The 72,089-nt window shown below is 43.0% G+C and overlaps 3 protein-coding genes across 3 annotated transcripts; all 3 read right to left on the bottom strand.

Annotated features, from left to right (window-relative positions):
- Positions 1-3,312: 3,312 nt before the first annotated feature.
- On the bottom strand, positions 3,313-19,382 carry pyroxd1 (pyridine nucleotide-disulphide oxidoreductase domain 1). Its single transcript, XM_083656413.1, has 13 exons — positions 19,105-19,382; positions 18,904-18,984; positions 17,702-17,821; positions 16,827-16,955; positions 16,463-16,536; positions 16,051-16,229; positions 10,649-10,743; positions 9,413-9,515; positions 9,188-9,300; positions 8,153-8,275; positions 5,114-5,251; positions 4,823-4,912; positions 3,313-4,095 (listed from the first exon to the last, which is right to left on the bottom strand). The coding sequence occupies exons 1-13, from the start codon at positions 19,183-19,185 to the stop codon at positions 3,937-3,939; spliced, it is 1,485 nt and encodes a 494-aa protein (XP_083512539.1). The 5' UTR covers positions 19,186-19,382; the 3' UTR covers positions 3,313-3,936.
- An 8,845-nt stretch (positions 19,383-28,227) lies between these two features.
- On the bottom strand, positions 28,228-31,904 carry iapp (islet amyloid polypeptide; the record flags this gene model as incomplete). Its single annotated transcript, XM_083661830.1, has 3 exons — positions 28,228-28,402; positions 28,973-29,116; positions 31,822-31,904. The coding sequence occupies 3 exons, from the start codon at positions 31,902-31,904 to the stop codon at positions 28,228-28,230; spliced, it is 402 nt and encodes a 133-aa protein (XP_083517956.1).
- Positions 31,905-44,876: 12,972 nt separating this feature from the next.
- slco1e1 (solute carrier organic anion transporter family, member 1E1) lies at positions 44,877-59,863 on the bottom strand (the record flags this gene model as incomplete). Its single annotated transcript, XM_083661819.1, has 14 exons — positions 44,877-45,417; positions 45,559-45,676; positions 46,284-46,348; positions 48,387-48,571; positions 48,927-49,092; positions 50,969-51,170; positions 53,944-54,108; positions 54,526-54,762; positions 56,121-56,219; positions 56,403-56,549; positions 57,047-57,174; positions 57,589-57,721; positions 58,926-59,067; positions 59,762-59,863. The coding sequence occupies 14 exons, from the start codon at positions 59,861-59,863 to the stop codon at positions 44,877-44,879; spliced, it is 2,430 nt and encodes an 809-aa protein (XP_083517945.1).
- Between the last annotated feature and the right edge of the window lie 12,226 nt (positions 59,864-72,089).

Below are 72,089 nucleotides of genomic sequence, written 5' to 3'. Positions count from 1 at the left end.
GTGTGCGGCAACGCCTCTCTGAAAAATCCCACCTCCAAAAAAATCCAACCGTCCGCCCGTTGCATGCCGGTCAATCGAATGACTCACTAGAAGCGCTTGTGTAAAATCATCACGTACGCCGCAGCACGGAGTGTCTACAGTTGTCTGTATAATTTGCCAATTTAAACCAGCATCACAAAGTGACTAACGACCAAGATAAACAAAAGACAGAAGAAACCTACGCAATAAAATAAGAATAGCGCACAAATTAAATATATAACTTTAACCGGTGTACTCTGTGAATATAAAAACGCGCTCTCACTGTTGAGCACGAGCGACGAACATGACGTCAAAGTCCTCTGATTGGCTGTCATGGTTCTGTGCTACTGTCCCATTGGCGCAAGGAGGCGTTTTCAGGCCAAAATGGCGGCAGTGTCGAGAGTCGAGACATCCGTATTACGTAATAGAGAGCCAAAGTCGACGTCACTTCCTGCTTCATCATGCGCACCAAGAGATTTCATCCGCCATCCATTTTCCCATAGACATTTCGTAAAATGCTTATAAAAAGTTTTACTTAGTCAAACCAAACGATTCAGCGCGGACCAAAACCATATATATATATATATATATATATATATATATATATATATATATATATATATATATATATATATATATATATATAGGCTAGCGTTGGGCAAGTTACTTTCAACTTTTATATATATATAGGCTAGTGTTGGGCAAGTTACTTTCAAAATGTAATATACTACATATTAGCCTACTAGTTACTTTCATTTCAAAGTAATAAGTTACTTTACAATATTACTGTCTGTGTAGAGTAACATTGCTTATTACGCTACTTTTGCATTACTTTCACCAAAATAACTGCAGTAGCAGAATGACCGCCACCGCGGAATCATCCTGAAAAATAATTTAAACCATCTTGAAGTCAGTGTAAAACCGTCCAATACTGTTACTGTATGTTAAACTGGTCCGTCCCAGGTCCTTTCTGTGTGGAGTTTGCATGTTCTCCCTGTGTTCGTGTGGGTTTCCTCCCACCATCAAAGACATGTATGTTAGGGTTAAGACTCCTCCTGTCAGTGCTCCTGACCAAGGCACTGGCAAAAGAACTGGAGTTGGTCCCCGGGCGCTGCACTGCAGCTGCTCACTGCTCCTAGTTCTAGGAAGGTTCCTAGTAGAGGATGGGTCAAATGCAGAGGATGAATTTCCCCATGGGGATAAATAAAGGATAACTTAACTTACTTTTGTAAGGAGTTATATATTGTTGACACACAAAGGCTGCAGTTTCATAAACTTATTTCAGGCATTTAACCGAAATCCCAATGCAAAAATCCCATCAATTTCTGAACGAGAGACTCGGGAATTACATGATTTATTTAATTTTTTGGAATGACTTCTGGGTTGGTTTGGCCTATAAAAATACGTCATCCCTGCAGTCTACTGTACATCTGGGATTTTATATGTGAACATGTGCCAAATCTTGATAGCACTATCTCTGGATCAATGGAAATGTTGACTGATGCTGTAAGTTTACAGCATCAGTCAGCATCAGCCGTGTCACTCTGTGGATGTGGAGCAGGTCATAGTTTACAGTGTAAACTATGACCTGCTCCACATCCACATCCACAGAGTGACACACTGTCACCTGGGAAAGCTGCCCAGTATGACCAAAGCCATTCCCTGTTGGCCTATACATCCATGCTGCTGGCCACTGAGCAGCTCCAGCTCTGCAGCTGAGTGTCACGTCAGCTGCCGCCTTGCCCAAGAACACATCAATACTTCTTAAGGCAGATTAGATTTAGACTAGATTCTTTTTCAGCTGGTTTCGAATTTCAACAGGGGTGGAAAGAGTATCAAAAACATCTACTCAAGTAGAAGTAGGCCTACTGTTACTTTGATGAAATTTTACTTAAGCAAAAGTAAAATTACTCATTTAAAAATCTACTTGAGTAAAAGTAAAAATTAGCTAATTTAAAATGTACTCAGAGTAAAAGTTACTTAGTTACTTTTGTGTGTGTGATTAAGCACCAATGTATTCTCGTTGCTTTCTGACTGACCGTCGTTCAACTTCTGGCGAAGTGTTGCATTTGGTACGGCTGATGGCGGTTTGCTCTACTTGCTTGTCATCACAATGCTTCCCACACACAGCATAGCCCCCTCCCTCCACACAGCATAGCCCCCTCCCTCCCCACACACAGCATAGCCCCCTCCCTCCCCACACACAGCATAGCCCCCTCCCTCCACACAGCATAGCCCCCTCCCTCCACACACACAGCATAGCCCCCTCCCTCCCTCCACACACAGCATAGCCCCCTCCCTCCCTCCACACAGCATAGCCGCCTCCCTCCATTGCGATGATGTCATCTGGCGACTTCTAGTGACTTTTTCATCAGCCAATAGTTACTTTCCTTGGCAACAAGTTGACAACACTGGCAGTTAGCGAGGGTTAAGAGATTGGACAGTTTTTGACAGTTTAAAAGTTCACAGAAAACCTGGGGAAACTTTGCATGTATTTTACTCTGTACTCTGAGGCTATTTAAAATGTCATTAATTCTATAATCAATTACAGTAACTAGAGTCAATGTAGGTAGTTACTTTCCACCTCTGAATTTCAAACGGGACATCTGCCAACCATGAACCAACTTCACCAGCCTCAAGACCAAGAACAGAATCACCCCACTGAGAATCAACATTCACCCAACCACTCTGACTCCGGGCAGTAATTCACTAAAGCTGATTCTCCAACAATCCTATAATAATCTTATCCTATGTCCTATACAGTGGCAGCTGGCTTAAAGTTTCATTTTTGTAGCATGCATCTTCATCTTCTTCAAACCGTGTCCCTTCGAATATGGGACAATTTGAGGATGATGAAGACCCATGCATCTCCCCTTAGCGCAATTAAATGCATTCCTTTGAATTGAGCTTTTCTGAACTGCTGAAAACATAGGCTGCACACACACACACACACACACACACACACACACACACACACACACACACACACACACACACACACACACACACACACACACACACACACACACACACACACACACACACACACACAGGCTGCACAAACATTAACACATTTAGGTGATAACAGGCGAACATTCCACAATGCTTTCTTAAAGCCACTTGTATCCAAATCCAATAGGCCTTTGGTAAGCAAAGATCTTAAATTTTAATAATAACTTTAATAACCATCATTTTAAGGCTCACATCGAACTCTTTAGGTTTGGATTAAAATATGCAGGCTAGAGCTGACTATCCTACTATACGGTAATTTATATATAGGCCTGTTTTTGGCATTCAATAGATGTGTCTGATAGCTGGTTATCATACCCTTTGCTAAATAAACAGGTGTTAAGTAGCCTAACGCTATTCACATCCATGTATGAAAATAAGTCAGCCAATGTTTCACACAACAATTTCCACCTGCTGGAAGGAAAAAAATTATATTTCAAGCAAAAGTAAATCCTTTACAAGTAGACTGAGGACAAAGACAATCTCTCTGCTTTTTTACACAGCCATTTCTCAAACTGACACACCAGCCGTGGCATGATAGAGTGCACTGAATGCAACATTTCTCTCAATGCAGAAGGCATCTCTTGTGTTTCAGCCCCTCCAGAGGGAAGTTGGTGCTCTCAGAATAGGACAAAATACTGGACAACAGTGGGCCACTTCTAAGTGACTGAACCCAAGGAGAAGACGGGAACACATTTGCCAGTGAATCGTGTGATCCAGTCTTCTCCTTGAGTTCAGTCACTGAGATGTGGTCGATTGAACTGTGATCAGTATTTCTCTCAATATTTTTTAGACATCCTTGAGACATTTGCAGCTTTAAAATCATATTTCTTTGAGTAATGTCCACTGTCTGCATCATACTTCAGTTGCAGCGTTCGATCTGCAAAGTGTCAATGGCCGCCCCGGCGTTCAGTCGAAATAGTCTTCTATATCGATGTTGGGGTTGAGCAGCTCGTCTCTGTAGGGCATCAGATCCATCCGGTTGAGGATCAGGTTCTCGAAAGTCTCCTCCAGGTCTGTTTCCCCGATCAGCACCGCGCCCACCATCCGCCCCCCGCTAAGAACGACCTGGAACAAAAACCAGAGGGGGGTGTCAGTGACAATTAAGCTGAGTGGGCTCCGGGATGGTTTCTCCCCTGCTTCCTGTTCGCTCTGGATTTGAAGGTGAAAGGTGATTTTCACATGCTGTTCCTGTACATCGAGAAAGTCCATTTCAACAAATTGCCCATTGGTCAAAATGTGTGTCATCAGGGCGGGCGTGTACATATAGGCGGACTAGGAAATTGCCTAGAGCGGCACTTTGGCGATGCGGGTTGGGGGGAAATTATACTTTAGACCCCCCACCACCACACACACCGGTTTCATTTTTTCATTCTCAGGGACTCGGAGGGAGCGCTCGTTTCGTTGTTCACCCGGGAGGAGCAGAATCGGACACATATTAATTAATATTAAACATACTATTAATATTGAACGAACAAAAACAGTGCTCTGCACTCCGTCAGGTCCACCTTGACACACTGCGCAAGTTTGAAGTCGATCCGACCAACGGTTCTCGAGATACGCGATGGACAGAGAGACGGACAGAGAGACGCGCTACTGTCATTATAGTGTAGATATCGCAATATGAATTTTTGACGATATGAATATGAATTGTACCGGTATTATCATGTACAATACGATATAGCACACCGCTACTGCAAGCCAAAAGCAAAATTATACTGGTGCCATCTTTTTAAAAACAGTGTAACATCAACATGCAGAGTATTAACATCACGTTTTAATCACGTCCACTCACCTTGACGTACTCCTGGCCTTTAGTGCAACGCACCAGCAGCTCCTGGTCAGACCCCAGACCCTGCCCGTTAAACTTGCCAAGCAGGACCACCTATGGTGTGACGAGAAGAGAGGATGCTGTAAAAACACACAGGGGGGAACCAGCCTGGGGGAAGTGAAGGGAAGAAGACGACACTGTGAAATGCCTTTGAGGGGGTGTCTAATTAAAAGCTGGCGGATTACGACCTGCACAGTAGATGAACTGGTTTTCATATTGAATCTCATCCCTCCACCACAGTGAAACGACACACACCTTGTAGTTGAAGAATTTGGTGATGTGTGAGAAGAGTTCAAAGCAGAAGTCCAGCTCCATTGGCTCTGACAGGACGTGCGCTGCCATGCAGCGGCCGGCGTGCCAGCCCATCTGACGGGCCTGGGTCCACAACCGCATCTGCACAGGACACAGACACACGGACCGGAATATAAAGCTTTGTTTCTTCTATACAGACACCAGGACATACTGATGAATCTGTCCATGGAACAGGCAGTGTTTGAAATGTTTTTCTGTCATTGTTTTAAACAGTAATTTAAACAATAAACTATTTGCTCTGGGAAATGAGACTATTCCTCATCTAATTTCCATCACTGTTCCAAAACCTTTGCAGGACTTCTCCATTACCTCTTTTCAAATTTCCATAATCTAACTCAAAAGTAATCACCTGCTACACTAACTTTAAGATTATTATGTATTATTATTATTTTCTGCAATATTATTTTAACTCGACAACAACAAAAACAGCAACCAACAATATTGTGTAACCTCTAGCAGGGTTCCTACTCTTTTTAATTATTATAAATGATCTCTCCTAGAGATAATTTTCCAGGACTTTTCCAGGACATTTTCAGTGACGATCTAGCTGGTATGTCAGACAGGGATCGCACCTTACACTAAAGTGGAATTTATGCTCAGATGTGATAGTGGCACCGATGCCTTTGCGTGGGTAGCGCCGAGGTGAAGGAGACTGCTGGCGAGGCTACCGTGCAGCTTCCCAAAAATATGATGGAGCGTCGGGTCGTCGTGGTTGACGTGAACAGCGCAAGAACTGTGATTGGCCGTTGCCCTGGGCCATGTAGGGTCTGCTGATTGTCGACCTTTGGTTCTCAAACTTTTTCGTGTCAAGGACTTCAAATAGATACATAATAGGTCAGGGACCTGCCACAGTTACCAGCTATTAGTCCCATTTGAAGGATAAGGTAACCTTATATTATTCAGTTTTCACTTTAGTGAAACACCGACACTTTAGTTGTAGTGATGTCAGCCAACCTGACATGTGACATGAACGTGACATGACTTTGGGTGTGTTCACAGTGTTTCCACAACATCACTGAGAGGAGCCTATTGAAAATACTCTTGTCCATAAACTACCATATTTGAACATTAATCGTTAAACGTCAATGATCCTGAACATAACTTAGGCGTTACCGGCTGGCAATAGCCCTTACAGATGTTATCTGTTTTTAGGAGCTCTGAGCTTAGTAGAAGAATGTTGACATAATTTTCCAGGACAATACAAGATTTTCCAGGACATTTGACTATTTCTCATATTTTCCATGACTGGAAAATTGTCAAAAGTCAACTGTTTTCCAGGATGCGTGGGAACCCTGCCTAGGCTGCTGCCATTTAAAGGTTAGGAAAAAACAAAAATGTGGCACAAGGAAGCTGAGCAGGCCAAAAGTGAATCAGAAAAGAGAAAAAAGGAGCTTCTTGGATACCTATAGACAGGTTTTAATTACGACATAAAGTACATGTCAACTACAATAGTTTAACAAACAATGTACATCTTCAATAGACGGGCAAGTGGACTGCCACACCTGTATAAAAAGCATACGTGGCAAAGGTGAGTTTAGGTGGCACACGGAAGCAGAGTGTGATGCAACAATTACGTCAGAAATAGAGCTACGGTATACATATAGAAGCAGAATCATCCAGACATAGTAAAGGCACAATGTAGAAATATAACAATACCACTATATACAAGTGAAAACTGGAAATGCGATCAAGATGTCTGTGGGGGGGGAGACCCGACACAAATATATTCAAAGGAAACATGACAGATCAAAGTCCTCATTGAGTCCGTTTGATTAAGTCAATGGCCCAGAATTGGAGATCACTGTCACTATGGGAATGATTTATAAAGTGATCGACCAGTGGGGCTTTGGTGTCACGGAGGCGTATGGCGTTTTTGTGCTCGGTAATGCGTGTGCGTAATGGGCGGATTGTTTTGCCGACATACAGGAGATGGCAGGGACACTTGATGGCGTGTATCACTCCCTGTGACGCGCAGGTGGTCGTGTTTGAGTGTGACAGTCTGTCTGTCCAGCGTTATGAAAGCTTTGAGTTTTAGCGTCTGTGCGCAGCATGAGCAATGCGCGCTGTGCGTTAACTGGAGAGTGTGTGGTGTTGACTAGTCTGTCTCTGATGTTGGGGTTGCGTGTGAAGGCAACCCTGGGGGGGTCAGTGAAGCTGCCATGCACCTGCAATACTCTCCAGTGTTTCAGCAGGCATCTGCTGATTTTGTTGGCCAGGGGGGAATACTGGAGTGTCACAGTGATTCTGGGAGGAGATGTATCTAGTCTTTTGGGTTCCAGCAATGTGTCTTTGGGCGAGCGGAGTGCACGTTTAAAGGCGTGGGAGACAGCCCCTCTCCAGGAAGTGGAACCTCATCTTCATGTCGGCTGACTTTGACATGAAGTCACGCTTATCACTGCAGAGCCTGCGTAAGCGCATGAATTGGCCCGGTTGAGAGATTGTCCTTGAGGTGGGAGGGGTGGTTGCTGGAAGCGTGCAGGAGGGTGTTTCTATCGGTGGGTTTCCTGTAGATGGTTGAACTCAGTTTATTATTGTATTTGTATATAGAAACATCCAGGAAGTGAATACAGTCCGGGGAGTGATCAATGGTGAACTGGAGGTGTTTATTCCATGTATTGAGTAGGGTGTGGAAATCAATCAAGGAGGCTATGGTCCCGTTCGAGATCAGGAAGATGTCGTCTATGAATCTCAACAATAGACTTATGTGGGGTATGTATGGGTTAACGGAGGGGTTATATACAAAGTTACTCTCAAAGGTACCCACATACAGATTCGCAACACTGGGAGCTGCAGCACAACCCATGGCCACTCCAGAAGTCTGTAGATAGTATTCACCGCCAAACATGAAATAGTTGTTGCAAAGGCTTATTTCAGCCAATTTCGTATTTGACTCGACACAGGACCTGGAGGGCTCCATACAGTCTGGAGGAACATAACTGGAGCTCTGTACAGGTTAATGCAATGCTCTGTCTATGCGTCTACCTGTTGCCACAGTGGGCTGTGCTCCCAGCATGCAGTGCACACGTCTCCTGCAGCATAGATGTCTGGTTCAGATGTCATCATGTGGTCGTCAACTTGCAGCCCGCCGTCGTCTGCCAGAGCAAACTGAACACACACACACACACACACACACACACACACACACACACACACACACACACACACACACACACACACACACACACACACACACACACACACACACACACACACACACACAGAGACACACACAAATAATTATCATTCATGGCCAATATATTTATCATAGTTGTGACAAATTACATTCTTTACCAATATACTCTGAAGCTTTGGGGGGGGGACATTTCTGTTTTAATTTGTCCCCATAGCTTTCCATGAAAAAGAAAATGTTAATCTGTGGGTCACCTGTCAAAAACATTTGTACTTTGATTTTAATTTTTCTTGAAATGCAGACATCTTCAGTTATCTCAGGTTATGTTGTTGTTGTTTTCTAATGAACTATCTAGTTAAGTTATAATAGTTCACATCAGTAAAATATGACAAAGGACACGATACCTCAGCTGCCAAATACACAAGTCAAATGTGTTTTAATGCAACTCCAAAAAGAACCACTTTCAAACTGCATGCACAAAGGATGTTAGCTATAACAGAAACGATCTGGACGGAAAACATTAAATCAGCTATAAAACAGACTGGAAACCGACTGTGACTGTGAGTGATAACAGCTCAGCTCCTTCAGTGACATCTAGAGGCAATGAAGGGGAACTGGAGAGGATTTTGGACGGTCTGTGTGATTGTGTGATTTTACAGTCTGCTCCTTTATTGCTTCCTTCATTGCGAGTCATGTGACCTGGGAAACTGGGGGGGGGGGGGGGCATATTTAATGGGAAGTAACATGATGGGTGAGGGACAATGACGTAACAAAAGTCAAGAGCTCAACTCAAATCCACTATGCAGCTAGTATGCTGCTTTAGCCTGCAGATCCCTCAAATACTCGCAGGCTTCTTTAGATGATACTATACTGAAAAGTGTCCTTACATTGTTGCCATGGAGAAATGGTTCTGTATTCGGCACCACACCGGTCGCGCTGACCACGAAGTCACAGCCAAATGTCTTCCCATTGGTCAGCTGGACGTAGACTGGCCAGGATCCTGCTCAGAGGGAAGAGAGGCATGAGGAGGAAGGAGAGGAAACAGAGGGAGGGAAAGAGGGAACAGTCAAGACACAAGACGACAAGTTACGAGTATTGAATCTCGTTCTCACCGCTCTCAGATCCGAGTGTTTGCTGAGGGCCGGTGAGCAGCTCCTGGGAGGTGCAGATCTTCTCCACCTCACACTGGTATTCCACTGAAACACTGTGGGTCACCTGACCACAGAAGAGCAGGGGGAGAGGAAGCGGCTTAAGTGTTCCATGCCTTATGAACTCACAGTCCTTCCAGCTGCTTGAATCTGATCTGCCCTGATTTGCCACAACGGCTGATAGCCAAGAACCAGTGGGCAATGCTGAATACTCTACTGATAAGGAGATTAAACTTGCACACTTAGATCAAAGTAAAGAAAACTGCATGGAAGCGATTGATTTATTGATCCCCTAAAATATTAGTATACCCATTTACTACTGTCAAGGTAATCGTAATCTAACTAGGGTACCCTAGGCTCGCCCACTGCAGCTCGGCTGCTGCGTGGCCTCACCTGCTCTATTGGCATGCGCAGCACACAATCACCTGCTCTATTGGCATGATTGGCATGTACATTTGCACATCTTCGCATCACTGATGACATCACTGTCACTGATGTCATAATGCCTATGACATCACTGATGATGTCACAATGCCTATGACATCATCAGTGATGTCATAAGATGATTTTTTTTTTGTCAATAATGATGTCACTGATGATGCCATAGACATTGAGACATCATCAGTGAGCCAAAAATGGAAACAGACAGACAGCAGACAGATGTTGCCCACTTGCTTTATATACAATAAGGAACGATAATAATGTTACAAAACCCTAAAATGTAGACCACCTCATTTCTGCAACAAGAATCGGATCAGAAATTGTATTACCGGTAGTGTATGTTTTATTGCTCTAATTTGATTTATCGATTGCCTGACAACCAATATGATACACCAGTACACCCATTTTGGTTCCAAAGTGGAGTGGATGTTTCTCTTTACAAAAATCAAGTTTAAGGTTTATTTGCCATAAAAATGCATTGGTTTTCTTGATCACAAGCCTCATGTCATTCAGGCAAAAATGAACAAACAGGAAACAGAGTAGAAAAAGGACAAAGACACATGAGAAACAAGGAGGTCTACATATTTTATCTCTTACCGTGCTTGCTTTTTCTGTTTATTTTATCTGTTTTTAACTTGTTTGATTTTAGCTTTGTATCTATGTTTTGAAAAGTTCTGCATAAAAATAAGCATTATTATAACATTATCATAAAATGTACAGGAGGTATCGTCTAGGATCTGAAGTAACACAATATCTTACCTCCTCTGCCCCTCTCAGAAGGAGTCCTTCATGCCAGTCTGGACCGAGAGCACTGCCAGGCTCTGTAGGACCAGCACCATGACCTCGCCTGTCGTCTGCACACACACACACACACACACACACACACACACACACACACACACACACACACACACACACACACACACACACACACAATTAACTTGTCCCCCACCAAAGGGGTATTATGGATTTTCTCTCCGTCCATTAGTCACACTGTAATGTTGACTTTGTGTTGCTAGGGGGCGGCATTGCCAATGAAATTGTCTTCTATAGCCATAAATAAAATCAATTAATCAATCACAGAGCTTCAAAAGCACCATGGCAACTAACGTTACTTCCATCAACAAAAGGGACAAGAACGATAGCGTCGGCGCTGTGTGCAATCATCAGTCTGTTTTCTGTTTTTTTTAAGTAATTTTTTTCACAATTGTTTAAACACATTAATTGGAACATCAGACACAATGTGCACAACCTGAAACTCATGTACCAACTGCCAAACCAATTCTGCTGAACTCCAAGCAGATTTTCTGCTTCAGACTCAGATTCCCATTCCAAACCACACATTTTTCACAACACTACACACAATTCTCTATATCTTGCACACTCTTCCTGAATTCCCTCTCTTGGTGTTCACACAGAACACACTGACTGCCAATCACATTTCTAAACTCCAAAGGCTGTTGTGCAATTAGCAATCAGCAATTTTCTATAGAAGGGTCACAGATGAGCTCCTGGTTTGTTTGGAGAACAATGAATGGTGCAGGATGCAGCCTAATTGTTTTGTTTATTGCCTATTTTCTGTTATCTCTTTCATTTCATCCCATTTTCATCCTGTTTGCTGTGATTTACAGTAGACTGCACATTTTGGGTACAAATAAAATATTATTTGTTGTTAACACGTTCACTGCCAATGGCGAGTTGACTCGTCAAAAAAAATCCAACGGTTGACTGCCAATGACGAGTTGAGACGTCAAAAAAAAAAAAAAAAAATTTTGACGGTGCTACGTGGATCAATGCCCCCCACGTCTCCTATAAAAAATATTGGAGCCACCGAACGTGTACAACCCATTCCACCGACCCACTAAGTGGCGACAGTGCTCTCCATTCTAGAGGAAGGCAAGCAAAAAGCAGTGTGAGGAAGCCATTCTCATGAAAATGGATTGGCGAAAACGCTTTCGCGCTTGGGAGCTGGCGGTGGGGTTTTGCAAATTTGCATAATAGATTACGGGTGGAACACACTTTGAAACACGCAGCATAAATAAGACCAGAATCGCAAAAGCTTCATCAAAGCTCTCAGAACCCCAAGAAACGAGCGAGCCCATCCAGACTTGCCCAGCGGCCGCCAGCAGACAGGCACAGCAGCAGCAAAGCAGTGAGCCTGGTGACGCGAGGTTACAGCAGCAACAGAAACGAGCTTGTGACACGCCCGCTGCAGCCAAGAAGAACACACACGGAGGGAGGAGTTTGAAGGAGAGGGGTGTTTCCTGCTGTTATGGAGGAAATTACTGTTCAAAACTATTGTTTAGATGTCTGACGTCTTACTGATGCCAAAAATGAATGGTTAAAGTGACTGTTCTATCGAATTTCACAAAAAGCCGTTTATCTCTGAATACATTTTCAGACGCTGAAACCATGCTGTATTCAACTGCTAAGATCAATTTGAACTGCTTTAGAATGATAAGACATTACATACCTCTCAAGGCAGCTCAACTGTTCATGCATGCCATGATATTTTCTCACTTATCTTACTGTGTAACTGTATGGGCCCAGGCTTCACAGGCAACTGTCAAACCTGTCACATCACTGTACAAACAGGCACTGAAAATAATGGATCGAAAACAAATGAAATGGCATCACTGTAAAATTCTACACAAGTACAAGCTGCTCAGTTTTGACAGCTTCATTAAGTTTTCATTTGTCAAGTTGATTTTTAAATGTGTGAATAATCTCGTCCCAGCCGTACTTTCACCATATGTCACAAAAATAAACAGCAATAGAATTGCCACAAGGGGATCAGCGAATGGCAATTGTAGAGTGGCCCAACGCAAAACTACCTTCGGTCAGTCATCCTTTTCAGTAAAAGGGATACACATGTGGAATTCCCTACCAACAGAAATAAAAATGCAAACTAATCTGAAAAGCTTTAATGAAAAGGTGAAACACTGGCTGAAGCAAAATCAAACCTGCGACCATTGATCACTGATGTAGTGGTGTAATTCTACTGTAAATCTTGTATGATGTAGTAGCATAATTTTACTGTAAATTTTGTATGATCGTGTCACAATTTTTATGTTTGCACTTTGTTTAGATTATGTTTTTTATTAGAAAAGCCTACCCAGGGACAGGGATTGCAAATTAGCCTTGGCTAGATATCCTATATGCATCGCATATGTTTCATGTTCTTGTAACTTGTTACAATGATTCTTGCATTGTCCCTGACAAATAAACAAATAAATAAATAAAATAAATAATGCTTACATAACTACTAACTCTACAAACTAACTCTTTTAGACAGAGAAAGCACACATTCTATTAGTTCTTTTGAGATATTGTGTGTTCACAAAATCCTAACAGAAACGAATCCTCGGCTCTTGAAAGATGAGCCAGAATCCTCAAAAAAACCCTCTGGCAGAAGCTAACTACAGTATTGAAAAACGGCTGGCAGTGAATGTGTTAAATTATAGTGTGTTGTTTTCTATTTGAGTATATGTAAAAACATGATATGGTAATATTTTACATCCAACAGATGAAAGTGTAACACTGAACATGCAAAGGCATAATTCTACTGATAAAGCATTCATATAGTGTTTTCCATTCATACTATAGTGTTTTCCATTCTGCACACCAGTGTTCAATGGGTACTTAGAAATGTCTACTCATATGATGTATGTGTTTGTCATTTGAAAAGAAAATACCATTTAGTGAAGAGTTAACACTGTTTTGAGGGCAAAGTGTGCTTTTGCAAGAGAAGTGTAGGATTTTGCATTTTGTGTGTGAGTTTTGAGATTTGTGTTTAGGGTTTTGAGAAAGTGAGGTAGTCTGTCAGGAAATGTGTTTAAACAATTGTGAAAAACTGTAAGTTGCCATGGTGCTTTTGAGGTGCTGTGTACATATCAAATGTGCCAGGCGTCCATGTTTGGAAAGAAGTTCCGAACTTCCTTTACTTTGAAAATGACCGTTTCTTGTCATTTTGGATTATTATTTCATAGCGTGGTGAGTACACGAGTCACAACATGTACATATGAGCGTTTTGGCACTTTTGGTATGAGTATTTTTGGGGACTGAACGGGGGTATGCCACTGTACCGTTGACTACCATTGTAGTGCTAAGCTCACTCGCAGGAGGGCTGCAACGCACTTTATACTGTACACACACAGAAGAGAAAGGCATGTATCTTCTCCCATCTAAATCTCTCTCTCAAAATGTTGGTGTGTTCCTTTAAAGCCCCCCTCCAGTCAGTTTGTTCCTATCTGTATAACCATTGATGTTCTATGAAAACAAACATGTGTGCGCTCTGTATCAACGCACATTATCATTTGCACTAAAGAACTTAAAATGTTAGAACCGAACCTAATATAGCGCTGCTCTCTCTGTGTGTCTGTTCTCTCTTTGTAACTCTTTGTCTGCGTCCAGAGCGGAAATACGCGATACAGTCTCCGCCATGTCAGTCTGCCCGCATCGCCGTAAAACGCTAGTTTAGAACTTAGAAGCTACAGTATTGTTATAATATCAACAACTAGCCAACAGATATCAAAGCTGGTGGGCTTTCTGGAAGGAGCGTGACTCGAAATGGTTAACAGTGATATCAAATTGGTCATTCGGTGGCATTTTGCACCCACATAACTAACGTAGCTCACAGCTAACAGCTGGCTAACGGGCAGAGGCTAACACCAGCTATTTACTGTATACTGTAATGTATTATCTGAATATCATACGTCATTTGTCAGACCACTACAATGTCTGACGTAATCACCCGTTTTTTTTAGGACTTTGAGCCCAAACTAAGATTATTTGTCAAACAAAATACACTGGCGAACAGTGTGGCTAATCAACAGACCAGGACAGGACCCAGCAACTAGGGATGGGCATCAATAATCAAAAATCGATAATTGATCGTTCACTTCGATCATGTGGAATTTTCTATAGATTCTTTTATTTTATCAAATATATGTGCTGAAAGAGTGGATTTCACTCATTTCACTACGTGGTCACAACCAGGTGAGGGCGCAATCTAACTAGTTTTAGGTGGAGCTGCCAAGGTGAATCATGAGAGGTGAATGAGCAGCACTCAGCAGCGAGCGGAAGCGGAAATGCAGAGAGCAAAGCGGAGTTTTGTCGGAGTTTTGTCAAGCTATATATATATATATATATATATATATATATATATATATATATATATATATAGCTTGATATAAATCGTAATGGTCTGAAACAAAACTCCGCTTTGCTCTCTGCATTTCCGCTTCCGCTCGCTGCTGAGTGCTGCTCATTCACCTCTCATGATTCACCTTGGCAGCTCTAGCCTGGGTAAACCCATCCCCCACGTGACCTGCTCTCAGACCTGTTCTCAGTCACTGGGAACTGAGAGAGCAGGTCACGTGGGGGCTGGGTTTACCTAGGCTATGGCAGCTCCACCTAAAACTAGTTAGATTGCGCCCTCACCTGGTATATATATATATATATATATATATATATATATATATATATATATATATAGAGAGATATAGATATAGATATCAGTGTTTCCCCTACCATTCTACAGGCCTGGTGGGCCCGCCAGGCCAACGGCGCCCCCGCCAGGCCAGATTTTATTTTTTTCCTGCTCTCACCAAAATTTCAATAAACCTTTATGGCATATTATTACAATACAACAATACTGACTGGTGTTGACAGTGTTGACAGTAATAGAAGATGCCAAATCATTCAAAACAATAAGCATTTTGCTTGTAGGAGCATTGTGCCAGCGTGCAGCGCTGTTGCAAAACGTGTCAACGTGTGTCGTTGCCTGGGAAACGCACATCCCATAATACAACTATTAAGTTTTTCTTATGGAAAGACTGTTTTTTTGTCATACCTGACAGTTTCGACTGCTGCTTCCTGCAGTCTTCCTCAGAGACGTCAAGTGACGTCTCTGAGGAAGACTGCACATCGAGGAAATGAACCTGTTTGGATCATAACACAACTGTTCGCATCGCATCCCATAATAGTATGATGATACTTGGGATGCCATTGCGAACATAGATGCGAACAGGTTAGCTAAAAGTTTAGCGTCGCCAGCGAGGGCCTGAAAATCATTCTACAGTGCAGACCTGCAGTGAAGGTGTGGGTCATTCTACAGTGCAGACCTGCAGTGAAGGTGTGGGTCATTCTACAGTGCAGACCTGCAGTGAAGGTTTGGGGCTCCTCAGTGTAGCGTGCCCTCTTGCAGAGAGCGTCTCTCTCTGGTTTGTCGCTCTGCAGCGAGGGCATCAGGAACTGAGCTGCTCCGGCGTCAAAGAAGGTGTTTCCTATGGCCTTGTCCTTCACAGCCCAGATCACCTCACAGCCCTCCACCTCGTACCTGGACATACACATCCAGTAACAGTGTGATTAAGAATGAATAAACTGTGAATAACCTGAATTAAACATGCTGATAATGTTATGGACGATTTCCATGGCTGTGGGTTCAAAGTTCCTCAACTGCGACTATATATTTTTTAATAAGCACCCATCCGAATAATAATCAAATCAGAATAAGCTCCCATCTGAGAAATACACACACACGATTTCCGAAATTTGACCATTGTGACTCACACTAATTCCAAGGCGATCCCTCCATTCCCAACAACAACGATTCTCTTTGCTTTGGATAACCGCTTCTGTAACTCCTGTCAAACACATGTATGGGGAAAACTGGTAAGCATCCACATGGTGTTTTATTGCAAGTACAGTACAATGTTGTAGTGTAACTATAATGCTGATAAATCTAAAACAAAAACACACCATAATCATAACAACAAAATATTGAACTGCCCCAAAAAAGGCGAAGATGAACTGCTTCCTCTTGAAGTACTGTGTGATTCTCCCTGTGAGTGTGTTTCAGCAGTTCAGTATCTTCAGGGGAACACAGACCTGCACGTCATTCAGACTACAGACTTCCAGAGAGATGGGGTCATACCTGGGCGCTGTCAGTGTCCCGGAGCCCCAGCACACAGGGGTTGTCCTGGGTGAGCAGCTTTGGTCGGCCCCCGCTGCACAGACACAGCTTCTCATAGCCAACAAGCTGGTCGTCCACAGTCTGCACAGTCTGAGGACAGGAGGGAGAATGAACAAGCATACTTGGACTTCATGTTACATCTTGATTCAAAACGTATTACTCTGGTCTTTGATTTTAGGAGAATGATGTTCCTTTTCATGAATTGGTGAGGTGACCCCCCCCATGATTTTTCCACAACTAGACTTATAACTCCCATCTATTGTATTATTATTATTATTGTTATTATTATTATTGATATTCTTGATATTATTGTTGTTGTTGCTGCTAATGTTATTTTCTTTTTAATTTATTTACATTTTTATGCCGCCGATCACAATTTTAACAAACAGCATAGACCACAGGAATGAACGAGACCATTCCATGGTTACATGTTGCATTTGTGCCCAATTAGTGATGTGGTGCAACCAAACCTCCACAAGGCGGCGACAATAGACAGAGTCACTACACTGCTCTCTACACTTTGTTGCAGTTATATTATACTAAACTGGATTGATGGAAACTATGGTGTGTATATCAAGGACTAAATTGCAACTGTTACTGTAGTTAATGCAGTTGTTACATACTGATGATACTAGTCTAGCAGTCATGACTGATTACTTAAATATGAATTACTAAATTAGAAGTATGTGATGTATGTACTGTACAGTATATGTGCCATATAATATTAAATATCACTATACAGTATGAATTCAAAATAACATAAAGGCAGAGTCTAACATATATAATATAGGCAGAGTCTAACAATTTCTTACATCCTCTGCTGGACAGCTACTCACATGTGTGTGTGTGTGGAGGGCTTTGACAGCAGACTGGATGACGGTCAGGTTGGGGAATTTCTCCTCCAGAACGCTGGATGGACGCTCCTCCACATCAAACTCCTCCAGCGTCTTCGACACCTGCCGGGCAGGACAGAGGAACAGCAGGACAGAGGAACAGAGCAGAGGAACACACCGAATCAGTTTTGTTGTATACATTTGCTGATGACACCTCTGTGGTGGATCTTATTACCAACAATGATGAATCTGGCTAGGCTACCGCAGAGAAGTAGAGGAGCTGGTGTGAGAACAACAACCTGATACTTAACATTTCAAAAACCAAAGAGCTGGTTGTTGATTTTAGAAAGAGCACTAGCCTCCTTCCCCTATCCTTCCCCCTCTTTCCATCAATGGAGAAGTGGTAGAGAGGGTCACCTCCTTCCGGTTCCTCAGGACCACCATGCACAAATCCCTATCTTGGGATCTCAACACCAGTCTCAAGATCAGCAAATCCCACCAGCGACTCTACTTCCTGCGGCATCTCAAAAAGTTCATGGTCAGTCAAGCAGCCATGACCCACTTCTACAGGTCTACTATTAAGAGTGTACACACCTTCTCCATTGTTGTCTGGTTTGGTCACTCAGGACAAGACTCGGCTGGAAAGAGTAGTGCGCCGAACATCCAAAGTCTCCCCTCACTTACATCACTTTATTCCACAAGAATAATCAGTAAGGCTAATAGAATCATAGCAGACAGACCGCTCTCATCCAGCACACTACCTCTTCAACCTCCTCCCATCAGGCAGGAGATACAGGAGCATTAAGAGCAGAACATCTCGCTTCAGAGATAGCATCTACCTCCAAGCCATAATAAGGCATCTGAATTTGAACTGAATCATTATTATGTATTACCTATAGCACTAAACTCTATGCACTTTCTGCTGAATATGACGCTGGTGGGTAGGCTACTGTTCCTGAATTATTTTTGTGTGTTTGAGGTTTATTGTTTGTATATTGTGTGTGTGCTTTGTCTGAGAGTGAACCAAGACAAATTCCCATCAACTATGTTGACATGGCAATACATTTATTGAATCTTGATATCATCATAATCATAACATCTGCCATTTGGTGGGTGGCTTTATCCAAAGTGCCTTAAGAGTAAAGCGAGCTAGTAAGAGTAAGAGTAATACCGTGACCTAGCGTTACTGTTAGGACCATCATCACCTGTTTGAAGTTGGCCACTGCCTTGATGTGAGAAGCTGCTGTGATCAGAGCCACCTCATCTGCGGGAAACTGGGATGACAGCTGTCAATCAAGATCAAATAACAGTTAATGGTAAGTTAAGATAACCGTTTAAATAGCTTTAAACCTGCCGCAGCATCCTTGGAGACGAGAGCTAACGTTACAAATTCAGATCATGTTTACCTGCTCAGCACATGTGACACCTGCGATGCCTCCTCCCACGATCACAAACTTGAAGAACCTTTTCTCTGTTTTGCATGCCATTCCCTTCAGATAGGGCTAAGCTAACGTCAGCTGGCATTAGCTAACAAGAAGAATGTTACCAAAGACCTTGTTAGACAGCTGTTAGATCACGACACGTTGCTTAACGTTGCTAGCTGTTAAAACCAGACAAGTGTAGTCAGGCGTTGTGCGAATATTGTGGCCTCTGTGTCACAGACCTTCTTCTTCTTCTTCTTCTTCCTCCTCCTCCTCTTCTTCTTCTTCTTCTTCTTCTTCTTCTTCGTCTGTTGAGTTTTATGCATGACGGTTGGCATCCAATTGTTGCATTACCGCCACCTAGTGGAATTTAACCTTCATAATGAAAAACTATTTGATCCGCTATGTGTCCGCGCGAAATCCAGCTGCATTGCAAGGTTTGCATGTGTCCACTCAAAGTGCTCCCATTCACATTACCTTGTCCATTCTATTTATCTCTCTTTTTTAACCTGATTCACATCATCCGCACTGTGCAGATGATGTGAATCAATTGTGCCAACTGCACAATTTATTACCTGCCTCCACTTCATAATTTCTCTCACAGACAGACAGACAGACAGACAGACAGACAGACAGACAGACAGACAGACAGACAGACAGACAGACAGACAGAGAACAGACAGAGACAGACAACAGAGACAGACAGACAGACAGACAGACAGACAGACAGACAGACAGACAGACAGACAGACAGACAGACAGACAGACAGAGAACAGACAGAGACAGACAACAGAGACAGACAGACAGACAGACAGAGACAGACAGACAGACAGACAGACAGACAGACAGACAGACAGACAGACAGACAGACAGACAGATAGACAGACAGACAGACAGACTTATAAACACCTGGTACTTAAACTGTTTCTGTGGTAGTTCCAGCTACAATGTCTCTAGGACCACATTTTGCTATGATCACTCACACACACACACACGCACGCACACGCACACACACACACACACACACACACACACACACACACACACACCACACACACACGCACACGCACACGCACACACACACACACACACACACACACACACACACACACACACCACACACACACACACACACACACACACACACACACACACACACACACACACAATATCAGCCATTGCTGTTGTGGCTGATAAATCACTGTCACGGTAAAGATGAAAAAGATGGTGAAAAAAATAAAATTGTGAAAATAATAGATTAGAAGACAGGCCAAGGAAAGCAAGTGTATAAAAAAAGCATAGGCTAATTGTCATTTATTGCCAATCTATGTCAATCACTTCTCATGCCTGATTATATAACATACAAACTTTACTGTTTGATGGCAAAATTATTCTCTTCCAAAGTTAGTCAGTCAGAAACAGGATTATCCCTCTTCTTTCCCCCCACATCTGCATTTAATACCAGTAGTAATTCACAGCCTCCATTATCCTGTTTATGCTCACACCACTTATACAGGCCTGTGAGAGATGAATGTCAGGGATTAATGTGGCCACTGGGTCAGAATCAGATCTAACATTTCATCAAAACATTTCATCCAACATCATTACTGTGCTGATAAACAACACGGCAGCAGATGCGACGCGGTGCCCACGGTTTTTACCCAATTTGTGATTTCACACAAAGCAATGGACAGATCTTGACTCGCTCCCTGTCAGAATGTTTGGCCGATAATGGCTGCATTGTTGTTGTTGTTGTTTTATTCATCAGCAACAGTCTGGCACTTGTTCTATTTTTAAGCAGGTTAACCATGCATGGGAGTTGATGTGAGATGATTGGGTCGCAGGTAATCAAACAGGTTAATGCTGTGCGTCACGCTTCTCCTCTTGATTTCATTATGTTACCTTACATGACAGCCTGCAGGCGGCTAGCATGGGACTTTCTGAAATAGTAAGTACTGGCTTGTGATCACCTTACTGTTATGCAGCCATGTGCCGATTTATCGGCCGTATATCGGCCGATAGAAGAAAGACTTATAAACCTGTCTTTATTGTCACACGACACCCGTTGAACAACACACGCCTGGCCACAGCCAGCCACACACTCATGGTGAAATACCGCCTCTGCATTTATCCCATGTCCTTCCTCCAGGGGGCAGGGCGGGAGCAGTGGGCAGCTTTCAGTGTTCTGCGCCGTTCATGCTCGCAAGAGCTAGAGATTCTCACCAGCAGATGCAGACCGTATTACCTACAGAGGGAATTAGCCTCAATCATCCTGGTAGCTTTGTACACCCCCCTGCAGGCTGGAGCCATGCTGGCGGCCCAGCAGCTATAGCTGCACGGATCATGGAGGTAGAAAATGCCCACCCGGGCTCAGCTGTTCTCATACTGGGGGACTTCAACCTTGTCAATTTGAGAAAGTAATTACCCAGGTTTAAACAACAAATACACACTGCCACCAGAGGTGAGAAAACACTTGATCAGTGTCAAAGCACTATCCCCCAGGCTTTCCATGCTGTGATGCGAGCCCCCCTCGGTCAGTCAGACCATAACATGATTTTAGCTGTGGCCGGACAGTGGGACAACAAGTGAAACAAACAAACAAACAAACAAACAAACAAACATTGCCCACTTGCTCCCTTTCATCTTTTATGGAAGGATGCTTGTGATGACTTAGATGAGTTTACTGACATGGTTACATTTTACAATAACTTCTCAGAGAGTGTTTGTATCCCATCAAAGATGGTGACTGACTGCCTTAGTAATAATAAACCATATGGTTTAGGTTAAAACCTTATGGGCAAAGAAAAACCAAGCTTTTAAGAGTGGAGACAAGGATCTCGATAGCCAGATTTTGAGCAAGCTATGAGAAAAGCTAAGGCTAAGTATAAGGATAGTCTGCAGGCCAAATCTCAAGCCAAAGTATTAATTAATACACAGGACAAGATGTTACTATCCCTTGTGCCAAAATCCGAGGAAAAACACATTTAGAAGCCCAATCCAGAATAAAACAAGCTAACAGGCTAACAAACTAATAAACAAGACACAAATCACCAGTTACCTACCCTAGCCAACAGCAGTATGAAGCATGTCATTGGGGTTTTCAAGTGGGCACCTTCCTTCACCGACGTTTCGTTAAGTTAGCCCCACGACACCTCAAGAAGGCTTAACGGTGTAATCCAGCGTCCTGGAAACACCCCCCTCCATGCTACCACCGCACAACTACACCTCACTATCTAAGCCTATATCCAGGTCGGTTCGGTATGACATTCCTGACTACACCACCACTGTCAATGATTCAGCCCTGTTAATGCGGACCGTCAATCATGACCAACAACAAACAATCCCTAACTACACCACCACTGTCAATGATTCAGCCCTGTTGATGCGGACCGTTAATCATGACCAACAACAAACAATCAATCGGACCTTAGCAAGCTCCCCAGCTAGCATGTTTCCTCCTTATCCACAGCCATTCACTTGCTCGTTCTGCTGCCTGAGACATGTTGCTAACCGCAAGTTTCAGGCTCCGTCCCCGAATGCCCAACTCAGTTAGTAAGGCAATAACGGACTATGCCACAAAACCACGGCAGCCCACCTCTACAGGCCGCACTCGAGCCCTCCAACCTCGCTGCTCTGCCTCTGCTGCCATTTCAGCATACCTAGCTTTCTTGCGCTCATAAGCCTCCTCAACTCGATCTTCCCACGGGACTGTGAGTTCGATAAAATAAACTCTCTTCTCTACCTCAGACCACAGTAACAAGTCCGGACGTAGCCGGGTGCTAACTATATATGCAGGGATGACTAGCTGTTCATTCAAGTCAACCCTCATTTCCCAGGCTCCACCTACACTTAGCTGCCCTAACTTGTGCCTGACCTTAATTGGTCTAATCTTTTCTCCCTCACGTACAAATTTGATCTGTCTAGTCTCTTTGCTAGCAACTAGAGAATTTACTTCTAGCCGCTTTTCCTCAACTGCAGCTGCCAAACATTTCAACACCTGGTTGTGACGCCAGGTGTATCGCCCCTGGGAGAGACTGACCTTACACCCTGACAGTATATGCCTCAGTGTACATACACTAGAACACAACGGGCAGGCACCATCCTCGCCCAACCACTGATTTAAGTTCTGGGGAGATGGCAGCACATCATAAGTAGCCCCTAGAATAAATCTAATTCTGCTGGCCTCCATGCTCCACACAGACAAAGACACTAAGGGGGTTTGGCAAGGTCTGCAGATGATCACAGGGTACAAAAGTAAATGCCATGCTCAGGAGGAAGACCCCCTTCTCCCAGATCAATTAAATGAAATGTATTGTACTGTAGATTTGCAGGCTGAAGAATACCTCAGTGCAGTAGATAGTGCAGAGGCAGAGCAAACTGCATCCCCTCCTTCCGTGGTTCAAGAGCATGAGGTTAAAGCTCCACAAACAAAATAGCAGGGAGGCAGCAGGGCCAGACCATGTGTCCGCATTCCCTTTAAGGCACTGCGCTAATCAACTGTCCTCTGTTTTTACTGATATTTTTAACTGGTCTCTTAGGTTATGCAGAGTCCCTGCATGTTTTATATCTGCTGTTTCCTCTACCTGAGAAGTCTAATGCTGACTGCATGAAAGATTACAGACCTGTTGCTTTAACTTCTGTTGTCATGAAGGTGTTTGAGCGTCTGGTCTGTAACCATTTCTCTACTGTTGAGATAGCCTGGGTAAACCCAACCTCCACCTGACCTCTATGTACTATCAGTCACTGAACTTACGCTACAGGCATAGTCTGTGACATCACGTTGAAGGCTGGGTTTACCCAGGCTACTGTTGAGATGGACAGCTTTCAGTTTGCCTATCGAGCTAACAGGTTATGTAGAGGATGCTGTGACTCTGTGCCGCCCTTCACAGTATCCTGCAGCACCTGGAGGCCCCCGCCACATATATACGTTAGAGTTTTATTTATCGCTTTTAGTATCGCTTTTAACACGATTGTGCCCCTCAAACTATTTGATAAACTTAGGTATTAATCAGTCCCTATGCAAATGGCTTTTAGATTTCTTGTCAAAGAGGAAGCAGGTGGTCAAGATAGGTAACATGCTCTCTCAGATCATAACTCTCAACATTGGGGTTCCCCAGGGTTGTGTTCTCTCAGCCCTGCTGTATGCACTTCATACTAATGATTTTATTTCCCATTCTCAATTTGTTACGTTTTGGTTTTTTTTTTATATGCGGATGACACAACAGTGGTTGGTTTCATAAGAAATGGTGATGGATTAGCATACAGTGCTGAGGTGGTGGCCCTAGTAGAGCGGTGTAGGGCAAACAACCTCATTCTAAATCTTGCCAAAAGGTGAGGTGAGGTCATCCTGTGTGCTGAATGGTACACTTTAGATTAGGGGATGCAGGAAGCCTTGTAAATGAATTGTAACCTATTTACACATCATTTATAACAGGTGAGGGACACTTAATTTACTAAAGATTTATAGATGACTTACAACACATTTGTGATACATTAACGTAGCACTTATTCATAATATACAAATGTATATTAATGTTTTATTAGTTCATCATTAACTAAAGGCTTATAAATGACTTACGACTGAAAGTTATTATAAAGTGTTACTGAAATGTATGCAAATTAACACATAATATGCCTCATTTGTAAAATTAAGCATACAATTTCAGGAAAAACAAATACCCTATCTGTCTGTTTTAGGATCATTATAGGTGATTATTTTTCTCTGTTATTTAGAACACTAGATTCCTAGGGTGGAGACTCTGGAGATGATGCACCACTTGTCCTCTTCTCCCTATAGCCCGAACAGATCCTTTGCCTTTGAATTGCTTAATTTGTTAATAATTCTACCCACTTTATCTTGCTCAACCTCTTTAATCTAAAAGGATTGTGATGAGTCTCTCACAATAACATGCGGTGACTTTACTGGTTCAAAATTGTCTGCAAGCTCTTCCACTGATTGAAGTAATTATTAAATTCATTTAGCCATTTCTGTACTGCAGTGCTAATTCCTTCCTTCACCTCCAGAAGCTTGATTATTGATTTTTGTTTACTGGGCTTAAAGGAGAACTTACCTCCAAAACACTTTTTTTCAGCTTTTAACTTTTTAACTGAATGTGTCACTATCTTACCTGGATAAGCTCGAATGATGATGTTTATATTATCAGTCCGAGTGGGAAGCACTGTCTCCAGCCCAGGCAGGCGGGAGCGGGCGGGAGAGAGTCGTACTGTAAACCTCATGCACTAGCGCCAAGCTCCGGCGGCGGGCGCAGCAGAAGCTGGGCTCTCTCGGTGTGTCTGTGTGTGTGTGTTTTGCTGTGCGGATTGGGTTTGACCGTTTGTTCAAGCAAGTAGCTCCTGTGCTCTTAAAATACTGAACACCACGTTGTCATATTTGACATATGTCTTCATTGTAGACAGTTTATCGCTGAATGTGTCATTACATTATAAATATCTTACCTGGATAAGCTCTAATTATGTTGTTTATATTATCAGTCCGACTTGGAAGCACTTTCTCTCGGCCAGTCAAACGGGAGAGTCTGCACTCTCATGCACCCGCGGGAGCGCGCACAGCAGACAGACTGTGAATGGGCGGAGGAGGAGGAGGAGAGATCCGACTATAGCAGGCTACTCAGCTACTGTGCCCGTCTGTGAAAAGCGTCCTGTCCAGTCGCACCTTCGCAAAAAGATGCGGGATTCCCTCAATCGCACAAAGAAAAATCGCACACCAGCTATTTCTGTCTGTGTTTGTTTGTTGCTCCGTGAGGCAGAGCGCCCCATGCATGGAGGAGCCAGGCTGTTTCGCCAGCCAGGGCGCAGCCTGCAACTGCGCTGAGAGGAAAACTTTTGCACAACTTTTAACAAGAATCACGAAAAGCCCCAAAACGCAAATTAAAAACAGATTTCATTGCGCGGTTTATCGCTAGTTGTATGAGGGAATGACGTGGAGAAATCTCGCATTGTGTTACCCCAGAGCGGGGGGTTTCTCCTATTGTGCGGTGATGCTGTAATGAGCCCATGTCACTTTGCTCTCGTAACGTAGTTTTGACACCTGCCATAGAGATACATGCAGAAAAATAATTAAATTTCTAGTTCGCCACTGAATTACCAAATTGATATAACTTTCAACCATTTTCAGATTTTCTGTTTCCATACAGACCAACAGCGTTGGCTAGTTGTTGATATTTATAAAGATATGGCCCCTCTCAAATAAATTATTTTTGAGGCAGTAGGCAAACTGTAATGGCGTCGATTTCCGAAAAAAAATCTGGACTTGAACACAGCCAAAGAGTCCAGTATAGACAAGAGCATATGTCATTTCTTGGTTTTTTCCATAGGTATTTTCAAATCACTGTTCTAATACATATCTAGGGGGTAAGTCCTCCTTTAAGTTTATAGAGACTAGAACCTAGTCTCCTAGTCACTATAGGTGTTTCCAGAGAGAGCCGCTATTTCCTCCAGATTATGCAATCAGCTGTGTAAAGTGAGTGGTTTTTGCCTTACGCAGTTCCCTCACAAACCATATTTCTCAAAACTTTAAGAATAAGGAGGTCCGTATTCACTTTGGTGGACAGTGACTTTTTCAGTGCCAGATCTCTTTTCTTCATTAAATGGTGGATAATCTCATTATTCAGACAGGGAGACTCTTTTTCGTTTGGATTAAAAAATCTGTGTATATTTCTCAAATAGTTCTGTGAGAGTTTTTAACAGTGTTACAACAGTTATAGGTCATTGATTTGTAAAACAACATTCCAGTCAATATTGTTTAGTTCTTTTTCAAATTGTGGCATTTTATTTTTTGGAATGAAAGCATTCCCTGGTTTATGTTCATTCACAAACACTGATAGACGTTGTTTTGTTTTTTCTGGTAATCAGGGTCATGTTGTGGTCAGAAAGGCCCGTTAATAAATTATATTACTCGTACTCGTTCTGGTTTGTTTATGACTATTAGATCAATCAAGGTTTTACTCAATCGAGCGATTCTTGTTGGACCTTTTTACCATGTTGAAAATTATGTTTTGACAATATAATTTAAAACTTTTGTTTACAACTTTTATCTGACCAATTTATATTAAAATCTCCAAAAAAGGTGGATTCAGAGCGGAAATTAGACAGTTTGAACAATTCATCTAAATCATGGTAAAAAAGAGACATCATGTGACGGTGGATTATACAGGATTACAATGTTAATCTTGGGGGGCAATACAGTACATTTAAGGCTAAACATTCTAATGATGTGTCCAATAATGTGTGTGGATCTGATCATGTCATTCAATGCTGCTTCAAAAATTAACCAAGCATTTTTTATTTTGAAGTCAACTTAAGTCTATAAAACACCAATTAAATTGTTTTCATGTAGCATAGCTGTAGGCTAATAATTGTTGTAGATGTTTTGATTTTTTTTTATTATCAAAACAACAAACAGGTAATAACATGTTTATTTGATATGCCTTCACATCAAATTTATTTTATTTATTTATTTTTGTGTATTATTTATATTCATGCCATGTTGGAGGGAGAGAGAGAGAGAGAGAGAGAAATCAAATTTGTATCGTTTTCGAAGGTTTTAACAAAAGGCACTTTTTTTAGTTTACAAAATAAAGGACAATCCTGTTTTTAATCATCATCATCATCATCATCATCATCATCATCAGGGGTTAAAGTGGGATTTGAATGGTGGGGCAACCCTGTTTCCACGTGGGGAGGGGAGGAGGTGCATAACAATAATGATACAATAACAATAATATTTCCATCTTTGAATTACAATGTTTTGTATTTCCTTCCAACTAACTGCACTGATATTATATGGTTTTTAGTCATTAATTTTTTGGGCATTCTACTGGTCTTTTTTAAGAGCTAAGTGTATTTTTTCTCCACACCCTGCTACAATACTGACTGGTTTTAGCTTTAAAGATGTTAATTGTATACAAAAAGCCAGCACAGTATCTGTTCCGTTCCGTTCCGTTCCGTTTTTTGTTTTTTTTTGCTACTTGAAAGTGTGGAACTGCTTTCCTGACCGTTCCTACCCACTTTAACCCCTGATCATCATCATCATCATCATCATCATCATCATCATCATCATTCACTGGGAGAGCAGAGGTGTTTGGTTGTTAGAGGGTCAGATAGCTGGGAGGCTGCAACAGCTCCCTCTTGCCGTAGGCAGAGGAGCCGACGTCGGTTGGAGCGTAGATGGTGCCGATGGTGTTGCTGGAGCGAACCAGGAAGTCCGCTAGTCTCTGGGTCACACATGTCGCTGTGTTGCACCTCCTCTTCTCTATATGGTGACTGGGAGGGAAGGAGAGACAGAAGATACTCAAGAGAGACAGACTGATGAAGAGAGTAAGTCAGTCAATCAATGAACCATTCAAACAGCAAATAGTCAAAATCATCGAAAAAACCCAAATAGTGGGGAAGACAGCAAGAATGGACTTCTACTACAATGTTAAATTTTAATAATAATAACAATAAGTAGAAGAATACATTTCTTCTACTACATTTACTTCTACATACATTTATAATGCGCCTAACATGACACTCATGACTCTCTCACTTTACAGCAGGTTAGGGGAAAAAATAAAATATAACAATTTGTTCAATAATGACCATAATAAATAAATTAAGATAATACCATGTCATGAGTATGAACAGTAAAATCAAAAACAGTGATGATGGTTTGTTCCTTGCTGGAGAGGCAATGAGACTCAGTTATTGTATGCCATTTATGAAAAGGTATTTGAGAAGATGCAGATTTGACTATTTTTGACAAGCCAACCGAATTTCTTTGCACCAAAATTATACAAATGATTGTTTTAATGTAAACTAATGAATGTGACTCTATACCATGCACGCGGTTACCTGTTGACAGCAGTGAGATCTCTTTGCGGCTGCACGCCCATAAGGCCGAGGAAAGGGTTGGAGACGAGCCCGGGCACCAGCCAGCCTGGGCTCTCTGGGAGCGCGCTCTCCTGCTCGCTGGATGAGCTGAAGGGACTCAGGTACCTGAAACACAGAACGGGGGGGAAGGGTCAAACCATTTCACATCGACAGCAAATTATCCCCTCTTCAAAAACATCCATTAAAGCCTCGCGGTAACGAAAAAAAGTGGCCACAGTTGCACACTTAGGCACTTTCCCGCAGTCGAGTTTATTGGCTTCCACCTCCAGTTGTGCGTCTGTGCCTTGCTGCTCGCCACCCAGGTCATTACAGCTCCCCTTATCTTGCAATTTTCCCGAGCTCATCGTCTGGCGGCTTCAGGTTCACCCACCTCATTTGTTTCCCGCCTTTTAGGACGATGGCCGCCATTAACCGCTTGAAGTTTGAACCCTGCCTCTAATCTGACAGCACAAGGAGTAGAGTATCGGTACTCGATGTATCGATACTTACCGGGGTATGTACCGAGGTATTGACTGAAATAACCCAATACCAAGTAGTATTGAAACTTCTCCAGTCAAAATATATCTGCAGGGGTGTAAATATAGACAGTGCAGGCAGTGCGATGCACTGGGGCCCGTGGTTGGGGAGCCACTACAGCGAGCGGGCCCTCCAAAATGTGCTGGGCGGAGAATGGGCCCTCCGTTTGCCACCTTGGAAATATGCCCGTGTTCAAAGAACTTACATTAAATTAAAAATCGCAAACCCATCTCCATCATGGTAAAAAAAAAGAAAAAAAAGTCAGTAGCAATCTCTAACAAAATGACATGCTTATTCTACATAAACTATAAAAGCTACTAATAAACGATAAAAATAATCAATTCTATGAATCTTATTTTCTTCGGTATTTTGTCATACAGCAATGATGATTGCTGGGTATAGATATGTTGTTCTCCAATGTCAAGGCTATTTGATCATGTGATGAGACGATACAATAATACTTTAGGCGCAAAATCTGAACGTCAAGACTGAGAAGCTGAGCATATCTGGAAGCCTTTCAAACATAAAAGCGGCACTAGGCCCCATCATAATAGCGTGCCTGCTGTAACTATGCCTTATGCCACTGGATACCTGCATTCACTCCTTTTTCTACACAGATCTAGAAAAAAACTGTTTGAATGGATTTGCTCACAGCCAATTACCACAAGCGTTCTTCAATTTAATGCCACAGCAGCTATACAACCCACACAGTCATGGCCGTGTGCACCATTGAGAACATGGAGGTCATGACCTCGGTATTTTCTATCCCCGGATCTTTTTTTTTTTATCGCCCCGGCCCCCAGATCTATTCATCTATTCATCTATTCAAAAATAACATGATATATGAGTTGATCAGAAATCTAACAATTTGCTTCCTCTCTGTGCGCAAGTAACCTATATAGAAGGAAGAGACATCACTCAGGTCAGGTCTATTGAAGGGAATGGGGCATGCATGGAAAGTCCCACTATAAACCATCATACAGTATGCGTTGTTTCACATTTGATTGAAAAATGCTTCATTGCCTCCACAGATTGCAAAATTCTAACGCTGTGATGTGAGTGATGTCTTTTCCTTCTTTATAGTTTCCTTGTTTGTTTGTCAATCAAGGCTAATGCTGAAGTTTAACATGAATTTGCTATGGGGACTGCCTGGAACCCTCTTGAGTCAAGGATGATGACGACAACAACAACAACAACAACAACAACAACATATTTATAGTGTAATAGTAAAGTGTAACGTATGGTGTAATAATATAGTATCATTGCATATATATTGTATTATAACACATTTAGCTTATGTTTATGTACTGTTAAAAGTATATAATTTTATTTAAATTACTTTGGCAGGAGAGACAAGTAAGGAGTCACAGAGAAAGGGACAGGCAGTGAATACAGATGGTGAGAAAGAACAAAGAGAAGATGACAGAGAGAGAAATTAACAGACATAATTTGAAGGCATAGAGACAAGATATGAGAAAGAGGGAGCAGGTTATGGAAAGCAGAGAGACACAGAAAAGGACGCTGCGAGAAAGAGCACAGGAGGAGACACACATGGAAAAGAGAGACCAGACAAGCAGAGCCACAGAAAGATGATATTAATCTAATGTGATGTGTGTAGCTCTTTATAGATCTAGCCTCTTAATTTTGCTCTCAAAGTGCACCAGATTGAAGCATTTTACTTTCAAATGTATTGATTTTTTCTTCATCCTCGCCACCACCCTAAAATGACCTCCGTATTTAGAAAAGTCTGCATACGGCCCTCCATACAGTTTGTGGTGGTGAAGCCGAGTGCGTGCGGCGTATGTGACAGAGTTGGCAGTTCAGCGTGCCGAGATGCCACCAAATCATAAAAAAGGTATAGAATATACGCGATTGGTGGTATCGATATCACTTTAAGGATACTGGTTTTGGTACTGGTATCGGAATTTGTCCAAACGATACCCAGCCTGCCTGAACGAGGAGCACAGATGCTTTTCCTCTTTCCGCTAACTTGAATTGATGTTCTAAAGTCCTTGTCACTCGTTACAGTCACCTCCTGACCCTGATGCTCCTGTGAGCCTGTGGTCTCACCTGTGGCTCTACAGTCACCTCCTGACCCTGATGCTCCTGTGAGCCTGTGGTCTCACCTGTGGCTCTACAGTCACCTCCTGACCCTGATGCTCCTGTGAGCCTGTGGTCTCACCTGTGGCTCTACAGTCACCTCCTGACCCTGATGCTCCTGTGAGCCTGTGGTCTCACCTGTGGCTCTACAGTCACCTCCTGACCCTGATGCTCCTGTGAGCCTGTGGTCTCACCTGTGGCTCGGGGCAGCGGCGACGCAGCGCAGCAGCACGGGCAGCGTGATGAGAAGCACAGGCAGCCTCAGGTGGTGATACATCGTGTCAGAGGATTCCCTGGGAGGAAACAGTGGATTCAGCAAACGTTTGGGTTTGTGAGTTACAGGCCGGCTGTCTGGCACCAAGATTAAACCATTGACTGCAGACATTTTCTTTACATAGCTTTTATTTAACCAGGAACATTTTTCAAGGGAGATCTGGCCAATGGGGCAGCAGCACAGACAGTTACAGACATACATGATGCAATTTAACAAAGTATTACAGTGGTTTATAGTGAACAGTAAACAGAGAGAAAGCACAGGGAGAGAGAGAGAGAGAGAGGGAGAGAGAGAGGGAGAGAGAGAGAGAGAGAGAGAGAGAGGGAGAGAGAGAGGGAGAGAGAGAGAGAGAGAGAGAGAGAGGTGAGGAAGGTGAGGGCAATCAATGGACATCATCAAATTGAAAGCATTTACAATTTCAGGTAGATTCATTAATCTTCCCTCGATCTGACAATACGCTTTACACTCATAAACAGTCGCCACAAACTAGAAATGTAGTATAAATCAGTGGCTCTCAATTTACCCAGGGGGTAAAGAGGAAAATACAAATATAATTTTTTTTGGGTGTGCAAAAGCTTCATAGTTCAACGAAAATATTGTATGCTTTAAATCTAAAATGGTTCATGGATTACATTCTAATCTAACAAACCTGTCAATTTAAAAGTCAAGCACGTTACCGTGGAAACAATTAAGCTTAGCCCAAAATCACAAATCAGAATGAGGGGGTCCCCGGGATATTTTCTATCTTGTAAGGGGTCCTTGGCTGAAAAACATTTGAGAACCTCTGGTATAAACTATATACAGTCTAACTCTTATATCAGCTGATGCAATGTAATCTAGCTGTATTCAGTTATTCTGTGACAATAATAACATTATTCATGTACAACCAATTTACACTCAAAATAAATAAAATAAAAAATCCTTACAATTTATTATTCAATTAAGTGAAGAAAATCTGGCAGTTTGGTTGAGAGAATTTCACTTGTTTCCAATGCAAATCAACTTGTTTATAGAAGTTTTACAGAATCAGGTGTGGTTTTCTTGATAGTGCAGTGATTTTTCCTTATTATGACTTGTTTCAAGATATTAAAACTCATGTCTAGAAAATTCACAAAACAAGTTAGATAGTGGCACAATCTTTCTCTTGGTTTAAGAAAAAAAAGATTTGATGGCTGAATATGAGACCCCCCCAAGACACAGGACAAGACCCCCCCCCCTCCCCCTAAATCAAAACTAAGAAAAAAAGAAAGAAAGGCTGAACACTCACTTTCAGTTGGATCCCAATCAGCCACGAGCGGTCCAAGGTTTCTCAGTCTGTCACACAAACTGGCTCTCACAGTTATAAGCTCAGTCTGTCACACAAACTGCCTCGCACAGTTATAAGCTCAGTCTGTCACACAAACTGCCTCGCACAGTTATAAGCTCAGCGCTCAAACCACTTGTGACATCAGCGCTCTCCAAATATAGCCGTGCATTTCCATTTACACACAATGGGGAGGAAGGTGTGTGTGTGTGTGGTGAGAGGCGGTGGGGGGGGGGGGGGTATGTGGGGGTGTAGGGAAGTGGGGTTCAACTGAAGACATATCTCAGTCCAATAGGGATTCATACACCATGCACGCACACGCGCGCGCGCACACACACACACACACACACACACACACACACACACACACACACACACACACACACACACACACACACACACACACACACACACACACACACATGCACACACCACTATAAGTTAATGTACATTCTCAAACATGCACAAGAAAGTAGCTACACACACATTGCACACACTCACACACACACACACACACACACACACACACACACACACACACACACACACACACACACACATATGCACACACCACTATAAGTTAATGTAGATTCTCAAACATGCACAAGAAAGTAGCTACACCGTACACACACACATTGCACACACTCACACACACATCTACGCACGTCACCATCATCACCTTCGTCATTGCTGTCATCACAGCCTCCGGGGTGGGACTGACCCACCAGAAACCCACACCAGGGAGAAGAGCGCTGTCAAAGTGGGAGGCAGTCTTCCCTTCTCCCACAGAGGCACATAAAGACGTTTTAGGTCAGACTCCGGCCCCCGCTGCCGTCCTCCTGGGTTCATCGGTCATGAATAATGGAATGTGAAGATGAATTAATGTTAATAATGAATGGGGGTCCTCATTATTCCATGGGTCAAGTCACAAACAACTGACAAACTGCTAATTAATAAAGTGACGAATAATATTACAGGGATGAGGCTAACTACAGTTTAGTAGAGGATTTTCCTCTGACTCTCCAATCAACCCCCTTTCCAGTAGATTCCATATGACCCACAATAAGATATTTGTCAATTCTCCATATATGCCAAGAAGATTTGACTGGCTTTTGAGGCATATGAGATGACCAACATGGGCAAATTACAATTAAATAATAATCTGTGACATGTTCCTAGAAATAAATGTTAATTTGACTACTCTCTGTATAACACTATCTCTGTCCAACACTCTTTTTATAACTGTAATTCAATCCATAGGTTCATGAAACCTTTTGCATTTGCTAAATTTGCTGTTTTGAACACTCGTGTCTGGTAGGTCTTTCCTGGGAAGAAAGTGATTAATTTCCCCCGGTTTCTCTGCCATTTTCTCGCCAATTGTACTTGGCCAATTCCCCCTGCTGCTCCACCCACTCTGCCGATCTGGGGAGAGTTGTAGACTAGCACATGCTTCCTAGGATACATTTGCAGTCACCAGTCACATCTTTTCACCTGACAGCGAGGAGTTTCACTGGCAGGACGTAGCATGTTTTGACTACCACAGCACTTCTATGTGTACCACATAGAAGTGGTACACATAATCTGAAAGCTGGGGACCCGAAGGTTCATTTTAGGTGCAGCTCAGAACTGTGTCAAAGTGTTCTAGTCATAAATGTGTAATAAACATTGTGTTTACTCCAAGCGAAACATGGTGGCTTGATCCCCTGCAGCTGAACTTTCAACTGTTGTGAGACATTCACGAGACTTGGTTACACAATCCCCGGATGTGGAAACTAGCAGACAGCTCACATGTATGCCAGTATCATATAATAAGGACATCAGCCACTGTGTGGCAGAAAATAAGCTATTTACAGGACGTAAATGCACGCTTGCCACATGCCCCTACGGCCTCTGTTGCAGGCCGTTGCGCGACGCGTTCTAGCTCTTTGCTGCATCATTTTCAGAAATGTGTGTTCTGGGCGACCAGCACAACATAAACCAAGTTGAAAATAAGGTTGTTGGCCCAGGTTGTAAAAAAAACTGAATTCTGCTTTAACAATGTAACAGGTAGAGAAACTTATCTTAAGATATCCCTCTAACTAAATCTAAGGAATTAGCTAGAAAGTGGAATAAGTAGCTGTGATCAAACTCCACAAGAGTGTTGTTGGTTCTAATGAAGTCTTCGGCGTGCACAGAGATCAACACAGTCTCATTGGGGAAATCCCACCACAGGCTGCAGGCTGCTGGTAAGTGCTGGGCTTTAACCACAGCTTTGAGCTAACAGAGATGTGAGGCAGTCTAATGGATGTGTCACGCCCACACCCAGGTCCTATAGATGCGCTTCCTGTGAGCTTTCCAAGAAAAGATAATTGCAGACAAAGACACAGACATGACACATCGATCTATATTTCAGCTCTCTCGGCTGCTTCCTTATTGATGGTTTGGTTCACGTGTGAATTTTTGGCCTCCAGTAGAAGTTGTGACTTAAGAAGTTTCTGTAGTTGAGAGTCTACTTTGTGCACCAGCACCCTCACCTGACACCTACATTCATTATTTACAAGCTGGCTTCTGCTGCTGCTGTCCTCGTAACAATGCAAGAATTCAGCATGAGAATCTGAAGGCAATTTATTATAATTTGACTACCGGTATTTAGGGATTCATTTTCTATCTATCTATCTATCTATCTATCTATCTATCTATCTATCTATCTATCTATCTATCTATCTATCTATCTATAAAAGGGAGCTGTAGGCTACCCCAGTGAATTGCAAAAACACATGTGTGTTGCAGCAGGATCTTGCAGGTGTGATGTGTGTTGCAGCAGGATATTCTGCTCATGAAACCGTACTGGGAAATTTGTTTATTGGAAGACAAGACATTGTTTTGCCGGGTCCAGACCTCCGAATCCGCTCACTCCACGGAGTTGAGTTTGGCTGGAAATGATGTTAGGAGTTGACAATAGACCCTTCTCATGGTGGCCATTTTGTGTCGAAAAGGCAGGATAAACACAGGTGCAAGCAAAACACTAATGAGGGTTTCCATCTTCCATGATTGGAAGTTGGAAACCTTCATTAGTGTTTTGCTTGCACCTGTGTTTATCCTGCCTTTTCGACACAAAATGGCCACCGTGAGAAGGGTCTATTCAGCCTGATATCAGGCTAGACATTGTTACCATAATTGAACCTTATTCACGACAAGCTCTGTGAAGCTTTGGAACTAGGAGTTTGGGACTAAATATCTTGGTCCCGTAAAAAGCAGTTTTTGGGAAACGACAAAGCTCAGCTCATTCACTTTTCCCCATTCATATTTTCCAACTCTGTGTGGGCTAGCGACAACGAAGGAAGACTGTTGCGTCACCTCACATCCTGTGTCCGGGCTAAAAAGTTGCACTCGTCTCGAACACACCGCAAAGACTACAGCCGACGGTCAACTAGCACGTACGTTCTGCGTCTGCGTGAGACCTAGGACTGCGGTTATAGCCTGGCGTATGACTCCATGATGTGACGCTCCTCTTGCTATGAGAGAGGGGGGCGTCAGTGCTGTATGAGATAGAAAATCCCCCCTAAGGGGATTTGTTTCCAACAGGAGTCATGACATTGGTGGTGATCTGGGGAGGTGGTGGGGTGAAGCTTTTGCTCTGGAGATGCTGGATGAATGCGGGATGCTGGCACGAGGTGAGTGATGACTGCACAAGTGTGATTTAAGCTGTGGTGATGGGGCTTTATATAGTACCAGGAGAAGGGCATTTATGATGTCATAACTGATGTCATTTATGATGTCATAACTGATGTCATGTGGGAGAAGGGCATTTATGATGTCATAACTGATGTCATTTGGGCAACTGACGTCACCCTGCAAAGGTGACGTCATAGAGAAGGTGACGTCGGAGATGGTGACGTCATTTAGTGATGTCATTTGAGCTGAGGGGTATGACAGCATGGGGTGTCTACCTATGCCTTTTGGTCTTCCATGATTGAAATTCAGTCTAAGACTACACTTCAATCATGAGAGACCAGTAAGACATTTTAACAATCTTTATTGAATCAGAATAGACAGTTTGAGTATGGCGTATGACTCCATGATGTGACGCTCCTCTTGCTATGAGAGAGGGGGGCGTCAGTGCTGTATGAGATAGAAAATCCCCCAAAGGAATTTAAAGTTTTTAGGAACTGGGAAAGTTCCTAAACAGGGGGGGTCATGGAGCTCGCCTGGGGTATGCTTTAGTCAGGTCATGGGCTGACAGGGGGAGATTTATGCATGCCGGGAGATGAGGGGCTGACTGGGGTTTTTAGGCAATGGCAGGGATGCATGGGAGTGGACGTGGGGGTCATGGAGCTTGCCTGGGGTATGCTTTAGTCAGGTCATGGGCTGACAGGGGGAGAGTATGCATGCCGGGAGATGAGGGGCTGACTGGGGTTTTTAGGCAATGGCAGGGATGCATGGGAGTGGATGTGGATAGCCCGGGCATGGGCGCATTTAATGAGAAATGGGAGAGTTTTGATTACCACCAACAAAGTGCTTGCTTCCTCTTTAGTCATGGAAGGAGGGATATTTGGGCTGATAGTATGGCGTTTTGCTCTGGTTGGATGTAGGATGCATAGACTGATGAGGACCAGCGACCCAGTTGTTGAAGGGAGGCGGAGGATACCCCCTGCATGGCTGCTGATGTGGCTGCCCCGATCCTGAACGAGTGGCTGGAATAGTTCTCTGCAGGGATGTTTGCATTTCTGGAGTGTTGTCTTGAAGTGATGGATGAACCAGGATCTCGTCATGTGATGCTGGGGAGAAATGAGGGAAATGGGGGCCAAGGCACTATCGGGTACATTTCATATAATGCGGAGGACTGATCCAAGCCGGCAAATTTCCCAAAAAATCCAAGTGCCAGCGAACCAGTGGCCTTGGTAGGGTTTTGGGGGGGTCTACCAAGGCCACTCTTTCGCTGGCACTTGGCCGCAGCAGTTTGCCGGCTTGGATCAGTCCTCCGCATTATACGAAATATACCCGATAGTGGCTGCTCGTCGCATATGGGGGCGCTTCTGGGCACGTAAAAGGATAGCAGTCAAAAGCGATAATGCTGCAGTAGTCGCCATCATCAATAAGGGACGATCATCTTCCCCGGCCATTATGCCTTTCGTCAGGCGCCTAACCTGGCTTTCCGTCACCCATAATTTTATCATGGTCGCCAGGCACATCCCCGGGCATATTAACATAATCGCTGATCACCTCTCCCTTTTCAATTTCCAGGCGTTCCGCAGACTCTACCCCGAAGCGGACTCGACTCCGACACCTCACCCCTCCTTTTCTGCCCTCATGCTCTCATAGAGCGCAATCCCCATCTCACCCATTTACTCCACTCGGCCCAGTCCTATATTAGGCAAGGATTGGCCAGTTCCACTATCAAAGCTTATGACGCGGCTTGGCGAATGTTTGCCATGTTCTGCCTCTCCGTCAACCAGCCCGTTCACCCCGTTCTAATTCCCACAGTATGTGTCTTCATTACTTTCTGCGTAGATGTCCGCCTCCTCCGCCCTCCTTACATTCGCAGCCTAGTGGCAGGCATCCAATTTTACGCCAGGTGCCTCGACCCGGCATTTCCCAGTCTATTTTCAAATCCAGTTGTTAAAACTACTATTAACTCATTGAGTGCCAGCCACTTTTGGAAAACGGATGCTCCCAGTGCCAGCCCTTTCAGAGCGTTTTCAGTGATTTCTCAAGACCCACAGAATATTGTGTGATATTACTATGTAAACACCGAACACGCCCAAAGAACGATGAGACTATCTTGTATCATCAGCAAAAAAAAGTTTATTGATATCATTTTCCGTTCTTTAGTTATGAGCAGTAGAAGATAGGTTGGTTTCAGCAAAAACAGACGTTTCAAACTAGAAGCTGAGATAATGAGCCTTTTGTGAAATGAAGCATTTCAAGCACATCACTGACTCTGAAGCTAATATTTTCTGATGTAGTGACACCTCAAAAATAATTTCCTTCAATAAAACAGCGGAAAAAAAAGGAATTTTGATGGCAAAATAATATTTTTTAGCTGCAACCAGCAGCGCTGGCCCCTGCGTGCGCAGACCCTACACCTACTTGCTGGTCTTGATTTACAGTTGGTGGGCATCAGGTATTCTAGCTTGTTTGCCAATCTGTCCATCGAGCCTGCTGTCTGGGTCGGTGTTGTATGGTGCCCTGCGTGCCCCACCCCCCTCAACTGCAAACTCCTCCGTGGAAGTGTCTCTGGTGGCTCTCTGCTGCACGTTTGCGCTGCACGTTTCAAAGTGCCCAGCTCTATTTTCACAGCGCTCCACCGTTTGTGTGCGCCAGCGCTTCCAGCTGAGAATGATTTGGCTTTTCAGAAAGACGCTGGTGTCGGCTGCTCCTTTTCTGGCAACTAATCATGTGGAGGGGCTATCGCAGCGGAGACGGAGGGGCTCAATTGTGGTGACAGATTGGCTGCTGTTCACAGGCACAGTTAACGTTACAGCATTTCCGTTTCCCCACACGGCTTCTTCTACTCTTTTTTCTCATCTTTCTCTAATCCGGAGAGCACTGTCGCCACCTAATGGGTCCGTAAAATAGCTTATACGCCTTCAAAATCCCCCATACTTTTACATGCATCAGGCTTTGATCCACGTCCCACCGTCAAAAAACGCAATTGACGACTTTAGTCGTCATTGGCACTCAATGAGTTAAAATGCATTTCAAAAGCTTTTCCGTCTGCCCCCGACTCCCGGCGTCCCATTACTCTCCCCATGTTACGGCACTTGCTAACCAGCCTCAGACAAGGCATTCACTCCACCTTTTTAGACATCCTCTTAGAGTGCGTATTTTCCCTGGCCTTTTATGGGTTCCTCAGAATCAGCGAGTTCACATCCCCCGCCACGTTTAAACCCCTCACGCGACATAACTCTCTCCGATTTAAAATTCTACCCCGACCACTATAGCATCTCCCTGAAACATACCAAAGTAGGCAGAGCCTGCTCTATAATCATCGCTCGCATCCAATCTCCCTTCTGCCCCTTCTCGGCCATGACTCAATACATTAGAATCAGGCCCCCAACTAGTCCCTTGGCCCCCCTTTTCCTCATCTCTCCCCATCATCACATGACGAGATCCTGGTTCATCCATCACTTCAAGACCACACTCCAGAAATGCAACATCCCTGCAGAGAACTATTCCAGTCACTCATTCAGGATCGGGGCAGCCACATCAGCAGCCATGCAGGGGGTGTCCTCCGCCTCCCTTCAACAACTGGGGCGCTGCGCTGGTCCTCATCAGTCTATGCATCCTACATCCGACCAGAGCAAGACGCCATATTATCAGCCCAAAGATCCCTCCTTCCATGACTAAAAGAGGCAACAAGCACTTCGTTGGTGGTGATCAAACTCTCCTTTTTCTCATCAATGCGCCCATGCCCGGGCTATCCACGTCCACTCCCTTGCATCCCCGCCTTTGCCTTAAAAAACCCCGGTCAGCCCCTCATCTCCCGGCATGCATAATTCTCCCCCCGTCAGCCCAGGACCTGACTAAAGCATACCCCAGGCGAGCTCCATGACCCCCCGTTTTCACTCTCCCAGTTCCTGAAATAACTTTAAATTCCTTTGGGGGATTTTCTATCTCATACAGCACTCCCTCATAGCAAGAGGAGCGTCACATCATGGAGTCATACGCCATACTCAAACTGTCTATTCTGGTTCAATAAAGATTGTTAAAATTGTATTACGAGTCTCTCATGATTGAAGTGTAGTCTTAGACTGAATTTCAATCATGGAAGACCAAATAAGGCATTGATAGAGCACCCCATGCTGTCATACCCCTCAGCCCAAATGACGTCACTAAATGACGTCACCATCTCCGACGTCACCTTCTCTATGACATCACCTTTGCAGTGTGACGTCAGTTGCCCAAATGACATCAGTTATGACATCATAAATGCCCTTCTCCCAAATGACATCAGTTATGACATCATAAATGACATCAGTTATGACATCATAAATGCCCTTCTCCTGGTACTATATAAAGCCCCCATCACCACAGCTTAAATCACACTTGTGCAGTCATCACTCACCTTGTGTCAGCATCACGCATTCATCCAGCATCTCCAGAGCAAAAAGCTTCATCCCACCACCTCCCCAGATCACCACCAATGTCATGACTCCTGTTGGAAACAAATCCCCTTAGGGGGGATTTTCTATCTCATACAGCACTGACGCCTCTCCCTCATAGCAAGAGGAGCGTCACATCATGGAATGAAGGCTGTTTGCTTGAGCCTATTTACTCCGTAAGCGAGACAACTGCTCCAGTGATGATGAACAGCAGCTGAGGATGATCGCTGGGGCTTTCTCGGAGGCGGATTTCTTGGCTCCTTCGCCGCGGCTACGGCCTCTGGAGTGCTGCGCGGACTTTGATCCGGGCGAGAAGTCTTGGACCTCCGCGGGGATGGATTGCTTTTTGCGGCCACGGCCCCTGGTGTGAGGAGCGTCCTTTGTGACGCCTGAATATGAAGCCTGGGGATCTGAGGTTTGCCCTGGGATGGTCGGGACGTTGATTGCGCTCTGGAGGAAGGTGTCCACGGCGGCGTTGACCCTCTGAAGCTGCTGCTCGTTTTTGGACTCAGACATGATGATGGACTGAGTGAAGCTTTTGCTCTGGAGATGCTGGATGAATGCGGGATGCTGGCACGAGGTGAGTGATGACTGCACAAGTGTGATTTAAGCTGTGGTGATGGGGCTTCATATAGTACCAGGAGAAGGGCATTTATGATGTCATAACTGATGTCATTTACGTATGATGTCATAACTGATGTCATGTGGGAGAAGGGCATTTATGATGTCATAACTGATGTCATTTGGGCAACTGACATCACCCTGCAAAGGTGACGTCATAGAGAAGGTGACGTCGGAGATGGTGACGTCATTTAGTGATGTCATTTGGGCTGAGGGGTATGACAGCATGGGGTGTCTACCTATGCCTTTTGGTCTTCCATGATTGAAATTCAGTCTAAGACTACACTTACATTTTGATACATACATGAAACAAAGCAGTGTTTGTCTACCATACCACTTAAACGGTTTTGTAATATAGCTACTTCTCTAATCCAGAATATGTCTGATAAAAAGTGGAAAATGGCACTGGCGTTGTCAGCCCTTGTCTGGTCTTTTGCTTGTGGAAGAAGAAAGGAAGAGGCGGAGGTGAAACATAAGGAGAAACCGAACTAAATGGGTGATATCATGCAGCGACAGGCTGAAAGGGCTTTCGCGAATGCACGTCCTTGTGAAAATATTTGTGGATTGGAATCATCAGATGAGATCAAGTCAGAGTGATTTCTCTCACCGAGGGAGATTCGTCGAATTGTCCGGAAAAGTCGCCAACTAGAGCCAAACACACGGCAAAAACTAGGACAACAGACTCTCACTGCCGACTATCTTCTTAGTGTGTCTGGAGTTTAAGGATTTGCACTGGAAACCTTCCATCCACAAGCTAATGAGTATTATTAGGATTCATGTAACACTGCAGATAAGAGGGGGCCAGAGGCGAGAGGAGAGTGATAGCTGGAGGACCAGAAAGGGTAATGGGGCTGCAGCCTCTGATAATGACTAAGCTGTTGAGGACATATCCACACATGGAGGTTTGCAGTGATTATAGTTAACTAGGGATGCTGCCGCCATCACATAGGATACACAAATGTACAGACAATACAGTAGCCTACTTAGGAGCCAGATTCTGATGCGACAATCTACAATAACTGAGATCTTGATTCTTGAATAACTGGCAGTAAGAAAGGAGAATTGAGTTAGTTTATGATTTATTTTATTTTATTATATATTTTTTGCATTGTGTGTTTTAATGTTTATTACTTAGGTGAGGGCATGGATAAGCACCTAAATACTGCTACCTTTGTTTTGTTTTTTGTTTCTCATGTATTCTTTTTCCTATTTTTAAACTCCAAAGTAAAGAACAGAGTCGAAACCTAACATATAATATGGCCGTGGACTGTTGTGAACACAATGCTCCCGCGAGTGTATGAGCCTTGTGTGTGTGCAGTGGTGTATAAAGTACTCGAAAACCATACTTGAGTAAAAGTAAAGATATCTTCCCAGAAAAAGACTTTGGTAAAAGTCAAAGTCACTCATTAGAATATTACTTGAGTAAAAGTCTTAAAGTAGCCTACTTGATATTTTCTGTAAGTATCAAAAGTCATTTTCTGATATTAAATGTACTTAAGTATTGAAAGTAAAAAGTACAAGTAAATGCTGCTAAAAAAAATCAAGCAAAAGACATGCCTGGGCTTGAGTGGAAGTCTATTTCTTCTTCTTGACTTTTATAGCCGCTGGCAAACAACGTTATGTTACATTACAGCCACCAAATGGAATGGCGTGTGGATCGTGATTAACGTAACTTGCAAACTAGGAGCACTGATTTGCCAAACCTGATTGCTTGTAGGCTATGCAATTTCTTCTGATTTTACTTTGTAACTAAGATGCTTGGGGGAAATGTAGTGGAGTAAAAGTATCCATTTTATTTGGGAAATGTAGTGGAGTAAAGTGAAAGTTGACAGAAATATAAATACTCAAGTAAAGTACAGATACTCAGAAAAGATACTTAAGTACAGTACTTAAGTATTTATACTTTGTTACATTACACCACTGTGTGTGTGTGTGTGTGTGTGTGTGTGTGTGTGTGTGTGTGTGTGTGTGTGTGTGTGTGTGTGTGTGTGTGTGTGTGTGTTTGTGTGTGTGTGTGTGTCTGTGTGCGTGTGTGTGTATGCGTGCACTACAGCCGGCGTAACCAATCATCACAATGTAATGTATTGTAATGTAATCACTCCTCGTACCCCCGGCCGATCCATTGTAGCATCGACAATTTCGACCAATCATCACTCCCCATGCCTAAACCCAACCAATCAACTCTCCTCATGTCCCTCCGGCCGATCCATCGACCATTTCGATCATTCCCATTACTCAGCGACGGCTGAGTAATGGCTGAGTAAACGGCTGATTAAAGGCGGCAGCTCTTATGAGCCATGGCCAAAAAAAAAGAGCATTCTCATACGCAGTGTGTCACACACACGTGCGCACACACGCGTGCGTGCGTGCGCACGCACACACACACACACACACACACACACACACACACACACACACACACACACAAATGATAATAATGTGGTGGATTACATCACAATGGAGTGGATGACGTCACACTCTGACTGACGGTTGTGAGGACCCAAAGTGCAAAGCACACGAGGCAGCAGGCAGGATTCAAACACAAGAGCTTTTACTGAAGTCTCTCACTCAAAAACAGACACAGGTCTTCAGAATACAACACACAGCCATGGCTAGTAGGCTACATGCAGGAACAAACGAAACGACAGGTAACAACTGACAAAAACAATGACTCGCCCAAATCTAGGAGCCACAGTCACATTTTGTATCGTTTGGTCCCTGTGTATAAATCCGACACCATCCAGTTAATGCTGGTAATATATTTCCACAGTTCAGTTTATGTACGAATGGGACTAGTAGCCCCTGGCATCTCCACAGCAGGACCACGTGTAATATGCCAGTGCTAACTTGTAACAAAAGAGCAACATTTCTATTAATGTAGATGAGGCTACAGCCCAGCAGACAAAGCAATCTCTCTTGGCAGCAAGAATCAAAGAAGTCTAGCTTTCGGCCAAACTGGGTGACATATTATGTTTGTGGGCCACCAGTGTCTTCTCTGTGAGGCAGGCACTTCTCTATCATGTCGCTATTCTCTGTGACTGTGTGAACGTCCACTTCCACCTCACCACCCCGTCCGTTGTTGGTCTCCTCAGAGACTTTGTCTCCTTCTGTCACCTCTATCTCTGACGTTTGCCCTTCCCACTCCAGCTCCACTCCCCCACTGGGAACGGGATTGAACTCAGTGTTGTTATGTGCAGGGAGGAGTCTCCCCTCTTGGGGGAGCTGCTCTGGCCTGTGAACCTCCTCCGCTCCTTCCTGCAGGTCCTCCACCACCACCCTTACCCAAGCTCTCGGGGTGTGAGGCGGCGTGGGACTTCTGGGAGCGCCAGGCTGGTCCTCGGTGGGTTCTGGGGGGCGCTGGAGTTCAATTTCTTCCCGAGCATCCGCTTGCAGTGTCTCTTTCACCGCTTCTGCCTTCCGGAACTGCCGTCTGAGGAGGACGACCATGCTGATGATGAAGAAGTAGGAGGAGCCACTGAGACAAGCGATTAGACCCAGGAAGATGACCCTGCAGATAGACAAGATGGATGGACAGAATACCGGTTTCTTGGGTGCAGGAGGATTAACCAGGTGGCCAATAGTTCAGAAAAGAAGGTGGTAAATCGATGTAAAATAATTAAAACGGTTAAGTTGAGTGTCGGCTGCTTACCTGTACATATCGGAGTCGTACATGCGACACGCCCCTCTGCCCCCACACTTCTTGATCCCCCATTTCAGGCAAGTTGAATCAATCAGGGCTCCGAAGTACATGGGTGCTGGAATTCCACCTATGAGAGAGACATTGCCACTGACATTATACTTATTTTATTCCCAGATTTGATGATTTGACTGATGCCATTCATGGACTTCTTCCGCATCACAGACTGCCACCTATCAAACTAATAGAAAAACTAGCACTTCAAATAGATCGTAGGTGGAATTTCTATCAGAAGAGGGGGTTTCAATTGCTTCCATCATTGCTGCTATGAACAGTAATGTTTACACTGAAAACAAGCCAAACAAAAACAATCAAAGACAGAGCCAGGAAAAGCCTTATATTTTAAATGCAGCTGAAAGTGACGATACGATAGTCATTTATACATAGACGTTTGTGTTTTCTTGTGATCAGACATAGGTTTATAGATGTTATTCATTTACCTTGACAGTTTCGACGAGTCAACTCTCGTCTTCTTCAGAAGCCGTCGCACTGACAGCTGGGCACACCGCCAGTTGCTGAAAAGCAACTGGTTGACACGTCATACCCAGCTGTCAGTGCGACCGCTTCTGAAGAAGACGAGAGTTGACTCATCAAAACTGTCAAGGTAAATAAATAACATCTATAAACTTATGTCTGATCACAAGAAAACACAAACGTCTGAAAGTGACGATGCTTACCAAGGGTCCTAACTACCAAGGTGTAGATACCCAGTGCAAGAGCTTTGAGCTCTGGTGAGATGCAGCTGTAGATACAAGATAATACCAGGTTACATATGGAAAGTTATGGAAAACAATCACAACTTATAGTATGTAATTTATTTCGGGTTCGGGTTATTTCGGGTTTATTTCTGTGCATAAAGATTTTAATTTAAATGGATATAAATTATCCATTAAAAGTAGCCTTCAATCGTAAAGCCCGACTCTCAAAGATGTATCCGTTAGTTGATAATTCTTGTAATAGGTGTAAGTTCTCGCCAGGCTGCGACACTAGCTCATACATTTTGGTTTTGCCCACGGCTCTCAGGTTACTGGTCCTCCATTTTTGAAGCCCTATCTAACATATTTGACAGACCAATAGACCCAAATCCTTTAACAGCCATCTTTGGCATCCAGTGTGAAGACGATCACCTCCCCAGGGCACAGTCCAACTGTATTGCTTTTGTCACATTCTTAGCCAGGAGACTCATTTTATTAAATTGGAAGCAGGCTGCCCCTCCTTCTTTTAAACACTGGATCAGAGATACATTACAATTTTTGAAACTAGAAAAGATTAGATTGGCTGTACGAGGGCCTAAGTATAATTTCGATAGCATATGGCAACCCTTTATTAAATATATTATTGACCAACTGTGAGAGAGCAGTGTTTAATTACAGCAGAGAAAAGGTAGTTTACTGTGAGCCAAATAACTGTACGCACAGTCGCACACACATCTGTCCATTATTGTTACGGTTGTTGTTGTAGTTGTTTTTATTTTGTAGTTGTTTTTGGTGGTGTTGTTTTTGTTTTTTGTTGTTGTTTTTTTGTCAGTCCCCATGGGGTGGGTGGGGGGTGGGAGGGAGGGAGAGGGGAGAAAAAAGAAAAAGAGTTTTCATACAGTGTATTTCGTGACATCCATGTTTTTTTTGTGAAAACTGAGAAATAAAGTGATACAAAAAAAAGTAGCCTTCAATCTTAAATTTTGTGCTCTGTCATCTTGTGAGACTAAATGTCAAACTACTGCAGTGCCCATTTCCCTCCCTCCCCTTCCCCCATTCACACATCATGCCCAATTGGATGAACGGTTCTCGAGATCAACCGCTTTTATTGTTGCGCTATGACTATGTGTGTGTCCGAATTGCATGAAAAGTGGCACTGCACTCCGTCAGGTTTTCCAGCAGCGAATCCCCAAGTTTGAAGTCAATCAGACGAACTATTGCCAGTAGGTGGTGCTATGCAGAATTGCACGGAATATGGTATTGCACTCTGTCTGGTTCCCAGCTGCACAGCCACCAAATTTCTTCTACCACTTCTTATATTTGCCAGTAGGTGCCACTATGCTGAATTGCACAAAATTCGGCACTGCACTCTGTCGGGTAATCGTGAAGTCGATCGGATGAACGGTTCTCCAGATAAATCGCTTTTTGTGTTGCCAATATTTGGCGCGATGACTGCATGAATCCAAATTACACGGAATTCGGCACAGCATTCCATTGGGTCCCCCTAACCCCACTTCACCGAGTTTGAAGTCGATCCGACGAACGGTTCTCAAGATACGCGAAGGACAGACAGACATACACACATACAGACAGACGGAATCACCATTATTAGCTAGATGGTGGGTGTCTCATTTTGGATAGACACTTTTTACACTTGATTTAATGCCCCAGATTATCTAATGAAGGCTACTGGACCTCAAATGATAACACATAATAGGGCTTTGTATTCACATTTCCAGTCTTGATAGTTTCATAGACTTTGCAGAGACTCAACCCTAACCTTCCTCTTGTCATTTCAAAAGCTAGGAGGAGTCTGACAGACTCACCTATAAGGGATGGAGACTAGCCATTTTGTTTGTGATGTGTTGCTGTATTTGTATTGTAAGTGTTTTGATAAGCAGGACTAACAAAATAAGAGCAAGCAAACAAACATTGGAGCAAATAACGGAACAATTTCCTTGCATCGTTGGGAGTGGCTGTGAGAATGGCTAATCTGGAATCTGGGACGTATAACTAAAATCACCAATACGGATATTGTGGATTTCTGTTTTGTGACAATCAAAACAATGGAATGGGTGCACACACCGTATGATGATCATGTAGCCGGGTGTCAGTCCAAGAGAGCTGATGAAAGAGCTGAGAACAGAAATAGCCATGTAGGAGGTGAAGCTGCGGCTGCAGTCCTTGGCCCGGGGGCACTGACCCAAGCTCACTGACATACTGTCCCCTGCTGAGAAGGACGAGGACACACAGCTGCAGTTGTGGAAGACCTGGTAGACAAAGAAAATGGAGAGCGAGAGAGGGAGAGAGGGAGAGAGAGAGAGAGAGAGAGAGAGAGGGAGAGAGAAAACGATCAGAAAATACCAGCAAATATTCATTAAAGCGCGAAAGCACACACATTTTAGCATAGCACTACCAGGCTAACTCTGGTAGATAACCCTCTGTAACTTTGATTTCAGAGGGAACCCTCTTGGCTAGTTCTCGCTATGGATTTACTTTGAAAATGACCCTTTGCCGTGACTTTGGATTATTATCTGTACTTTTACTCAAGTAAGGCTTTCGAGTACTTTATACACCCCTGCCAAACGGTATGTGTACACACAGTACTCTTGCGTGTGGCCCTACCGTATTCTTGCCGTATCCAGTGGAGCTGAGGCAGCCGGCCATGCATGGAGAGATGTAGCTCAGGCCGTTCTCCGAACACACAGGTTCCCACTCGTCTGCCGAGCAGGAGCAGTCGCTGTTGCACTCTGAGAAGAGCATGTCACCGCTGTACGGCACACGTGCGCTCCTGCAAGGCACACATTCACATTCACATTCTGCATTGGCCTGCCTGAAGCATTCATTCATTCATACAGTAAATCATCCAGCAGCCATTATATATCAGGAGCCTCGTGATGCAACATTTTGGACAAGGGCTGAGGGTTGTGTTTCTGAAATTTGACAGACTGAGAGTATACAACACAGCTATATATGAGTTGTCCATGTATTTTCAGGCTGTAATTAAAATTTTAGATGTGTAGTCATTTCAGGATTGTAGGGGAGAGCGGGCAGATTTGAGCCATTTGAGGGCATGAAAGTAATGTCTCCAACTAAAATATGTACTGAGCCAGGGCCCCAATTTTGGGCCACCGGGACCATCTTGGGGGATTAACTTTCATCGTGATTTTTGTCAAGGTAAAAACCCCTAAATTTAGAAAATATACGGGCCGACGCACGTGCCATTTGAAGCCCAATTTGGGCCGTTTGAAGCCAGATTTGGGCCGTTTGAAGCCAGATTTGGGTCGTTTGAAGACAGATTTGGGCCGTTTGAAGCCCAATTTGGGCCGTTTGAAGCCAGATTTGGGCCGTTTGAAGCCCAATTAGAGCCGTTTGAAGCCCAATTTGGGCCGAGTCCAATTTTACAATGAGATGCACCCACTTTAACCCTGAATAAAGTAATAAAACCACTAGTAAACCAGTAGGCGGTGCCTGGCCTGCTGTTCAGTGAGTGGCCTGACTGCGGGCACCAAAAAAAAAAAAAAAAAAAAAAAAATTCAGGCCAGGCCAGGCCAGGCCACCGGGTATTTGCCCGACGTGCCCGATTATGCAGTCCGCGCCTGAGTATAACTACAATATTGATGCATCACATCTTACCTATAATAGTAGCTGAGACCAAAGCCGTGTGAATCGGAGATTGCTCTGTTGATGATTATAGAGTCTGTGTCTGTCTAACCTCGCGTCACCAGGGGGCTCTCTCTCTCTATCTGTCTACCGGTGGGCCGGATAAACCCGGAAGTGAAACGAAACGGTTCACGGCAGCTCCCTGCCTTCCGCCGTTTCGCTCTGCCTAGCAACAGACCATAAACAAGGAGAACGCCATGCAGGGGCTCGCTACTCTCGCGAACATCTCTCATTATATTCTAACAGGTTTTTTGGAAGTTATTTTGTGGTTATGGCCGAAGTGGCTGCTGCAAAGCGTTTCATTTCACTTCCTGATCTGCCCTGGCCACAGACAGACTAACACTGGCCGATTCACTCGGGGTTCAAGCGAGACTACTCTGCGTTGGTCTCGTCTACTATTAGAGGTAAGATGTGATGCATTGATATTAAATTTGACTGTTTAATAACAATCGAAAATCTTGCTTGTAGCTGCTTTAAAGTAAAATGCTTCAATCTAGTGCACTTTGAGAGCAAAATGAAGAGGCTAGATCTATAAAGAACTAAGAACTACACACATCACATTAGATTAATATCATCTTTCTGTGGCTCTGCTTGTCTGGTCTCTCTTTTCCATGTGTGTCTCCTGCTGTGCACTTTCTCTCAGCGTCCTTTTCTGTGTCTCTCTGCTTTCCATAACCTGCTCCCTCTTTCTCATATCTTGTCTCTCTGCCTTCAAATTCTGTCTGTTAATTTCTCTCTCCGTCATCTTCTCTTTGTTCTTTCTCACCATCTGTATTCACTGCCTGTCCCTTTCTCTGTGACTCGTTACTTGTCTCTCCTGCCAAAGTAATTTAAATAAAATTATATACTCTTAACAGTAGCCTACATACATACCTCATTGTCGAGGGAGCTTCTTGGGCACCAAAAGTTTGAAAACCACTGCCATAAAGAATCAAAGTATTTTGATTGGTCATAGCTGTGGCCATTTTCAATGCCTCAAAAGATTACTTATCACCTTCCGTCACACTGACCCATTGTATGTGACGGTAAGACCCGCCACGGGAATGTTGTCACACTTGGCACCGAACTGCAGCAGCGTGAGGAGGTATGCCAAGAAGGAGGTGATGAAGGAGAGCTGGGCCCCAGAAACCACGCCCAGTTTGTACCGCTTCATCAGCAGCCCGCCCAGGAAGATCCCCACTGCCACCGCCGGCAGGTTCAACACACCTGGAAGAAGAGCACAAGGTTTGGCTCACAGGTTGGCCGAGAGCTGTGCATTCACACTGCGAGACCACTGTCAGTCAACAAGTCAGCAGGTCTTCGTTACCCCTAGGGGTCCGCAGAGGTACTGCAGGCGGTCTGCAATTCCACCCCCCTCAAAGTAGTTTGTGAACATTTTAAAAATGTTTTTTAGAGTATATAGAGTGGAGCACACCCAAAAAGTTTGAAGAGGTGCAGACTAATGAAAATTCAAAGTAACATAAAGAAAAGAAGTCGCACACTCAAAGTCTCCTCTGCTGTGTTTAATGGGTTACACCAACATGTTTCGGCGAAAGTGCCTTCGTCAGGGTGCAGTGACGAAGTGTCTAAAAATGTTTTTTAGACAAATAATATTGCGTAAACTCCAAGCATTAATAGACAAATAATAAGATACGTTTGACAAAAAATATTTACAAAGTGAATCTAATGAAACAATATACCAAAGACATTCACAATTTCTTGCTTTTTTAATGTAACTATTAATAAAAAGAAGGGCCAATCTAAATATCATTTATCAAATATTATTTTACTTTGAATCGTACCCTGTTGTTGAATTGAACCCTGTTCTGTTTCTACAGTATCAACCAAGTGGTCCTTGGGCTGAAAAAGGTTGAAGACGCCTGCTATAGAGATGAAAAACTAGGGGCATTCAAGTTTGTCGATGGCGAAAACAATTGTCACTGTGCGTCAACAAAAGCCAATCAGATTTCCATGCTTCCTTGTCTCCCTACCAATGTGGTTTTGTTTCCTGAACAATAGTTTGGCAAGAGGACCATTTAAAGCTTCCTAGTTTTCTGCAACTTTTATTTGAAAGACAGGAATCAATTAAAAAACTATGGTGAACGGTACGGGTTGCAACTAGGGCATTCACGACTAGTGAATTTTACTAGTCGACTAGTCGTCCCTAAAGGTAGTCGACTAGTCGTTTTTTTTTTTCTTTTCTTTAAGAACATGAGGTATTTACACGACATACATGGACTATCATATCCCATATCCCATATCCCCCACAAAGAACATCAAAACACAACAAAACAAAACAAAACAAGAAAACTGCATAAGATACACAATAATCCAAGAACAAACAAGACTATTGGACAAACAACCAAACAAAAACAATGCATTCAGCTCCTATCCTGATAAGCCTAATGACACTGGGGTAAAAAGTTCTTAAAGTCAAAGTCTGTATGTGGTTGCCATATTTTGGGGATGTCTAAGAATCTGCCTTTGCTCTTGTAGTAAATGTTATCCAACGTATGGTAGCTTGAGAGTTCATTCCACCAGTGAACTACAGCTGGGGGGGATTGGATGCTTTCCAATAGAGAGCCGCAGGGATGACGTATTTTTGTAGTCAGAACGTGGAAGTCCCGGACTTCCTGGTTCTTCACTGTTTCTGTCTATGGGATTTTTGAATGGGTTTTTGCCGCGATGCTTCAAATACGGTCTCTGGGCAACGCAAGATTAATCAAACGCGAACCAGAGTTCCGTCGGATAATCTTCACACATGAGGACCACTTTCATGAGTTTTGTAGCGTAAATGCGAGCCCTAGAAGTAAAAAGCTCGAGCTAAGCTAATCCAGAACTACACACTGTCGCATAGGCTTCCATGTCACGTCAGCACTCAACCTTTTGTTGATGTGTGCACTGATTACCCCGGGCTGAACGGGGCTGAACCAGGTGAGGGAAAGCTAATTTCCGTGTTCGTCCTTTGAAGTGGTGACGTTATTGACGTATATATCCCCATCGACTCAAAAGTGTAGTCTCATTTAGCCGTTTGCTAGCTAGCCGCCCTTTTAACGGCACGTAAAAGCTTCAAAACTCGTAAAAGTGGTCCTCGTGTGTGAAGATGATATTACTAAACACTGGTTCGCATTTGATTAAGCCAGCGTTGCCCAGAGAGATTATTAGAAGCATCGCGCCAAAAACCCATTCAAAACTCCCATAGGCGAAAACAGTGAAGAACCAGGACTGTTAGCATCGATGATTTCCGGACTCGTTTCTGCGGGTCTCTATTTAAAGCTATGCATTTCCTAGCTGCCAACAGGGCAAGATCTATGTATTTACTTTGAATGCATTGTTTTTGTTTGGTTGTTTGTCCAATAGTCTTGTTTGTTCTTGGATTATTGTGTATCTTATGCAGTTTTCTTGTTTTGTTTTGTTGTGTTTTGATCTTCTTTGTGGGGGATATGGGATATGATAGTCCATGTATGTCGTGTAAATACCTCATGTTCTTTCTTAAAGATAAAAAAAAAAAAAAATGCTAAAACGACTAGTCGACTACTAAGCACAGTGTCGACTAGTGGATTTACTAGTCGACTAGTCGACTAGTCTGTGAATGCCCTAGATGCAACCACTATGGAGTCATTTTAATGATTTGTCAAACAGACTTTAATATAAGACAGAAACAGCAAAAAAAAGGGTCTCCTAAAGTCCAAAGACTGCTGCTCTTACAGCCTCTAGCCCAAATCGACATCAACGCTGGCAGGCCGAGAATGGAAATTCGAATGTTGGGATTGTGACCATAGAATCCTGCAGTTTGAACCCATTGAGAAATCGTTAGGACTCGCTTCCTTTCTTCCTCTTTCCTTCCTCACTTCTTTCTCTTCTTTCTGCTTCTTCTTTTTTCACAACAAATACATCACAGCTGCATGTACCCTTGATTGGACCCTAAGCAATGACTGTGCTGCCCATTACATCTAAACAAAGTATAAAGCAATTCAATTGAAGAGGTGTCTTTCTTTACCGATGAGGAAGTTGGCTCTGGATGCAGACTGTCCAAACTGTTGTTCCATGTACTTGGCTTTGAAGGTGAACAGACCGATGAAGGAGTTGAACTTCAGGATGCTCGCACAAAGGAGCAGGAAGTAGCTTGGAGTTCCCAACAGGCGCTTCAGAGAGGGAAGAAACCCTGGAAAAATCCAGAAAAGAAAAAAGAAAAAAAATTACCAGACTGCACGCACGCATAAGATTGGAGTCGATTCAGAATTCGTAAATTTAGTAAAATACAATTCAACAAATTTCAAGAGGAATTTTAAATCAAATAAGTAGAACTTTGTGGAAACATATGGTAACTGACTTATTAGTAAATATCATTTTCACATTGAAAGAAATAGAATTGAAGGCATAAATTATTTTGAATTTCATTTAATTGACTTGTACTTCCTCAAGTTCAAGTCCAAATCAGTTGTTTCTTGTATGATTCTCAAATTTAATTAAAATGTACTGAAACAAGCTGTCATCTCAAAACACATTTTCAAACTATAAACTTCAAAGTTTCCTTCAAAATCTTCAGGTTCTGTCATTGGAAGGAGAGGATGATGCCTACCTTTAGCGATATCAGTCAGTTTGGCGTTGTTGTGGGTGTTGTTGAGAGCATCTTCTCTCCAATCCAGGGTGTCATGGTTGGGCGATGAGTTGTTCTCTTCTCCCCCCTGCTTGGGCAGCATGCGGGGCATGAACCAGAAGGGAATGCCAGCGATGAACAGGATGGCAGAGGACACCAGAAAGCCCATCCACCAGGCGCCCACCCAGCGGGCATCGCTAGGAGAGATGGTCATCTTCTCTGGATGGAAAAACACAAACAGATGTTTCAACCTTGGACCCAGGAGCATCCCAGGACCCGAAACCTCGGCATTCCTATGGATCCCACCCTTTCTTTCAAGTCACACATCAACAACATCACCAAAACATAATTTTCCAACATTGCACGACTTCGGCTGCTCACCCTCTCCTCCTCAGCTGCAGAAACACTCATCCATGCCTTCATAACCTCCAGACTAGACTAACTACTGCAACAGCATTCTTTACGACCTCGCTTCACTGTCCTCCATAAACTACAATGCGTTCAGAACTCAGCTGCCCGGTTGCTCACCCACTCCCGCTCCATAAAACTCATCACACCCATCTTCCAACACCTTCACTGGCTTCCAGCACCGAATCCATTTCAAGATCATCCTCATCACATACAAAGCTCTCAACAATCTCGCCCAACAATCCATCGCCACTCCGCCACTCGCCACCTCTGATCAGCTGATGCCAACCGTCTGACCCCCATCACCAGGACCAAGCACCACACCTTGGGGACAGAGCCTTTGCTATCGCTGCAGCCCAGCCCTCTGGAATTTCCTCCAAAACTCAGACTCACTCCCTTCTTTCAAAATCCAACTCAAAACCCACCTCTTCAAGAAATCCTGGAATATCTGACTCCCCATAGAGCTTAACAGTCACGTGACATTTCTTGCCCCCGGAAGAGAGTTCCCCATTAATTTCACCATAGACATTTAGAAACATCCTTATACGAGTTTTAAGGCTGGAACCAAGCTAACCCGTGACCTGCTGAATTGTAAGTGACCATAAAACATTTAATTTGGAGCAACAACAAAAAAGGGGGGAAATCAAATTATCGAATATAGTGAGAGGGAAATGTTGGAGCTCCAATAGCCAGAAATCATCAAGACTGCACACAGCACTTTTGTTTTTACCAACACAGCCACTATGTGATAGGCTACTACTATAAGGTACCAAAGAGTTCAGCTTTCACTGGATTTCACTCATAAGTTTTGATTTCCCACTTCCTATGGTTGGAGAAGTGTACATATCTCACACCAGAATTTAATTTGGCAAAATGGGGTGAGTCTTCTGACAGGTCTGCAGCCTATAGGTAGTTTATCAGACCATTGTACCATGAACCGGAGTCAAAATGAGGCAGAATCAAATCTCTTGCTAGAACCAGCATCACATTTCTGTCTAAAACCTGTAATATTCTGGCTAAAACATCATTGCTTGGCCCTGACACTCGGCTATATTCCAAGTATTTGACGATAGCAGGTGATGATGATGATGATGAGGATGATGATGATGATTATTTAGTCCTTTTAGTGTTGCTGAAAAACACACTGACATTTAGTACAGTACACTTACCCAAATCAACATATCCGATATCAACATACAGTTTGGCACAGTAGGAGCCCAGAAGGAAACCAAACATTGGGCCAAAGAGGGTGATGGTCTGAAGACAAGCTGCCAAAACAAATCAAAAGATTTACCTTTTGTATCATGTGGTATATATTTTCACACAGTAAACACCAGTGCTTCTTCTATAACTCTTGTATAAGCTGCGATGGTTGAGCATCCTCATCTATCCTATAGCGGACTTAAAGACTTTGGTTTGTCTGACATCAGTCTTTCTTCAGTACATCTCACCTATATAGAAGGCAGAGTTTTCTGCCTTAGCGAAGTCGTCGATGTAGGAGATGCCCAGTGGTGTGACGGGGGTTTCTCCAATCCCCCGCAGAGCGTTCCCCAGGAACACATAGATCCACATGTGGGAGCTGGAGTCTTTCACACAGGCTGCTCATCACACACACACACACACACACACACACACACACACACACACACACACACACGCACACACACACACACACACACACACACACACACAATAGTGTGCACATTAAGTGCATCTTTAATTAAGTGCAGCTTTAATCTACAGATAGTGTGTGTGTGTGTGTGTGTGTGTGTGTGTGTGTGTGTGTGTGTGTGTGTGTGTGTGTGTGTGTGTGTCTGTGTGTGTCTGTGTGTGTCTGTGTGTGTGTGTCTGTGTGTGTGTGTGTGTGTGTGTGTGTGTGTGTGTGTGTGTGTATGTGTGTGTGTGTGTGTGTGTGTGTGTGTGTCTGTCTGTGTGTGTGTGTGTGTGTGTGTGTGTGTGTGTGTGTGTGTGTCTGTGTGTGTCTGTGTGTGTGTGTGTGTGTGTGTGTGTGTGTGTGTGTGTGTGTGTGTGTGTGTGTGTGTGTGTGTGTGTGTGTGTGTGTTCCACGCACGTGTGTGTCCTATAGTCTCTGTACCTGTTTTGTCTTCTGCAGAAGTCTCTATCTGGATTCCCATTACGTCTGGTTTCTTCAGAGGATCCACACAGGCAGCGATGCTCACACTCGCATTCTGGAAACCTTGGATGAGCGTGTTATACTTGTAGCTGTGAAAAAAGAATTAGACTTTTTTTTATTTTCTACTTTGTCATCCCAGCACACATTTCCTCGACCTGCGTCAATGTTATCGGATCCAATCGACATCGGTTCAAGACAGGACTTTACCATTTGCCAAGATAAAAACATAATCTTATGGGATGGTGATTTCTAGGAAATCATATTTTAGAGTGTGTAACTGAATAAACTAAAGACTTTATTTTCAAGATTCAGTTATTAGCCATTGTGATTAAACATTTTTTACAAACAGAATGTCTTTTGTCTGCTGTTTGTTTCAGAATGTCTTTATCTAGCTCCAAGAAGCTGCTGTTTGTTTCAGAATATCTTTATCTAGCTCCAAGAAGCTGCTGTTTGTTTCAGAATATCTTTATCTAGCTCTAGCTGCCGTTTGCTGATTTGTTTACCGTCCCATGAAGAAATGTGGCAGGCCGGTGAGAAGGGCTCCTACGGCCATGAGGAAGCAGCCCACAGCGATGAGCCTGGGCCGGTGCAGCTTGGCCCCAAAATGGCTGACCACAGCAAGGAACAACAAGTTACCTAAGAGAGGGGAAGAACAATGAACTAATTCAAACGTTGAATGAGAAAATAGTCAGTTCCTTGTTTATACAATTTGTCATTTAGTCTGTTATTGCATAATTCTTTTCTTGCAGAGAGTGCTGTGATTTTTGAGTTGTTTCAAGATACTACTTGGCACTAATTTCTAGATAATTCTAGGACTCAATAACTAAACAACTTATTAAGGTGCAGATTATATTCAAACTAGAATATGCAACATTTCCTAACAAAAATTGTATTGTGCTTGCTGTCCGAGCTCGACCACGCCCCGCCCCCTTGCAATGCCCCTGCCCATGCAGGCTCAATCGGCAATGTTAGCAAGGGTGTAGTAACTGGTTGCTACGGTGTTTCCGGCTGGTTGCTACGGTGTTTGTAGCTGGTTGCTAGGATGCACTAATAGTTATGGACGGGCCTATGTGAGTAGAAGCGGGAGGAGCCAAGATCCAGCGGTGAAAGAATTTTGATTGTAGACGCTACAGTTCAAAAGTTATGGACCAAAACGTAAAGAGGGCTGTTATAGCACCACAATCAGGTCAATAGGTGTAATTTTTTACATAAGAGCAATGAGTAAAAGTGGGGTGAGCCAAGGAAACCAGGGAAAAAAGAATTTTGATTGAAGAAGCTACGGTTCAAAGTTATGAACGAAAACATAAAGAGGGCCGTTATGTATTATATGTACTTAATGTTGCTATAGCGCCCCCTATAGGCGAAATGACTAAATTGTTTTTTTTTATCAGCTCAGAGTACATCCCTCCCTGCACACCTGTACCAAGTTTTGTTAGCATCGGACGATGCATTCCGGAGTTATGGCGATTTTTGTGAAATAGGCCCCACCCACAGAACTGTGGAAGTCGATTATATCGCAACAGTGTAGTCTTTCCAAAAACAAGGAAAGGACAGTCCACACATGATGTGTGCTTTTGTTTGGTGAAGATCGGACAAAATTTGAAGGAGGAATAGCAAAAAAAAGGTTTTGGACAAAATTCAAAATGGCGGAAAATCTAGTCAGACAAAAATGGGCATGGCCTATATCAGTAGATGCGGAAGGACCCAAGGAATCCAGGGAAAAGTGAATTTTGATTGTATTGCGCTTTCTTTCAGCAAGCACAATAATACAGTATGTGAGAGACTGAGATCCCACGCCTTGCACAAAAGCAATCAAGTTAAATCAGCAAATAGATGATACCCATCTCAAAGCCGCCATCTATGACTCCAGTGAGCGAGCTGGAGAGGTCAAAGCGTCTCTCAATCTGAGTGATGGCGCTCTTCATGTAGGTTCCTGCCAGGGCTTTGGAGAAATTGGCGAATGACAGCACCACTATGAACAACTAGGGAACACAAGGGGGAAGGCAAGGAAAGTTTATTTGTAGCCTACTGTATAGCACATTTCATACATAGTGCATTCAAAGTGCTTTACATAAAATGGATAAAAAGAAAAGACAGAGAGAGAGAGAGAGAGAGAGAGAAGGTATTCCAAGGTAAAATATAAGATCCAAAAGTATGTTTGCCCAAAATGTCTGTGCAAAGGCAATACAAATTTAAAAAGTAATTGGAGTGCTGTCCTGGATTAATTCCTTTTTGTGATATGCTTCGGAGGATCCAGCACCAATAGAAATGGTTGAGTTTTTTTTTTTTTTTTTTTGTATTTTGATTTCACCTGCCTGTTGACTATTGTAGATCCGGCCTTGCACATAGGCTTATTGACTTTGGATTGAAATGTGATAAGAAAAACTTTTATTTTATTGGTTCTGTTTGCAGGGATGCCACTGCGCTCTGACCATTTGGGGTATTGTCTTAGATGTAAATAATAATTTCTTCTTCAATAAGAAATTACTTTATATTTTAGTGTTTTCTAAATGTTTCAAGTTTCAAGTTCAAGTTTAAGTTTATTTTCCATTTGCATAGAAATTTACATTAAAATGCATTGGAATTCTTGTTCACAAGCCCCACCTCCAACGTGGTATGAAAAAGAGAAACACAATTCTTTATTTCCCATTGAACTGTCTCTTTTAACTGCAGTACCTTGAGCCTGCAGATGCTGCGGCGTTTGCTAGTTGTCTGGTCAGGGACACACAGAGCCTGCTGGCTGGTCAACTTATCTCTGTCCTCTGCTGGTTCTGCCATCCTACAAACTCACTGTCTCTCTGGCCTCAGGGCACTGCAAGAAAACAAGTGCAAATGTCACAAAGTGTAACCAGGAAGCCAGTGTGATATTGCATGTTTCTATTTTTTCTATTTGGAGTGGTGTTTTCTTGTTTTTCTGCTTGCCTGGCAGGCAAATGGTAACCTAGGCAAATGGGACACTCCCCCAACATACCTGGACGCAATCAGGCAATCAGGCAGGTGTGGGACTGATTAATGGCTCCTTGTGGGAGAGAGGGGAGGCTGGCAGACCAGAGGAGAACTGGTGAGGTGTGGGCAGGGCCGCTGGAAGTCATTTTAAGCAGGGGGTGCTGGGAGGAAGGGACGTTTTTTTTTTACATTTTTTGCCATATTTAGAGGAATATCTAATTTTAAATTAACATTAGGATACTATTGTGATGTAATTATTCAGTATTTTCTCCTTTTCTCACTCATTCAGAGCAAAGAGGGAGATATATAGCATGATGATAATGCTCTATATCTCCCTATTTGCTCTGAATACACCAGTTAACATGACACAGACTTAACATGATAGAGATATTATCAGCAAACTTAATGACTAGACTAATTATTCTGATCTGAATGGCATATATCAAGAAACATTGACTCCTCTCTTTGCTGTATAGTGGGAGGTGCATTTTTGAGTAGGCTATTAAAATAGCATGTCAAGTTCACATTTCTTTATTGCCAGATTAAACAATTCGTATTGGTTGTTGGTTGGTTCAACACAACATGTGCGTGCATGCGCGCTTCTTCTTCTCTATAGCCTACAAGCATGTAACTTCCTTGATTGTTATTGTTGATAATTCTATTTAAATAAGGCTACATTTTCATTTCCCGAAACATTCTTAAACAAGAAAGGAACATAGTGCACTGCAAAATATTTTTAATTACATTTGTAAAAAAAAAAAAAAATTGGAAAAAATCTAGGGGGTGCTGCAGCACCTGCAGCACCAGCACCCCTACTTCCCGCGGGCCTGGGTGTGGGTCGTGGAGAGCGAGAGCAGACACCCAGCAGCATGACAACCGAGTGGGCTGGCGTGACCAAGGCAGCCGGACAAACGGAAGGTGGACAGTGTGGAGTGCGGACCCAGAGGAGGACGGCACGGGGCCGATGTTAGAGGAAACGGCGCGACAGCTGGACAATAACGAGCGCCCCCACCACCACCACCAGCGGTGGCCTAAAGACTGGTATCATTGACTTATCTTAAACAACATTGACACTGTTTTTAACATTGCCCTTCCCCTGCCTACTGAGTGACTGTACTGCCTTCACCGGACAACCCCCCCCCCCCCCCTCTCCAGCAGCGTCATAAAGACTTTTTTATCCTGTAGGACTTATCTTAAACCTTCACTGCTGGTTTTAGACTATTTGATTTTTGCCCAGAAGTGTAACCTTTTTGCTGCCCCATCTTTAAAAAGGCTTTTACCATCCAAACTGTATTGTGTGCTGCTGTCAAGACTGGGGTATTATACATTGTGACACAAACCTGTTAGACCATGGGCATGGCGCTCCCCCCCCCCCCCCACACCCCCCGTGCCCCCCCACACCACCCATATCCCCCTGGCCTACCCACTAATCCTACCCACCCACCCCCCGAATCCCGACTTTCTAGCACCTTTCTATCCCTAAAGAGTATGTCACTTGTGTCATCATAAGCAGTAGGATAGAACAAGAAATGAATCTCATTTTCAATTTCATATAATTCACATATAGTAGGCCTAAATAGAATCTATCTTCTTCGGGCCGGGGGTAGCATTAAGCCTACCAGTTTCTAATGCTCAGGGAAGGGTTCCTGATCGTAACTGTTCAAATCAAACTTCACATAGGGTTCTACACACTTTTTTATGAGATGATAGGTTCTTAGTTTTGGTCTATATACCATAAGTCGACAGACCATTTCTCTTTATACAAAATAAACAAATTACTCGTCTCCCGGATGTCGAGTCGAGCGGAGCGGGACCGCGCTACTAGCTGCTGTGGAATTGGGCCAAAAGTAACCTGTTATTATAAAAGATAAATGACAAATTGTTTGAATAAAATAGGGATTTCACTTCATTTGCCCATTGATGTCTATGGGCAATGCCCCATTTAAATATATTTTTAGTGAGCCTCTGATCAGACGTTATCATCACCAGTCTATTCCAAAGTCGAAGCATTTGACCTTTGTGCCTGATGCTTGGGAATTCCAATCCCATATCACCACTAATGGCCAAAACTGGAGTGCGTTTATGAACTCTTAGAAAATAATAGATGGCTCTGTGATGCACAGAGTTACAGCTTGGGTGTTCACAGAAAACCCCAAACACTAGAGGCATAATCCAACACAGGACAGACTCAGCAAGTAAGACAATGTGATCCGCATACAATATACCCACAGTCTGGTCATCAACTTTGATTCCCTTATTGGATGCCTTAATTTGAAGAGCTAAATCATTGATAAAAAGTGGAAAATAAAGGTGGGTGACATAACATCTCCTTGTTTCATGCCAGATTGTTGGGAGAACCATCCAGTAGAATATTTGTTACCCTAGGCTAGACATGAGCTACAGAGACTTTTTTTTACTTCCCCCCCAATTGTACTTTGTCAATTTTCCCTTGCTACGCCGGTCGGGGAGAGGATCACGATATTCCCACCAGTTCCCTTCCCCCCAAACAGGCCAGAGGAGGCGCTAGTGCATCGACCAAGAGAAATACCCTCGATCCGGCTTCCCACCCGCAGACACCAGCCAATCGTGCCTGTGGACGCCCTACCAAGCCGGATGTAGCACGAGGACGCGAACTTCCGACCCTCGTGTTGGTAGGCAGGGAATCTACCGCTACACTACCTGGATGCCCCTTGATAAAGAGACTTTAATGGCATAATAGAATTTCACATTGACTCCCGAGTTTAACAACCTATATTGAAGAAGATCCCTATTTATCCATACAAACGCCTTCTGCAAATCAATAAAACAAACAAAAGTAGATTTTTTTTTCTTTAATTCTTGCACGTACAATAGAGGTGACTGCATCAGAGAGTGATAGAGTAAATAATAGTAAAATAAATAACAAAATAAATACAAATAAATAAGTACCAACATTTTTTTAAAGATTTTCATACAAACATTTCTGAATACATTTTTACTGCTGACTTGAATTAGTTATATGTTTGCAGAGCGTGGTGCAGGTAAAAAAAAATCAGAATTTACATTATGGGCTCATGAATCATTACAATGAAAACACCCAAAAAAGACCCAAAAAATCACAGGCCCCCAGGGGCCACATAAATATGGAGGAAAAGGTGGCATTGTATAAATCGGCGTGTGACAACAGGAGTGACATCACAAGCGGAGAATGTTCTGCTGGGGCTGACACAGGGATGCAAAGTCATGGAGAGTAAAAAAAGGTGACAGATACCAGGTCAGACATAAAACCACTCAGAAATCCTCATATTTTTGGCTGAAAATGTGACTGTCACCTAAAGGTGACTAGTTTGCATCCCTGTGACATCACTGAAGGGAGTTCCATGAAATGGAACAGTGCCCCCTGCTGGTTACCACAACTCATCTAAGTGCAGCTAAATGCAGCTATGTGTGATAAAAAAAAATAAAAAAAAAATACCATTGCTATATACCCCTTTCACATATTAATGCAGTGTGGTCTCCAACCTGCACCATGCTCTTTAAGAGACTCAAAATAGCATTTAATTTCAATTAGAAATATCTTAAAAAATGTGATTGAGTTAAGAAATTTAGCTTTATGGATATTAAATTTACACAATAGAATAAAAAGGTTAATGATAGCGTATAAACTATTATCTTCACAATCGAAATAAGTGATGATGCCTTTTCCATGAATGATAATCATATGTGTAGTTTGGCAAACTATAGTTCTCAAAATCTTTCAAAAAAGTTATACTAATAATCCCCTTCAGATTTAGCCATTCATTCTTCATCAATGGACCTCAAGTCTCATCAAAACAGTCTTAGAAAATAATGTAACTGGTCGAACAGTTGCATATTTATTAACACCCAGAAGACATTTTGTGGTTCGTATAGACACTAAATTCATTTTTATCATGCACGCACATATGCATATACACATTGTGTATTATGCATTGTATGCAAATTGCAAATATGCTAATTCATTTTTATCATGCACGCACACATGCATATACACATTGTAGAACTCATAGAGGAAAAAGCATCAACTATTTGATGTAAAGTCACTGACTGCAAAGGAACATTGCTTCAATTAAAGGAAGTTAAATAAAATACCTAGTGCATCTCCAGCAGAGTGGGTCTCCCCTCCCATCTTCTGTTCCTGTTTAGGCAGCAGTGTGTCTCTCCTCCTACTCTGAGGAGACAGACCTCCTCTCCCCAAACTCCTATTCTCCTGTCTGAAGGCAGCGCTGCTACTTGGAACCAGCGGGACAAAAGGCCTGGTAAATTTCTATTCCACACACATGCAGGCCAGTCCAGGAGGGGGACAGCAACAAACGAAGAGAGGCGGGGGAGAGAGAGAGAGAGATTTTAGTGATGGAGACTATGAAGGCAGAAAGTTTGGGAGAGACCATGGCACTTTTTTCCCCTCGCATCCCCCCCCAAACACCACCCATATCCTCCGAGCCACTAATACTACCCATCCTTCGAATCCTGACTCTAACACCATCCTATGCCCCCCCCTTCTTAGGTTGCTTAAACTCACTCCAGTCCCCAGTATAAAGGCCCATTAACCAGCTCCGCCAATGGAGCTAGCTCTCTTGGCATAGTGGTTAGCATGTGTGGTTGCTGCCAGTGTTGTCAACATACTATTGTCAACACAACGCAGGTTACATTCATGACCAGTGGGTGTGGTGTAGTGAGTTTCCGAGTGGTAACGAGTTGGTTGGTTAAACTCACTCTCCAGTATAGAGAGCCAAAGTGAACGTCACTTCCTGCCTTTCTCTCTGTACCAGCGTCTGAAAAAATATGAATGGGGGTGAATGGTGAGAGACAATACTTTTTTGATCTACTGTAGGCCTACATCTACTGTATGCACTATAACTGTCACACAAAAAACATCCATGGTATAAGTCTCATTCAGCCTTCTAATCTTATTTTTCTTAAACAAAAGAAACTGTCTTCTGATAGAGTGAGACAGCTCTGCTTGCTTCCAATGCACTTCACAGGATTTTCTAGACATGTGTGTCATCATCTAGAAACAAGTCAGAATAGGGCGAAATCACTGCACTATTATCACTTGTTTCTACAAAATTTCTACAAAAGTTAGATTTGCATTGGAAACAAAAGTTAAACGCCCTAAAGTCAAAAATCAGTTTTTCTTCTTGTTCCTACAGCTGGATGTCTGAGCTTCACTGTACAGAATGATGCCTGTGCAGAGTTTGACACTCGAAGGCTGTTACCACAATTGTGTGCTGAAAGTGTAAAGTTTCTCAGAGCTCAGTGAAAAGGCCGCCATTTTCAACAAGCAAGATTCGTGACATCACGAATCTGGGAGCCAATCCCTGTCCAGTAGTCAGCAGTTAAAGCCCCAACACATTCTCACACCCAACTCGTCATATAATGCAGATAGGTCAGGAACCCTTGTCGTCACGAGTGAGAATGTGTTGAAAGGCCATGTTGTATGCTGTGATTGGCTAGTTATGTTCTAGATAATTTAGCCTTTTTTGTGGGAAAAACCATCAGACAGAAATTATTATTCAAAGTAGAGTATTTTATACACATCTTGAAACATGACTTCAGAGGGTCTTTAAATTATCTAACGCCATTGGTGGATTAGGGTTAGGACTCAATAATAGTTTAGATCAGAGGTTTTCAAAGTAGGAGGCGGGCTTCCCCACAGGGCTCCAAGCAGTTTCAGGGGAGGTTCAGTGAATGGAAGTGAAACAAATACTACATTAGTTATCAAAAGGAGATCTCATAGAATAATCTAAATGTGTGTGATTTAGTTAAAGAGATAGTTGAGAGATGTCGTTTTGGGGAATTTTACAGGTTTTCCCACTTTCCCAGATTCAGAAACAAATAATCCTTCAGACGGACCTTTTTATTTATTTGGTGTAGTAGTCTGAAGTATGTCAAACAGCAATATCAGGTTATCTTGGCTCAATTGTTGAATGTCTATTTAGGATCAAATAACATAATCATGATCCCATAGGCATCAAGGAATTGAACGAGGGGAGGTGGGCACCTTTTTCCAAGCTTTGTATGGGGGAGGCCCACATTCTCAGACTTTGAAATTGGATTAGATTAGATGAGTTCCACCCCTCACTGCTGCTGAAATCAGATTATTTTATAGAAATAGATCTGAGATCTTCGTTTGAGTGCGACAAGGGCCTTTAGTGCAGCCCGTACGGTGCAGTGGCCAGATTAGAACATTAGAATTTCACATGTCTGCAATCCAGGGATATATACAATCTCAATGTAAATTTGAAGCTAAAGTTAAACAACTTGGTTCAGGTTAGAATTATAGTCTGGGTTAGGTTTAAATAACAAAAACTTTAACTGACTTACGGTTGACTCGGGGTGAAAGACAAGTTTTGACGCCTCCATCCACCAATGCCCTTACTGGTCACCGTGCTATTTCAATAGCAGAAACATTGATATTCTATGTATCCGTGGACTGCAGAATCGTACGATGCTCTGTTAGTGCGGTGACCAGTGTGGGGTTCGGGCAGCCGGCAGCGGGTCACAAGCAGCTTTGCCCCTCACAAGTTCCAGGGATTAAAATTTAAGCGCCTTCACATTCCTGCACAGCACTGCAAGCGTTCACCACTGCCTGTTTTGCCCTTTATGAAAAATCATTGGTTGAGAGCATTTCACATATCTTTGATCACTGTGTCAAGTTTCAAGTAGATGAATAAGCCAGGAATCCAGGTTGTAAACAGTATGTTTTTTTGTTTTTGTTTTTTTGTTTACTTTGTTTTTTTTTATGAAAAATACTAACTTTAGGTTGAGTGTACTTGAGTGTAGGCTACTTGTAAGTAGGTTATACTTTTCTGCTAGATGTTAGGACTAAATGGGAGATTTTTTTGTTTTGTTTATGAAAGCATATACTGTAGGCGACTTGTCAGTATGGGACTGAAGAGTTCTTATTAATATCTAGCCTACCGGTACTTGAAGTTACCTAACACAAATACTATCATGCTAGGTGAGGACAACCTGTATAGCCTACTCAGTAATGGCCACAGCTTGAACCCAAGACTTTTACTTTAAGAATACTTGAATCACAACATCTTACTGTAGGCTACTGTAAGCCTGTGTACTTTTCTCACTACCTTGTAGCGAATGCATATTCAACCATGAAACACGAGTATATGCACTTGTGTTGTAGACTGAGCATATTTACATTTATTTTTCATTCTACAGTACAAATGATGCAGTGCTGACTGGTTTGTACTGTATATAAGAACAATGCAACACCTGTAGCAATGAAGTAGTCTACTTAGAAATGGATACTTTTGTTGTATAGAGCAAAGCCTGGTGGTGAAACTCGACACTGCACTTTCTGGCTGGCTTATTAACTCAGGAGACCATGGGGAAACATATGATTATGGGGGGAAATAGGGAGGAGAAAAGATTAGTTCCATCTAGAAGTTACCATCTCCTATCTGACCAGGACTAGCTGTAAAGCATAATCCTTATGTGAATCCTCAGCAAAAAGGTATAAACAATGTTACAACAGTATTATTTACCATATTATATAAAGCATTACAACTGTAAAATTAACACTTACTTTAGGTGCAATCACAAAACAAAATAGAAGCTGTTTTGAACTCTAATTACCTATGTGACAGCCAGTTATGTAATAAGTTTTTAGGTTTCCAACTTTAGACTACTCACGATGGCACAATGGCACCTAGGTGGGGCGGTGTCTGTCTGTCTGTCTGTCTGTCTGTCTGTCTGTCTGTCTGTCTGTCTCTCTGTCAGCCATGATTTTGGGAGGCCGCAGAGCCGGTGATTTCCATAACTGCAGCCATGGCGCATCATCTCTAGAGTCTCCAAATTCTTGTAATCACTGATAGGAAGGAAGGAAAGTAGCACTATTCTCAATGTCCGTTTTGGGTAACACTTTATACTAATGTTGAGTTATAAGTCATTTATAAGCCCTTAGTTAATGATGAACTAATTATTTCTAAAACATTATTATACATTTGTAGATGATTAGTAATTAAATAGGCTAGTTGATATATTATGAATCTTTTTTCTTTTCTTTTTTTTTACCTTTTATTTATACAGGGGGAGTCTCACTGAGAGCAATGCTCTCTTTTTCAGGAGTGCCCTGTTCACATTCACACACACATTCATACCTGGAAGCTGACCAGTACAACCACAGTCTGATCTGCTGGCCACTGATCAGCTCCACTGCAGCAGTTGGGGTTAAGGGCCTTGCTCAAGGGCACCTCAGTGGTGGTAATGAGGGAGGGGCAAGCGCTGCCTTTTCACTTTCCCCACCCAGATTTATCCTGCCGGTCCCGGGGATTGAACCGACGACCTTCCGGTCACAAGCTCGCTTCTCTAACCATTGGGCCACCACTGCCCATTTGTAAGTCATTCAAAGATTTGATATTCCACAAATCTGTTGAACAGGGGCTAATGACGCCATGTGTGTCAGAGAACACAGGTGTCTACACTCCCCAGGCCTGCAGAAGCAGTTAGCACGAGCACTGCACCGGAAATATTACTTTGACCCATCCAAAATCATGTGACTCATGTTACATAACATGACTCATGTCACATGTGACGTTATTTTTTTTTTAGAACCCCATGACTCGTGGAGCCCAGTGTCGTTGTACCCAGCTACTTGGCAGCTAGACTGACGAGTCATGGGGCTGTAAGAAAAAGAACGTCACATGTGACATGAGTCACATGATTTTAGATGGGTCAAAGTCATATTTCTGGTGTATCTTGCCCATTCAATGCCCAGACGAGTTGTAATCATTGATAGTATAATAGATGTTGTAATACATTATGTCATGGTGTTTTGGGGTCATTAATAAATGAGATTGATTGTTATTTTTCTATAATTTACTAGTGCTATTTACATTGAAGTCAATGTGGAGAGGCTTGTGTTTTCCCCCTAAAAGGGAGCGAGGCCTAATTGCTGATCTGATGTAACGCTATAGACGCTATATATATATATATATAGACCAGCACAGCGCCGCGTCATCAAGCGTCAAGGCCGCGCCCCTTTTACGGGGAAACCCAACATAGGAAAAGACTGTACAAGTAGCCGAAAACACTTCAAACAAACTACATGTATTTAAAAGCGTTTAATTTGATATAGATATGCCAAAGAGATACTGTGTTGTTGGTTTAAAAAAAAGAAAAAAGATCTGTGATGTTTCTTTTTTATAGAGTAGGGGTGACTCATCAGTGGGCTGGATACAGCGTTCATAAGGCAAGTATTGCGCATTCTATGGGTTGAAATATATTGTCATTTCATGGTGTCTTTGGGTCATTCATAAACAAAATGAATTCTCTTCTTTTTCTATAGATTGTTTTTGTACTGCTATTTTACATCGAAGTCAACGGTGAGTGCTTGTTTTCCCCCTAAAAGGGGCGTGGCCTTGATGTTTGCGAAGTACCCGGATGCGCCAGTCTGGTCTATACATGACACAAAAGTCCATTCTGGATTGAAATTTTCCTCCTGGATTTATCATTTGTGTGGGGAACATTGGGAACAGTGTTGGGCAATTTACTTTCAAAATGTAATATACTACATATTCCTAGTTACTTTCATTTGAAAGTAATAAGTTACTTTACAATATTACTTTCTGTGTAGAGTAACTCGTTACTTATTACACTACTTTTGCATTACTTTCACCAAAACAACAGTAGCAGCAGAATGACATCGCCGCCCCGGGAACCATCGCGAAAAATAATTTCTACCGCCTTGAAGTCAGTGTAAACAATCCAAAATTCTAAATGTTATCCTTTTCTTTTGTTATTGTCCTCTTCTATAGTGGTTATTTGCATAAAAACACAGTTTGATTAGGAAATGATTGTATCTTTTTTAAATATGTGCTTTGATTTAATAAAATGTAACTCAATTTGTAACTTGAGTTACTTGAGAAAGTAACCGGTATAATATTACTGAAATCCTATAAGTAATAAGTTATATTAATGAGTTACTGCTAAAAGTAATATATTACATGTAATATGTTACCTTTGTAATGAGTTACCCCCAACACTGGTGGGGAAATATACTAAACCTTAATGATGATGATAATAATAATAATAATAATTAACAAGCTATACGAGGGATCAGCCGAGCAATCGGCAATGGAACCCTATGGAGCCCAAGTGGCGCGAGGCGTGAGTGTCTGACTCCTGCCGGCTAACTTTGTTTACATTTAAAAAACTGCGACAGTTCACACAACTTTAACACGACATGTACCGGTATATATTATACATCAAACTCTTGAGCTACTTCTGCTCTCACTCAGAATGTCAAAATATAAGTGATGTGATATATATGTGTGCATAGTTTTTGAGATATTAACGTTTGTTTGACACAACTCATACTAATAACTGCCGCGGGGTTCCGCATTTCTGGGTGGCAAATTATGTCACGCTGATTCGTCCTATAGTGCTATATAAGTTATAAGTGCATGCCTGAATTCCACCTGTAAGACACACATGGGCACTAAAATAAGTTATAAAGTCATGAAAGTAAACGGGATTAAAGACTTTTGTTGTTTAAACAGCACAGCTGGCTGGTCAGAGTAAGAACTGCTCTTGCAAACAGCCATAATGGCAACTTGTTATAAAAGATAATTATTGAGAAACAATGTGGAAAACTACATAAAACACATACAAGGACAATTTATCAACTTATTTAATGACAGCAGCATAGAGCAAAGGATAATCATGATCAGAATTATATATAAAAAAGAGCATACATGATGATACAACAAAATATATGCAGACAATGCAAACATGCCTGACTCGACTCAGTATATACATCCTCACTATTAACAGTAATTATATACTATATGTATTCACTGATGATACATAATCAATGAGTAGTACAGTGTATAACAGAGTAAAAAGTACAAGTTTAACTTTGAGCTCCGCTCACTTTTAGCCCACTGTCTGACCAAAAGTGAAGATTCTCTGGGCAAACATTGGGCCGGCGAGTCAAAGGTTCAGAATATGAATGTTCATGACCTGTCAGGTTTGTGTATGAAATTATGTAACAAGGAATGTGTGCAACAGGCAGGAGATATCTAGTCAAACTGTGCAGAGGGAGAGTTAGATAGTGTGTGTGTGCATGTGTGTACTGGGGTGCAGTCAATCAGGACACTCATGTCTATCATTCTGACGACTAATAAGACTCTGGGACAGACGGCTGATATTTGGGTGTTTCCGGTGTAGAGCGGACATCTGTTTACACTCCGACAGTCTTTGTCTTATTAGTGGTCTGACTGACTCTGGGGTTTCCCAGATTGGGGTGCAGTGCCAGAATAATCTATTAAGTATATAGGCTACATGTCTGTGCACCCTTGTCTGTGGCCAAATTGAATCTGTGTCTAAATCATTACTGTTAAAGTCGAACTGAACCCGTAGTGGCGTGTGGGTCGGAGTCCGTTTCAGACTGAAAACATAACTTCTCTGAGATGACAGGTTGAGAGGCGGGTCATAGTAGCATGTTGATGATTTGATTTGACAATTCTGGGGACTGGCTTTGGCATTGGCCAATCCTGGTGTGTTCCACCCCCAAATCGAGTGGGATTCAGCGTGTTGTCGTGCTACGCGAGTGGGATCCGCCGAGTACCAGGCAGCTAGCTACTTCTGTGTGGAACGAGCGGACAATCCGATGCATGGGTGCTGCCCGCCGGCCTGGAATCTCCAAGGGGCGACCCCTGACAACCAGGCTCTCGGCGTGCGCCATTATCTCTATTGCGGTAAATCCAATATTCCTGGAATGCGAGTTTTAACGAGCCAGTTACATTTCTTTGCATTCTCAGACATTACCGTTTGATTTATTTAGTATGTTCCATACAATTGGCCAAGTTAGTAGTTAGTTTATGGGCTAGAAATTCTGTCAGATGACAGGCACTAGGCGCCATTTTCTCCTTCATTTGGAAGAGAAAATTATCCTGAAATGAAGATTTGATTGACAGCTGCCATGTCGTGATATGATTGGTTGAAATGGGGTAGAAATTTGATAGTACTAGGTGACGTCAGCAAACTGTAGATTACTGTTATGAATGAAATCTTG

Source organism: Poromitra crassiceps (assembly GCF_964638095.1).
Source record: "Poromitra crassiceps genome assembly, chromosome: 2".
NCBI classification, from domain to species: Eukaryota; Metazoa; Chordata; class Actinopteri; order Beryciformes; family Melamphaidae; genus Poromitra; species Poromitra crassiceps.
This window is presented reverse-complemented; position numbering and strand designations above follow the sequence as displayed.

Coding starts and splice junctions, on each gene's coding strand:
- pyroxd1 (XM_083656413.1), bottom strand. CDS start 19,185: ATGGCATGCAAAACAGAGAAAAGGTTCTTCAAGTTTGTGATCGTGGGA. Junction 9,516..10,648: donor TTCTGAGAGGGGCAGAGGAG/GTAAGATATTGT, acceptor TTCTGTGGTCAG/GTGACCCACAGTGTTTCAGT. Junction 5,252..8,152: donor ACAGCCCACTGTGGCAACAG/GTAGACGCATAG, acceptor TGTCCTGTGCAG/ATGCGGTTGTGGACCCAGGC.